General features: G+C 44.7%; 2 protein-coding genes and 1 gene segment (V, D, J or C); 2 read left to right on the top strand and 1 right to left on the bottom strand.

Moving 5' to 3' along the window:
• LOC111554712 overlaps positions 1-146 on the top strand; it is a 729,812-nt gene extending 729,666 nt beyond the window's left edge. Inside the window, exon 8 of the C gene segment in view lies at positions 1-146. This exon is cut by the window's left edge and continues 414 nt beyond it.
• Positions 147-12,571: 12,425 nt separating this feature from the next.
• On the bottom strand, positions 12,572-35,737 carry DAD1 (defender against cell death 1). The gene is made up of 3 exons (XM_023230386.1): positions 35,416-35,737; positions 22,455-22,629; positions 12,572-12,800 (listed from the first exon to the last, which is right to left on the bottom strand). The coding sequence occupies exons 1-2, from the start codon at positions 35,624-35,626 to the stop codon at positions 22,499-22,501; spliced, it is 342 nt and encodes a 113-aa protein (XP_023086154.1). The 5' UTR covers positions 35,627-35,737; the 3' UTR covers positions 12,572-12,800; positions 22,455-22,498.
• An 8,976-nt stretch (positions 35,738-44,713) lies between these two features.
• On the top strand, positions 44,714-58,829 carry ABHD4 (abhydrolase domain containing 4). The gene is made up of 7 exons (XM_023230384.1): positions 44,714-44,818; positions 48,458-48,546; positions 50,182-50,554; positions 50,717-50,871; positions 52,892-53,003; positions 56,194-56,380; positions 57,346-58,829. The coding sequence occupies exons 1-7, from the start codon at positions 44,796-44,798 to the stop codon at positions 57,433-57,435; spliced, it is 1,029 nt and encodes a 342-aa protein (XP_023086152.1). The 5' UTR covers positions 44,714-44,795; the 3' UTR covers positions 57,436-58,829.
• Positions 58,830-71,531: the final 12,702 nt, after the last annotated feature.

The raw sequence follows: 71,531 nt of genomic DNA, 5'->3' as shown, positions 1-71,531 counted from the left end.
GTGTTCATAAAGAAATACATACTATTCTTCTTCTCCAGACATGGGGGGGAAATTATCTCATTATCGAGGCCCTGCTATGCTGTGTGTCTGGGTGTGTTGTATATCCTGCTGCCAATGGCTTCATTAAAATGGTTTGGAAGAGCAGAGACTGTGCCTCTGTTTGACTGGGTTTGGTTGCAGTCATTTTCTGCTTGCTGGTAATCACTAGCTGGGCAGAGAAAAACCAAGGCATTTGTCTATGATGCGGTCCAGGAAGCCTCATTCAACAAGCTGCCTAAGTCAATCTCTTCTTGGAATAACCTCTAAAAGCTTCCGCTTAGCAGGCTATGCTGAGGGCCAGGAAAACCCACCTACCGGCTTGGGCCCCTTCTCTTCCACTCTCATGCCACGCCACGGGACCACCCATGACAGGAGCCCATACACATGGGTGGCAGTGACCTGCAACAGGCAGGGACCACACAGCAAGTGTCCCCAAAATGCCACCCACGTCTCCTGCCCTCCAGGAGCATTTCCTTTGCCTCTCCTCTCAGACTGAGTTTCCACTGAAACTGCATTGTCTCACAAATTCATGGCTGGGGACCACCCACCACTCTGCTGCCTGGTCCAGCCCCACGCCAGCCCTTTGAGGTGCCCAATCTGACACCAGGAGCAGGGTTGAGAGGAGGCTGTGGCCCCAGCAGGACTTTATGTTCCCACCATCCAGGATGTGAGAATGAGGAAAAAGGAGATGAGTTGTCTCCCCACGAGCCCGGAGATTTGACGGAGGAGAGTCGATGCCCTGAGCTGTCACCTGGAAGAAAAGACATGGGGCTCCCTGGGGTCCACAGCACACTGCGCTCTCCCTCCTGAGACTCCTGCTGCCAGAGCACCTTTCCCCAGGGTCATGGATGCTGAGGGGAACGCAGCTTAGAGAACACTCCGCCATCCACCCAGCAAGCACAGCTACCAAGACCCAAAGCTGAGGCTTACCCACGCCCGGGGGTGGGAGAGGGTTCCATCCCTGAATACCTCCATGGTTCCCCTATGCGTCTGACCATCCCAGCCAGAAATACGTAAATCCTCTCAGCTACAACTCAGGCCTGCTTTTTTTCATAGGGAAGAAGCTACAGGTTGAGTATCCCTTCTCTGAAATGCATGGTACCAGAAGTGTATCAGGTTTTGGATTTCTTTTCTTTTTGAGTCGGAGGTAGAATATTAGCATTGTACTTACCAGTTTGACATCCCTAATGTAAAAATCTGAAATCCAAGATGGCCCAGCGAGCATTTCCTTTGAGCATCATGTGGGCACTTAAAAAGCTTCAGATTTTGGAGCATTTCACATTTCAGATTTTTGAATTAGGGATACTTAACCTGTACCAGCTTTAATAGGTGACCTAGAGCACACCCCTGCCCTCTACAGGCTTATGTGTCGCCACTTACGAAATGTCAGGTAGGACTGGAGGCTACCTCCCACTCCCAGCACCTCTGATTCTGTGCCCCCTGTAGAATTAAGAACCAGTGTCCCCTCTCCTGGTCAGCCCTACTGAGGGGAGTCACAAAATCCCCAGCTCTTTCTAAGCTGCCCCATCTCTCACCTAAATACAATCCCCTTAAAGATCACTAAAGGGAAAGGGCTCAGAACTCCATCACAGCAGGGCCACCCTCACACATGGTAGGACTGTAGCACCTTCACAAAGGTGGGGTTTGCCACCTTCGGGGAACTCTGGGGGGCCTCTACCTCCTCACCTGTCTGACACAATGTCACAGATTCCACCACTGGGAATTTCTTATAATTAAAGCATTCTCTTCCCTGTATTAAATGAAAATGCCCCTGGGAGGGTTAATAGAGCAAGCCTTTATCAACCATTAAAAACTGAGGGCCAGTTAGTTTCTCTTTCTTTTCCCCCTGAAGTGGCAATTCATTTTGCTTTGTAGAAAAAAAGATTCAGGCGAGGGAAGTATGGGTGGCTGAGGAGGCAGGTCTGCTCTTTTGAGTTGGTTGCAGTGACATGGAGGTCATAGGGCTGAGGGAAGGAACAGGAGCCTGGAAAGCAGTGAAGGGGTGAAAGATAGACCCCTGCAGTAACCTTAGAGGAGACCCAGACTGTGGGAGACCTGCAGGAGGCCTGCGGGAGCCTGTGGAGGCCTGTGGAGGCCTGTGGAGACCTGTGGAGACCTGCCAACCCAGTGCCCTCAGATAGCAAGGACAGTCACTGGCCCCCCAAGGCCTCCCACAGATCTATGCAAGGTGATGCAGCAGGGGCTACGGACCCACCCACACCCAAGCAAGGAGGCAGGATGACAAGGCCAGGGCAGGTAGGGGGCCATCCAGAGAGCGGGCTCAGCTCCACCCTTGAGAAATTTCCATCTAAATCCAGGAGATCCTCTATTCAGCAAGAACCTTCTGTCACGTCTGAGGCTGTTAAACCTAAAGCCAGTTAGGGCAGAGGTCAGAGGGGTGGACCAGGAGCAAGTGGGTTGAGGCTGAGCAAGTGTTGGGGGTGGGGACAGAGACTCCATCCATCTCCGACTGCTCTGCTCGCATGTCTGGCTCCGGGGCCCACCTGGGATGTCAGAGGGAATTAGAGTGGCCTTGTGAGAAGGCTCAGGAGAAGGGCTCCTGTGCCCATGCCCACCGGGCAGGTCAGCACTGAGCCTAGCACCACCGCAATAAAGCCCCTCAGTGCAGAGGGCCCAGCTATAAGGAACTGGGCATTGCTTGGCCTGGAGGAAACAGGAAGCTAAGGAGACCTAGAAACACAGTCATGAAGAGCCCGGCCATGAAGACCCACAGACCCTGCGAGCCAGGGCCATGGGCTGCAGCTGCAGCTCTACCAGCCTGGACCCAACCTCAGGCCAACATCCCAGCAGGGAACAGGTTACTAAGGCCAGCTGTAGAAGGGACTTCTCTGGACACCTGCCCTACTGTCCCAAAGGACTTAAGCACAGGCCAGTCCCAAAGGCATAAGAATGGACTGAATGAGCTCTCGTGGCCCCAGGCCTAAGATTCTAGAGGACTCTCTGAAACTTCACTCTGACACCTGACCTCTGAGGGCAACTGGAGTCACAGCCACTCAGGAGAAACGGCAGGCTACGTAAGCACACGTTTCAGGAGCAACCTGGTGGGGTCTTCAGCTCTGACAGAGCAACCCCTCAGACTGGGGGCAGCCATCTGAGTCTTAAGGGTTTGCTTATTTTTTAGGTCCAAACATAAAATTCAACTCCCCTGGGATCATGTATACAGACAGACCTATAGCACCTTATTATCAGATACCATCCTGGTGAGGAAGTCCCCTGGCCTGTGTGCTCTGTGGGACAGGAATATTCCTTGTCATCAATGTGTCCCCAGGAACTAGAACAGTGCCTGGCACACAACAGGTGCCATTAAATAAATAAGCAAATGACTCCTGCAGTTAGGCTCTGGGTGGGGGGAGCTGAGTGTGAGAAGTGGGGAGTACAGGAGAAAGGAAAGCGGGGATTAGTAGAGGAAGTGGTCAGGTGAGTCAGTGTTTCACAGTTTTGCCAAGAGCTAAAGTAACTTATCAAGAACTTCAGAACAAGCAAAACCTGAGTGGTGCCCCTTGGTCAGGACAGCCCCCAGGCAGGCACACATCTATCCAACAAAGCCTGGAGGACAGGGACTGTGGGAAAGCACGCAGGGTAGCTGGGAGTCTAACCTCACTGTGTGACCACACCGAGGTCCAGGGCCAACAGTCACTTTATGTGGGTTCACCCCAGTTTCTCCATGAGTGCTACTCTAAAACCCATCTACCTCCTTGATCCATGTGTGGGAAGAGGAGCTTCTGACTGGGATGAGTCTGGGGGAGCAAGCACATGGAGACCCAGTGCTGTCATTCTGGCTGCAGGAAGGCTGCAGGACCACCAGCGCCCTGCCTCTGTGTCAAGGCTCCCTGGGCAACGCGGTGAGGGGTGGGGGATGCAGGCCTCCTTTCACACAGAGACACACATGCCTAAGGCCTCTCTGTGTAGCACACATAGAGCTATATTTTGCAATTAATAAACAGGTCAGACATTGAGTCAGTAGCCACAAGTAGAACAGGAAGTGGAAAAAGTCTCCCACTTCCCTCCAGGTGTTTGGGGGCTGGGGCGGTCCCCTCCCATTTCCATGATGTCATGGTTACCAAGAGGGACAAGTAGGGCACCCTTTGAAGCTCTCCCACAGAAGCCACATCCTCTGGAAAGAAGAGTTAAAAATACTGAGTTAGAGATAGCATCGTCCCAGGCCACGTGCCGAGGGGAGCAGGCTGGGCCGTTACACCACCCGCCAGCCGCAGGTGCAGCAAGGCCAACACGCCAGGCTGGGAGGGGCTGCCGGCCCCTCTGTGACTTGCACCGAGCCCGCTGCATGCTGGGGCGGTGCTGCTGGCCCCACTGCTGAGCCGCCTCCCTCACCGCACCTCTGCTGCCCCTCCAAACCAGCCAAGATCAGACCTCGATCTCACCTAGTTAAGCGCTTACTTAGTACAGGACAGACCCACAGGGCTCTCCTGGGAGGGAGGGATGTGGGGAGGCTGTATCTGTCCCCACACACAGCTAGGGCTGATTCTCTGAGGGACCCCCTTCCATAGCCCCCCCCCCCCCCTTACTCTGATGTTTGTCCATTAGGTGGTGGCCCTAATGGACGCCTTGATGGACACGTCCGGGACCCAGGGACCCGGAGACCAGGAATCTGAAGGTCTCCGGGAGCCGCAGAACCTGAAACCCAAAAATACCAGGCTTGATCGCCGGCTCTTTGGTAGTGTCGCCATCTACCCGCATGGGGGCAGCAGCGCTCCACAGAAAAGACCTCTCCTCCCTTAGTCTGTTAATTCTGGAGACAGAAAGCCCCCAAGGTTTAGGAAAAGCTCTTTTCCGAGGAAAATAAAAGGGCAAGTGACTTTTATCCCACAAGTCCCTGCCCTGTGCCCGTCACTTTGCTGGGCGCAAGACCTGTGTTATCCTGTCCCATCCCCACAGAGAGGAGGGGCTGGGGGCTGGGCCGGCAGCAGGGGGCGCTGCTCGTCCGGGATCGTCAGACCCGCTCCACCCGGAGCCCTGCAGAAAGTGCAGAGGGCGGGCTGGGGGCCCGGAGGAAGCCTTGGATTCGGAATTAGGGTGGCTGGCGTTCGGAATCCACCGCTTCATAGAGCTGTGCCTTCGGCAGGTCACTAACCGCCCACCGCCTCAGTTTCCCAGTGGGACCAACTCTCTCTCATGGGTAGTTTAAGAACCAGGCTTTCTTTGGCATTGTATACCTGCCACGTGCCAGATTGCGTCGTGCTCTGGGGATTCAGTCCCTGTGCAAACTATGACTCCATACAGATGAAGTCCAAGAACAGGCAAAACGCATCACAGGTGATAGAAATTAGGGCACTGTTTGCCTCTGGGGTAGAAGGATGGATTGAAAAGGGGCATGAGGAAACCTTCAGGGGTGGTGGAAATGTTCCATATCTTTATCTTGGGTGATGGCTAAATGGGTGTGTGTATATATATACATCTCAAATGCATCATTAGTGCATTTTCTTCTATGTAAATTATGCCTCAAGAAAGTACTGCTCCCATTAAATACACACACACACACACACACACACACACACACACACACACACACACACAGTTTCTGTCTTCAAGGAGCTAACAGTCCAGTGAGTAGTGGGTATGAAGAGATGTGTTAACGGCTGCAATTGCAAGACAGAGGCTTTTGTTATTATACTATCTTCAGGCAGGAGTCCTCAGGCCAGGCGGCAGGCAGGAGAACCAGTTGTTTGTCCCTAAGTGTCACTGCCCCTCACTAGCCTTCTCTCCTGGGGCCTTTAATTTTTCTGAGTCCCCACGTGTTATTATTCACAGAGAGATAAAAATACCTGCCCACCTATTCTCAGTGTTGTTGAAGGGACTGAAAGCAATCATGGGTGTGGAATGCTTAGTAAACTGAAATCCCAATGCAAATACGAAGTGGGAATGCATCAGAATGCCCAGAAAGACGAACCATGCATGACCCGAGTGAGATGGGTTGGGCTGGGTCAGATGGCACTGCCATACTGAGAAAAAAGTGGGCTGGCTGCAGCTTCACGCAGCCCAGGACAGCTCAGAACTCCCCAGGTTATGCCAGTGCGCTGGTGTTTCTCATAGTGTGTGGCCCCCTCTCCAGTCACTTCGGCCCCAGGAGCTTCTTGTTACACCATGATTTTGTCACTACCTCTGCAGCTTCCCACCTCCTGCTTCCGGCTTCTGGAAGGAAGCGCATGATGGAGGGGAAATGACGGAGCCAGGAGGCAGTGGTCAGGGAGGGCCGAGTTTCTGACAGAAGCCAACACTTCTGGCCCCACAGTGCTCACGGCCTCCCTGACTCTCTTCACCACATCACAGCTGAAAAGGCTCATGTCTTATCTCTCCTCTCAACCTCTGGGGGCTTCTCTGCTTTCAGAAGGACCCCCTGGAGCCCCTGGCAGGACACATCTGAAAGCACGGAGCCAGACCTCTGCAGCCCCCTCCAGCGGGCAGGTTCTGTGGGTAGCCATCTCCTCGCAGGCCAGAACACCCCGCATCACTCCAGGAGGGTTTCGCCACCTTTGAGAAGAGAGGAGTCCAATGTCTGTCTGCTCTGGAAACGTGGGCATGTTCCCATTCCAAAGGCGATAGGATCCGAGGCGGGATCATTCCCATTTTCAAAGCCTTCCTAAAATCCCACTGAGTAGTGGGGAAGAGTGCAAGTCTACCCTTTCCCTGAACCGCCCACATGAAATTTAGCAACAACAAAAAAGGAAAATATTACAGCAAGATCATACAAGCGTAAGAAGACAAGGTTGGCAGGACCTAAGTCTAGGTAGATGAAGGAATATGGTTTACATAATGGGGAGCCTCGGCTTCCCAAAGTGCTGGAATTACATTACATTACCTAGTCTCCATTTCATGCTTCCAGTCTTGATGGGAGGAAAGTAGGTAAACCTTAAAAGGGACTTCTTTCCAATGGAGGCTGCAAGATTCTATTTTTACCAACCTCTAAGGTGTCCACCTTATCCTTGCTGATCCAAGTTATTCCAGTGACTTACCAAGGGACATGGGTGGAACGGCATCCTTATCTGGACTCCTTATTAACAATACCCTGCATCTGTACACCACCAAAGCAAACATCACCTCTTTTGATCAGAATGATAAACCCAAGTGGTAGGCAGAGTATTCTCTCCCCTTTTACAAATGAGATGCACAGGGAGCAGCTTGCACAGGATCATGGTGAACTAGGCCCTGATCCCCACCAGACTCAGATCCCAGTCTTTCCGCCAAACTCTGTGGACTCAGAAATACCAAGTGGTTCCAGATTCAGCCATCAGAGGAAGGAGCATGAACTGAGTGGCATTCCGAGGCCCCCTAAGACTAAGTGTCTTGTTTCCTGCCTCTGTGGCCCTTCCCTCTTTCTGACTCTGCCTGCATGGATTTGATCCCCCTTCAGGATAAGATCAGAATGGCAAAGCAGAGTTCTGTACCTTTAGGAGGCACTCCCTCAATAAATATCTGATGTTGCCAGGCGTGGTGGCTCACGCCTGTAATTCCAGCACTTTGGGAAGCCGAGGCGGGCAGATCACTTGAGGTCAGGAGTTCAAGACTAGCCTGGTGAACACGGTGAAACCCCGTCTCTACTAAAAATACAAAAAATTAGCCAAGTGTGGTGGCGGCTGCCTGTAATCCCAGCTACTCGGGAGGCTGAGGCAGGAGAATTGCTTGAACCCAGGAGGCGGAGATTGCAGTGAGCCAAGATCACGCCATTGCACTCCAGCCTGGGCAAAGAGCAAGACTCCATCTAAAAACAACAACAACAAAAAATTATCCACTACTCAAGCATATGCCAATGGGGATAACTAAAGTAATATCCAGACACACTCCCCATGGCTGGTCCCTTCGGTGACTCTTTCTCAGCTGTCAGATCTCAGCCTAAAGGTCACCTGGTCAGAGAGGTCCTTCCTAACCACCCTAAGCAGCTCCCTCCCCAGCCCCATTTACTGTCACATTATATTGTTTACTGCTTCTTTCCTTTACTCCACTCACAACAAAATTATTTCATTTATGTAGTAATTTAGCTCTCTTCCCTACTGGAATTTAAGGCTCAGAAAGTGAGTCGCCTTGTCCATTCTGATCACTTTTGTAGCACTTAACTCAAGGTAAGCAAAAATTGAAAGGAAGGGGTAAAACAAAAAGAATAAGCTCTGCCATCAGATGTCTCTTATTTATACCCTGACACTAGATTGGGGTTAAATGTTGATAATCATTGAAGCTGTTAGACATATGGGAGCTGGCTAGCCTTTTGACGTGTGTGTATATGCACACATGAGGGAAAATTTCAATTAAAAGTTAAAAACAAAGTTGTTTATTCCTGGGATTTAACAGTCCTGAATAGCAGGCCTCAAAGGGGGCTCCTAGGGAGGTCTCTCCCCCTCTCCCAGGGACAGCCAGGCCTGCCATTGGCCACCACAGTGCTTTAGCTGAAAGTCAGTGAAATGGATGTGCAGCTGAGGGAGAAAAGCAGTATGTCGTGGAATCCTCAGAGCTTCTGGCGAGCGCTGAAAGGAATGAATGACACATTTGTAGAGCAATCACATTAACATGTTTTCACGTACGTTTTGTTGGCATAACCACAGTGTGAAGTATTATTATCCCCATGCTTATTTTATGATTTATCTCATTCAAAGCCTAACCCAAATGCTTTCAGCTAGACAGAAATAAGATTCAAACCTAACACTTGCTGAGTCTCCATTTCCTCATCAGGAAAATAAGAATGCCACCCACCTCCTTCATGCAATGATAGGGAAACGTAAGTAACAGGAGGGTGCTTAACAGTTTGCCAGACATGTGGCCCACGCTCGCTCACTCCTCTCACTCACTCCTCGATAGGAAGGGCTGTGTCTTATCTTTTCTAACGCCATGCACTACCTAGCACAAAGCCTAAGTGTGTCATTATTTGCTAAATGTTAGAGACAAAAGGTCAACAGACAGTAAGTGGCAGAACAAGTCCTTGAATCAACACTTTCAGACCAAAGTGTTTTCCTGGTGGTTTGAAAATACTTTTTTAAAATCCCATTGACAGAACTTGGACCTACCTATAAATTCAATGTAAGTAAATAAAATACTTTGTTTAGTCCTTCAAAAGCTTCCTCCCACTTTTTTCCTACTCCCTCCTCTAAGATCCTTGTTCTAGAAAGTGTTTTCTCCCACAGGAGAAATCCATGTTTTATATTTGTTAAAAACTTTTACATAAACCGTAGTTATTAAGTCATTTCACACTCAAACTTTTATTATAGACTCCCAGAGCTGAGCTGCAACCCAACAAGACAGGAGAGCAGCAGAGTCTCCTGCTAAGTTTGTAAACAAGCTCCCTGACCTCTCTAACCTCCAACACCAGGGAGCACGCCTCTGTGACCTCCCCAAGTATTTTCTAGCCATCACAACAAAAGTGTTTTGAAGCCCAAGATGAAAGGATGTGATCACAGGAGGCCGAAGGTATAGGCTGCTGAGAGAAGAAAACAAGAGAGATGGTTTCCATGTGATAGGGGCCAGGAAATGTGTGGGCAGGAGGTGCTCAGGGCCGGGCTTCCCACCACTGCAAAGAATGGCAGGGAATAGACTTTCCACAGTGTTTGTGGTGAATGGCTTCCGGCCCCATAAAAGAGCACAGAAAATAAAAATAAACCACCCCACAGAGGTGTTAAGCAAGGGGGAGCAGGAAATGCTAGGGTCTACCTCACTCTCCATGCAGTAGTACTCAAAATCAACTCCTTCAACATACCTCAGCTGAAAAAACACCAAAGAATCAGAAACGCAATGGGGCTTCGGGGTGTGCCTTTAAGTTCGAGACAGGGTCTCGCTCTGTTGCCCAGGCTGAAGTACAGTGGTGCCATCATGCAGTGTCTACCTCCTGGGCTCAAGTGACTCTCCCAACTCAGCCTCCCGAGTAGCTGGGACTACAGAGGTGCACCGCCATGCCCAGCTAATTTTTTTTTTGGTACAGACAGGGACTCACTGCGTTGCCCAGGTTGGTCTTGAACTCCTGAGTTCAAGCCGTTCTTCCACCTTGGCCTCCCAAAGTTCTGGGATTAGCCACTGCACCTGGCGTTTTTTCAGTGTTGTTTCATTTTTTTGGTTGCTTTTTGTTTTTGTGACTAAGTTTCGCTTTTGTTGCCCAGGCCGGAGTGCAATGGCACAATCTTGGCTCCCTACAACATCTGCCTACCAGGTTCAAGCGATTCTCCTGTCTCAGACTCCTGAGTAGCTGGGATTACAGGCACAAGCCACCATGCCTGGCTAATTTTTGTATTTTTAGTAGAGACGGAGTTTCATCATATTGATCAGGCTGGTCTCCTGACCTCAGGTGATCCGCCCACCTCGGCCTCCCAAAGTGCTGGGATTACAGGCATGAACCACCATGCTTGGCCTTTTAAGAACAGGGTCTCACACTGTTGCTTAGGCTGGAGTGCAGTGGCTACTCACAGGTCCACAGTTAATTCTTCAGTACGTGTGAAATTGAGAACCATAAAGCAAATCAACAGAAGCATAAAAACAAGAGTTACCTATAATGAGCCTTTAACTAAATCTAATCCCAAGACTTCTAAAGCAGTCTGTAGGTTTTACCCCGGAAGCAAATATTGAAAAGACACATCAAAGATGAATGTTTCCTGTTGATGGTAACTGGCTTGGGTAAATCACAACCTCTGAGACCACAGCTGACCTGGCAAATGGGAATTTAATACCTGTCCCATGTACCTCAAGATCATTATGAAAAAATAAACAAAATCTGTATATTAAAGACTCTGCAATTACAATGTCTTCCTTCATAAAATTACTATTATTCCCAGTTTTCAACCCATGTCTCAAAGTTCAGATGCTTTTCTTATTCAAAATTCCAATTTCTCTACACTAAAAATTATCCAGAAGCGGCCTGATAAGGTCTATGACATCTGTATATAAGTTTGAAAACAGATTAGGCCAGACACGGTGGCTCACACCTGTAATCCCAGCACTTCAGGCCACGGCGGGCGGATCACCTGAAGTCGGGAGTTTGAGACCAGCCTGACCAACGTGGAGAAACCCCCTCTCTACTAAAAATACAAAATTAGCAGGGTGTGGTGGCACATGCCTATAATCTCGGCTACTGAGGAGGATGAGGCAGGAGAATTGCTTGAACCCAGGAGGCAGAGGTTGCAGTGAGCCAAGATTGCACCATGGCACTCCAGCCTGGACAACAAGAACAAAACTCCGTCTCACAAAAAAAAAAGCAGATTAAACTGCTCAATCACAATCTCGGTGAACCAGTATCACTTAAGAATGGCAAACCATGACCCACATAGCCACAGCCAATTTTCATAAAGTGACAGTGGAACATAGCCATGCCCATTTGTTTAAGGAAAAGCTTGCTGACTCCTGACTCAGTGTGCTATCAGGTAGGCAAAGAGCTAATAAGGAACATACAGGCCCAACCTTTTCACCAAGTTCCTGGGTAATCTTGAGACACACCAAAATGTGAGAACCACTGCTCCAGATCAGGGCTTCTCAAATCTTATTGTCCACATAGATCACCTGAGGACCTTGTTAAAATGAAGATTTTGTTTCTGTAGGTCTGGGGGTGAGGCCTGTGCTCCCAGGTCATGCCAATACTGGTAGTCAATGACTACATTTTGAGTAGCAAGAATCCAGAGCAGTGTTTCTCCAATTTGCTGTGCTCTGGAATCACCTGGGTAGCTTTACAAACTACAGATGCCACCCCCAAGAGATTTTTACGTAATTGGTCTGGGGTGTGGCCTGGACGTCAGGATTTTCTTTTTACATTCCCCAAGTCATGCTAACGTGCAGCCAAGTTGGAGAAGCTCGCAACTCATCATTCTCGGTAGTTGGCTAAATTTAAGTAGTGGCATTCTCAACATAGCTTCCTCCCCATATATAGCAACCCGACAGCACCCAAGATGAAAACAGGGCTGCGAGCATGACACACATCGATAAGCCCAGACTTCAGCCAGCAGACCTACGTTCCACCCAAGCTTTGTCATGAACTCTGATCTTAAGCAAGTCACAAATCTGAGTTTAAATTTCCTCACCTAACTAATGAGGACAGGAACCCCTAAGGTAATTGCAAGAATACAATGACAGAATATTTGTGAAGGTGCTTTGGAGAATATCATATCTTATAAGTCAACACATACATAACTCCCATTTTTCACTGTTTACATTGCCTAAGAAAAACATACTTCACTTTTACCACTAAAACATGTTGAAACAGATGTAAATGTGGAAGCACATACTTAGTTCAATTTCTGGCAAAGTGTTTAATGATGCAGTTCCAGGAATGCACTGTTATAAGAGTGGAAGCACCTGTAATAATCGAAGGATTAGTAAAGGATTACCTGCTCCAGGAAGAAGACAAAGGACTGCCATTTCCCAGGGTTGTCAGCACTGCCTTTTGCCATTAACTTCAAATACACTTAATGAAAACAAGGAGGCAGGTTCACAGATGTAAGTTACCAACTCCTAAGAGTTCAGCACAGCGGACTGAAGGGAAAAAAAGGATTCTGATACCAGTGAAGAATAAAAACAGAGCCAGAGGCATAAAGAGGAGTGGCATGGAGTTCTTTAATTAGGAAGGCAAAAGGTTACATTTAATGAAACGCAGGTTGGATTAATAAATGTTTGTTAGAAAGTTGTTCTGACACAGAGTGAACTCTGGGCTTTTCTCCTGCATAAAAATCAGAGCTAGCAGTAAGTGCAAATCTGAAGAAAATCCATGTGTCCAACAAGCTGCCATCTCTAGGACTCTTATCCAGGAAATTCAAAGAGTGAACCTAGAAGAAAAAAGCAGCAAGATTAAATGTCTTATGATACTAGAGACAGGGCCCTAAATCCTTCCATCTAAATTCTAACCCACAAGACAGTTATGGGGTTCCTACACTCAGGACAATATTTAAACCAGGCGAGAAAAACTAGAAAGAAGCAAGTATTTCTCAGAGAACATTTTATGGGAGTACTATCCAGAAAAATCAATGTTCAAAACTGAATTTCAAGCACACCAAAGCAAAACCAACTAGGAGCTGGGAGACGTGTGTTCTAACTCCAGCTCTACCATTCATTAGCCACATGACTTCACAGAAGTCACTCTGACTTCCCTGGCCCACAAATTCTTTGAGGTGAGAGGGTTGTAGTTCAACCTAAAGAGCTTTCCGGAATCTAAAATGCTTATAAAGCACAGATTTCCATTGGCGGGGAGGCAGGGTAGGGAGTAAGAATTCAAGAAAGAAAGAAAAATTCCCAATCTCAGCTGTAACAAAGGACCAAAATACAAGAAATAATTTAGTTTTCATTTAAAGATAAGTTTGTTTTTAGCAAGAAAAAGGTGAAGAAAGAGTAACCCCAACAGAAGTGGCTACATTGCTGCTAGAGCCAAATGGAACTGAGATCTGTGAGTTGTGAGGTGGAACCATCACCACAAGATACAGGCTTCCTTTAGTCCCTCAAAGCACAGCCTCGCACCTACTGGACTCCAGCATGGGTCTGGCTGGAAAACCTCTGGCCCTAGGGGCTCCAATGTCTCCAGCCATAAGCAACTGATTTTCCCAGTGTGCCATAAAAATACTGTAATCTCCTATGTGTACCATGACTCAAAAAAGCTGGGAAATACTACCTTTCAGAAGAACCGGGCTGCCCCAGGAGGTAAAAGGGCACTACCTTATTTGGTATACTGGGTCAAGTAAGTAACCTGGAGATTCTGGCATCAGAGCTTAAAGGAGAGATTTTAGACTTTCAGCCAGAATGTGTTTATTTCACTAACTATGGTATTTAGAGAAATGCTACATAACTGCAGAACATTCCTGAATCAGTGGTATTATAAGAAATGTATAAAAGAGCGAGCAGTAACAGGAAGCAAAAGGTGTTCATAGTGCCAAACAAAACCAAACAGACCTATTCAAACTCAACTATTCATTCCATCAAATTTCTTAAAGCAAATTCTCTGGCAATAGACTATAAACCAATGCAACATTACAGTTTTTTCAAGACAGATTTTTGTGCTTATTGTCCAGGCTGGAGTGCAACGGCGCGATCTCAGCTCACCACAACCTCTGCCTCCTGGGTTCAGGCGATTCTCCTGCTTCAGCCTGCTGAGTAGCTAGGATTACAGGCATGCGCCACCACGCACAGCTAATTTTTGCATTTTTAGTAGAGATGGGGTTTCACCATGTTGGTCAGGCTGGTCTCGAACTCCTGACCTCAGGTGATCCATCCGCCCCAGACTCCCAAAGTGCTGGGATTACAGGCGTGTGCCATCGCGCCTGGCTACATTACAGTTCTAATGGCCAAGGTGAGAGAGGACTAGAGCATAAAGCCATTTTCAGGGAACAAAGCCTTGACACTTTTAGAAATATAAAAGAAATCCTAGTTTAGTACAAAATCAAAGTTTCAAGATTTTATGATATTAAAACATTTAAATATAAGATGCTGAGGCCAGTCCACGTGAAAGACAAAAATTGACTCATGAGAGTAAGTCTCTTTGACAGTGGTTTTCAGAAAATCCTATTTACAAAGATCTGCTCCCCCTCTTTTAAAGCAGATCTATTTACCAGACACTATTCTAAAAGCAGAGGTTCTAGGATTCTTTGAAATGTTAGCTCACACAACTGACTATTCAACAGCTAAGAAGAATGGTTTCAACTGTTAACCAGGGCATAAAGGTTTCAGGAAACTGACTAATAAAATCTCCTCCCCTGATATCAAGACATGCAAAATGGAAGACACCTACTGAGAAAAGTTAGCGTGACTTCAGTCTATTTCACCTGGGCAGAAAAGACAGTGCCATTTACATCAGTTTGTTGTAATCATCTTAGAAGAAAGCAAGGCATAACACAAAGAACTGTTAAAAATGACTCTGTAGAGATAGAAAAGATAATGCCAGTCAGGGTCATTTCTATTTGGAATCTGTATTCTTCTCCAGCAATATCTCTATTCAGACACTAGCAATGGGCAGATATGTTCAAATACTGATTTTCCTTCAAATTCATCTCATCCTGGATCCTCATCACCCAATTAAAACTGAAATTAGAAATAATGTGAATCAAAGACCATTCTGCAGAAATTCTAGGTTTACAGCTCAACTTGAATCACCAGTTTTAGAAGGCACAGACTGTATATTTCTAAAAAATGAAAGGAGCTTTAGCGATCAGCTTCTTTAATCCTTTCATTACAGAGATGAGAAAACTGTGACCTGACAGTGTTGACAAATTTGTCCAGAGCTGTGCTGCCCAACACCACCGCCATTAGCCACAGGTGACTATTTAAACTTAGTCAAAGTTAAATTAAAAACTCAATTCTTCAGTCTGTTAGCCACATTTCAAATGTTCAATAACCACATGTGGCTAGTGGTTACCATAACGCGCAGCGCAGACCCTGAATGTTTCCCCACTGCAGAAAGCTCTATTGGACAGTGCTGGTCCAGGATCACCCTCAGTAGCCAAAGTCAGGTCTCCTGACCTGCATTCTCCTCCATTTCTCCTGGACCATATTAACTACGGCCAACTATGCAGAAACATTTGAGATAGCCGGCCTTCATCCTTTCCTATCAATCTCTCCCAAATTTTTCCCATTTAAAAAAGAAAAGCATCCAGTCTGATGGTTCTGATGAAAATTTAAAATAAATAAAAATTTCTTAAAAAGAAAAGCAAATTTAACATTTTTAATGAAAACCCTCTAACATGACATATATATAAAGCCATCATCTGAAAGTCCTAAACATAACAGGAAGGAATATAAAGGTTCAGAGTCCAAATGTCTGTTATCCAGTTCCCCCTCAGTCACTTATTAGTTCCAGGGCCTGGATACATCAACTTAAGTTTCACCAAGGTGTAATTACCTAGGTGTAAAATGAGAATACTACTATTTGTCTATCTCCACATCACTGGGTAGGAAGGAAGGATCACATGAGCTGATGTATGTAAAAGCATATGTGGAACGTATGTGAATCCTACAAACTTGTTAATGTGGGAACGATAAGACATTTTACAAAGGTTTATTCTTGTAAAAGGTTTCATACAAATATGTGCATCTAGTTATAATCACATTTAACTTTCTACCTCCTATAAATTGATAATGGGAATCTGAAAATATGAATAAAAAGCAACAATTAAGGAGAAAACAGAAAGCAAAGCCCAACTGAGGAGCCACAAAAACAGTACAATCCTCCTCAAACACAAAAGAACCATCAAGAATTATGCTGAGAGGCATTAACAGTGGCAAGAGACTTTGATGAACATCCAGGCCAATCCTCTCAGTGCAGACAGAGAAACTGAGGCTCAGAGGTAAGTTTATTTGTCCATTCAACTAGTTAACAGAGCAAAGGCTACAATACAAGTCTTCTGATTTTTTTTTTTTTTTTTTTTTTTTGAGACAGGGTCTCACTCTGTCACTCAGGCTGGAGTGCAGTGGCATGATCACAGTTCACTGCAGCCTTGACCTCCCATGCTCAAGCAATTCTCCCACCTCAGCCTTCTGAGTAGCTGGGACCCCAGGCACACGCCACCACGCCCCTCTAATTCTTTTGATTTTTGGAAGAGACAAGGTCTTGCTATATCGCCCATGCTGGTCTCAAACTCTTGGGCTCAGGCGATCCTCCCACCTTGGCCTCCCCAAGTGCTGGGATTATAGGCCTAAGCCACCGCACCCAGCCCCTCCTCTGACTTCTTGTCTCATGCTCTTCCCCACTCCACAGCCTCTCCCATGAATCCCTGCCTTGGCTTTTTTTTTTTCTTTCGTAGCACTTTCCATGTTTTAGCATCCAAGTAACTTAATAACATAACTTTTTCTTGCAGTTAAAAATTGTTTATTTGGTCGGGCACGGTGGCTCATGCCTGTAATTCCAGCACTTTGGGAGGCTAAGGTGGGCGGATCACAGAGTCAAGAGATTGAGACCATACTGGCCAACATGGTAAAACCACATCTCTTCTAAAAATACAAAAATTAGCCAGGCATGGTAGCACATGCTTGTAGTCCCAGCTACTCAGGAGTGTGAGGCAGGAGAATCGCTTGAACCCGGGAGGCAGAGGTTGCAGTGAGCTGAGATCATGCCACTGCACCACAGCCTGGGCAACAAAGCGAGACTCCATCTCAAAAAAAAAAAAAAAAAAAAAGAACAAAAAAGGTTTATTCATTCATACACTCATTCAACAAACACACACTGTAACTGTTCACAATTGAGTCCAGTGGAGGAGAGAAGAAAGTGAATGAATAGTTTCATAACAAGGTGATAAGTGCAGCACTGGAGGTATGCAGTAGACTAAGGGCCCGGAGAAGAGGCTCCTATGCAACCTGAGGGGTGGGAATGCCTTGGGTGATAGGAGTCATCCAAGCTGGGAGGATGGAGAAAATAAGGCAGTAGAGTTAGGGCAGCAATGAAATTCATAAACACAATTCTATTTCGATATTCTTTTTTTCTTTGGTAGTCTTAAAAAATAGACTAAATATATAATAGAGTTCAATAAACAAGTAGAGTCATCAATTAGCACTTTTTTAGCAAATAAAAAAGTAGATTCAAAGTTTTAAGAATGAAAGGTAAAGAACTAATCTCAGAGCCAGGCACTGTGACACACCTGTAGGTCCAGCTACACGGGAGCCTCAGGCAGGAGGATCACTTGACCCCAGGGAGTTCCCAGCTTGGGCAACATAGAAAGACCCCATCACATAAAAATATATATATAATTAATCTCACCTTCTAAACAGAGAAAAATGAGTTGAAAAAAGTTATGATGTGACTCCTCAGAAGATTTCCTACAAATTTAGGACAGTTCCCTTGGAGAGAGCTTATTGGGTGGCAGGGCCTAATTCAATATAAGGTGGAGATATCAAAGAGAAAATGAAATAAAAACTAAATGGGCCCCTCCACCAACAAAAAATTAAAGATTATTGCCAGTAGGAGGTCACCACTGAGTATAAAAGATGTAGAACAAACCAAAACAGGAAGCTCTCAAATTGACATGGTGAAAAAAAAGAAAACAAAGGGGAAACCTGAGGGTCTATGTGCACAGTCTTGGTCTTCCCCTATGCAACAAAATCTAGGGCCGCTTCAGGGTTCTATGCCCTTTTGTTCCTAACTCGACATTGCCCACTTCTGGCCAGAATGTAAAGCAACCCCCAACCCAGCATCTAAGCCCACCTGGACCTCTGCTGCCCCCCAATGACTGGAAAGAAACTAGGTTTTATAACACAGGTATCAGTAGCTTCTTCCCCCAAATTCAACTCCTCTTATGTTTTGTAGTAGTCTCTCAACACAACCACTAGGTGGCAGCAAAGCCTACAGAATAACATCAAGATTCCCTTCCAGAGGTAATTTTCTAGATTACTATACTTAACTGAATTCGAAAAGCCAACACAATTGCATTTTGTAAACAGTGCTGCCAGTCAGTTTAAAACGCTCTGCCCAACTCTGTAGCCCCCTTGTTCCAGTTAGGATCAAACACTGAATTTTTTAAGACTTATGTGAGAATGGTCTCCATTATAAAAACAAAACAATGCTAACCAGGCACAGGCATTTGGCAACTATCTCCCTGGGAGTTGAGCACATTTTCAAGCAAGGTTTTGTCCCTTTGGGCCCAGTTCACCCTTCCTTCTGATCCAGGGTCCAATTCATCAGGAACTTTAATTCTCAGACTGTGATCCAATACAGTTCTGTCCTTCTTTTCTTCATTACCCTTCAGAACACCTGAGATGGACTGAGATTTTTTCTAAAAAAGTATTTCACAGGCCAGGTGCAGTGGCTCATGCCTGTAATTCCAGCATTTTGGGAGGCCAAAGCAGGTGGATCACGAGGTCAGGAGTTCGAGACCAGCCTGGCCAACATAGTAAAACCCCATCTCTACTAAAAATACAAAAATTAGCCGGGCATGATGGCAAGTGCCTGTAGTCCCAGCTACTCGGGGAGGCTGAGGCAGGAGAACTGCTTGAACCCGGGCGGCAGGGCTGCAGTGAGCCAAGATTACACCACTGCACTCTAGCCTGGGCAAGAGAGTAAGACTCTGTCTCAAAAAAAAAAGAATTTCACAAAGAAACACAGAAAAATAAACATAGAAAAAAACTAAAGTATATAAATTTTTAAATACTGAAATCCACTGAGCTTCTTTCTGTCATGCATTCACTCAAAAATATGCTGCTGCCTACACACCAAAAACTGATCATCATTTCAGGTGTGCATGGATTTCTGGGGGTCAGAAGCCCACTGGGAGCATTTTTCCTTTTGTATTTTCATTTGTATAGTCTAAAAAATACTGAGTCTTTCTTGATGACTTGGATAGAAACATTAGTTATAAGATTTCTAGCAAGGCGCTCTTTTTTTTTTTTTTTTAAAAGACAGTCTTACTCCTGCCAGGCTGGAGTGCAATGGCGTAATTTTGGCTCACTGCAACCTCTGCCTCCCGGGTTCAAGCAATTCTCCTGCCTCAGTCTCCCAACTAGATGGGATTACAGGCATCGGCCACCATGCCCAGCTAATTTTTGTATTTTTAGTAGAGACGAGGTTTCACCATATTGGCCAAGCTGGTCTCGAACTCCTGACCTCAGGTGATCTACCTGCCTCAACCTCCCAAAGTGCTGGGATTACAGGTGTGAGCCACCATGCCCGGCCGTCCTAGCAAGGCTCTCTCAACTTCAATTCCTCATCTGTAAGTGAGAACAGCAAACCTATCTTCATGAAATTATCCCAAAAATAAAATGATATAGAACAAGAAGTACTTAAAGCATAGCATACACTGAGCACTCATTATCTGTTAACTTCCTTACTTCCCCTTGAATTATTTTTTTTTAACCCAATGCCATTTTCTTTTGATCTTCCTCTTTCAGAGTTGTTCAGAGTTTGTCACCCCCAAATTCATGTAAGATCAGCCACATTACAGATGTTTATTTTTTAATATCAAACTCTCAACTTAGTTGGAAAATATGAAGACGTTCCATCTGTTTTGTTCTACCTTCTGAGCTGGTATAAATATTGAGAATTTACTTGGAACTGTTTTTAAAGTGCTGTGGCACACTGCACATATAGCTGAGTTAAAAGCACGTAAAAGGAGCAAATAAAAGTATATTTTTTAAAACTGAGAGTAGGACAGTGTAGTATATATCAAATGAAGGATCTCTATGAAAAATAATCTGGGCAATCCCCCAGAGAAAAGGATTTTTCTATGAACATACTCTCCATAGAATGATTTAACACTGCAATCTGGGATTGAGGATTTTGCTATGCTTTGGGCCCATAATTCCCAGCTGAACAGGTGGTCCTAGGTTGTTAATATGGTCTGCAGTACACAGTTTCTGCTGAGACTGCTTTTTTGTCTCTGCTTTTGTCATAATTTTGAAATACTAAGCTCTCTGCAGTAGAGTCCTCCTCCAATCATGACAGCCCTAAGAAATCATTTTCCATGATTTGGTATCTCCCTGAGCCTAGAAAACATCCTTGAAATGTTTGCTCTGTCCCCTTCCTAAGTACACACCATGACTCATCTAGAAAAAAAGAACTTCAGAAATCTAGAGTAAGCAATCAGAAGACTTATGACCTTTCCAGAAGGCTCTATCAGGAAGCCCAAGGGTTACTCAGAGTTGCAAGCGTGAGAAGGTCAATGTTGGTGGGTCAGTTTTCTACCTGCATTCAAGGTTATCCACTGGTAACAGTTAATTGTAACTGGCAATAGTTGTTATCCATTGGTCAGATAACTCATCTGCTGCCCCTGCTCCCAGATGGTATAGCTGCTCTCTTCTCTGGATTTATTGCAGCACTTTGTTCAGACCTTTAGTGAGGCCCTAACAGGGCTGTATTTTAACTGTTATGTTTACATATTCTCCTCTATTAGACTGTACATGTCTTGAAGACAGAAGCTAGTTTGGGGTTTTTTTTAAATTGAGGTAAGGTCTTGCTATTTTGCCCATGCTAGCGTCAAATTCTTGAGCTCAAGCAATCTGTCCACCTCGGCTTCCCAAAGTGCTGGGATTATAGGCATGAGCCACCATGCCCAGCCAACAATATTGTTTATATTCCCAACAACAAGACATTGGCTGGTACATAGAAGGGGAGGGAGGAAGGGAGGGAAGAGGACAACTCAAGTCTTAATCAGTCTCTAAGGAGTTAAACTGTATTAAAATAACAGAACAAAGTGGTTCTTAAAGTTTTTCACTGAAATAAACCTCTCTGTCAACTTACCACTACCAAAACGATACCTTACCTGAACTAACAGAACTGTTTTTGAGGCAGTATCAAAGGAAAGGATTTATGTAACATATTATAAGTAAATGACTAATTCACGTCAGAAAATGAAGTATAGTCACTGTCACACTATTGCATCCACTTTGCACATAGATGCTCTAAAACTCTTGTACTAGATTTCTGCTGATTAGCATAAAAATGACAGCTTTCCAAGTGGTGACAGGAAGAGGCTGGTCCTAGGATATCCTTCCCCCAAATAGGATGAGATTTCCTAAGGTTCCCTTTTCTCTACCACCCAGAACATTAAATTTTGCAACGCAAAGGCAAATATTGTATGCATTCTTCAGTAAGCTACATGGGATACCGGAAGGAGTACTGGGCCAAGAACACCGCTAGACTAGGGCACTTCACTGCAAACACTTAACTATGCGGCCAGGGAAGGCCCATGGATTGTTCTAGGCTTCTGTTGTCTCATATATAAAGTAACAGTGTTGACATATGGTATGGAAACAGCCATATATTGATTAAAGCTTTAGAACTCTGCTTGGAAGGGAGGGATGCAGAGGATGGCATACTATACATGAAGGGAAAGGCCAAGCAGAGAGGGCTTTTCAATTTCTGTCCATCAAAAAAACTCCAATTCTACTTCTACTTTATATACCAAGATTCTTTTTGTAAGAGTTTGTTTGGGAGAAGGGAGTAAGAACTCTACTGCTAAAAAATGGAAAATGGCAAATGAACCAAGCAGCATCCCATTTTACATTTTAAAGTCTTCTCCCAAGTTAACCCAATTTCCCCATTTATTTCTACTTTAAGGCACATATTAGCAAATGCCCACAGTCATTCATTCAACATACACTGGATGCTATCAAATTTAAATGCCATGAAAACAATGGTCCAGCATTTAAAGTCATCTGAGATCAAAATCAGAAAAAAAATAACTAACAAATCTAAAGGCAAAACCTACCATCTATGTCTCTTCCAAAATCTCTGAGTTATTTTCATGGAGTTATTGGTGCAGAAATTATTGTACTAGCTACAAACACTAATTTCCTGTTATCTTAATGATTTGAAGAACAATAAGACAAGGCAATGATCACGAGTGGTAGCACTGATTAATTATGATATTAATGCATACTTTGCAGACCAATGGAAAATTCTGCAAATGTCAACAGCAGTATGGGAGACTTGCCAACCACGATCAAAACCAGTCCCATACAATTTCTCTTCCTAAAATCAACATTACAGGACAAGGCCTATGATCATCACTTACCTTCTTTTAGTCTCCTACTCCTCAATTACGTAAATGGGAATGATTCAGCCAACAAAGTTCATGACAACAAGGTGCAGGATGGTGCTGGCAAAGAGAAAATCAGCAAAGGCTCGCTCTGGAGAGATGCCTTGGAAGTCCGCTTTGTTCTGTGGGTTGATCTGTATTCTCAGGCAAACTGCACAAGAAGCAAAACACAAAAAATGATTACATGGAAGTATGAAATAAATATGACTGCTAATGAATATAGACATACCCTAGGACCCAACAATTCTACTCTAACAGAAATGAATGCATACATAGATCAAAGGGCATATACACAAATGATACCCAGATAGCCCCAAACTGGAAGCAATCTAAACGTCTATCAACAGTAAAATGGATAAATTACGGCATATGCAAACAACAGAATATTACACTGCAATGAAGAAGAACTTCTGCTATACACAAAAATGGATGAACTGCACAAGTAAGTGGGGCAACACAATCAAAACTTTATTTTTTTGGAGGGCGGGGACAGAGTCTTGCTCTGTTGCCCAGGCTGAAATGCAGTGGCACAATCTCAGCTCACTGCAACCTCCACCTGCCGGATTCAAGCAATTCTCTTGCCTCAGCCTCCTAAGTAGCTGGGACTACAGGTATGCGCCACCATGCCCAGCTAATTTTTGTATTTTTAGTACAGACGGTGTTTCATCATACTGGCCAGGCTGGTCTCGAACTCCTGACCTTGTGATCCACCCACCTCGGCTTCCCAAAGTGCCGGGATTACAGGTGTGAGCCACTGCACCCGGCTGAAACTTTATACACACTGGCTGGCCAAACCAGCTGGAACCCGGCAGGTCACCCAGAGGAAGCCAAAGCCAGAAGAGACCAGCTCCCACACAGACACCACAGGGCAGAGCCTAAGTAAATATGTTGGGGGAACAAATGTACCCCCTCAATTAGATGAGGAATATTCTGGGATACAGCCATACGGAGCCACTGTGAACTCGGCAGGAGACAGGGTCTGGTTATGCTGCCCAGGCTGGACTGGAACCCAAGAGATCCTCCCACCTCAGCCTCCCGAGCAGCTGGGACCACAGGCATGGGTGAACATGTCTGCCCAGTTCCATGGTATTTTTAGTGTGACCTTCTATTTATGGATAATGATTCAGGTTTTCCATTATAAGTTTATTTTAAAAGTACATTTACTACAGTTAAAAAATGAATCAATTTAATTACTTTGTTTTTTAAGAAATGCACAAAAACCCTCGTATACAAAATCAAACGATTTTCAACCAAAGTGACAAAACCACTCAATGGGGAAACAAATTTCCTCAACCAATGATGTTGGGAAAACTGGATATCCACAGGCAAAAGAATGAAGCTGGACCCTTACTTTATACCATATACTACAAAAATTAACTCAAAACAGATCAAAGACCTAAATGTAACACCAAAAACTAAAAAACTCTTAGAAGAAAACAGAGCAAAAATTTTATGGCATTGGATTTAGCAATGATTTATTGGACATGACACCAAAAATACAGTCAACAAAGGTAAAAATAAATTGGACTATATCAAAATTTAAAACTTCTGTGCACAATAAAGGTACAATAAAGAGCACAATAGTGAAAAGGCAACCTATGGAATGGGAAAAAATATTTGCAAATCACATATCTGATAAAGGGTTAATATCAGAATATATCAAAGTACCCCTACAATGCAATAACAACAAAATAATAACCAGATTTTAAACTGGGCAAAGGACTTGAATAGACATTTCCACAAAGAAGATATAGGAATGGCCAACAAGCATATGAAAAGATGCTCAACATCCCTAATCACTAGGGAAATACAAATCAAAATTACAATGAGATATCACCTCTCAGCTATTAGGATGTCTAATATCAAAAAAACAAGAGTTGGCAAGAATGCATAGAAACTGAAACCCTTGTGCACTAATGAGTGGGAAAATTAAATGGGGTAGCACTGTGAAAAACAGTATGGAGTTTCCTCAAAAAAATTAAAAACAGAATTACCATATGATCCAGCAATTCCACTTCTGGGTACATATCCAAAAGAAGTGAAAGCAGCATCTCGGCCAGGCATAGTGGTTCACGCCTGCAATCCCAGCACTTTGGGAGGCTGAACCAGGCGGATCACCTGAGGTCAGGAGCTCAAGACCAGCCTGGCCAACGTGGTGAAACCCCATCTCTACTAAAAATACAAAACTTGCTGGGCGAGGTGGGCAGGTGCCTCTAATCCCAGTTACTCGGGAGGTTGAGGCAGCAGAATCGCTTGAACCCAGGAGGTGGAGGCTGCAGTGAGCCGAGATCATGCCATTGCACTCCAGCCTATGTGACAAGAGGGAAGCTCCGTCCTGGGGAGTTGGGAGGGTGGAGCGTGGAACCAGGCTCTCAAGTGATATTTGCATACCCATGTTCAGAGCAGCATTAGTCACAATAGCCAAAAGGTGAGAGTAACCCAAGTGTCAGCAGAAGAATGAATAAGCAAAGTGTGATGTATACATACAACGGAATACTCAGCCTTAAAAGGAAGGAAATTCTGACACCTGCTACAACATGGCTGAATCTTGACAGCATTATTTTAAGTGACATAAGCCATCATAAACGGACAAATACTATATGGTTTCACTTATATGACATCAAGAGTAGTCAAACTCCTAGAAACAGAATGTGCAACAGTAGATGCCAGGGACTGACAGAGAGGAGGATGAGGAGTTATTGTTTAATGGGGACTGAATTTCAGTTGCAGAAGACAAAAGTTCTGGATATGGATAGTGATGATGATTTTACAGCAATGTACATGTACTTAATGCCACAGAACTATACACTTAAAAATACTTAAAATGGTAAATTTTGTCATGTTTTATCTTGATTAAAAACAAAAAAAAAAGGCCGGGTGTGGTGGCTCACACCTGTAATCACAGCACTTTGGGAGGCCAAGGAGGTCGGGAGTTCAAGACCAGCCTGACCAACATGGAGAAACCCCATCTCTACTAAAAATACAAAATTAGCCGGGCATGGTGGTGCATGCCTGTGATCCCAGCTACTTAGGAGGCTGAGGCAGGAGAATCACTTGAACCCAGGAGATAGAGAGAGGTTTCGGTGAGTCAAGATTGTGCCATTGCACTCCCGCCTGGGCAACAAGAGCGAAACTCCATCTAAAAAAATAAAAAATAAAAAAACAAAAATAAAAAACAAGGGCCAGGCACGTGGCTCACTCCTGTAATCCCAGCACTTTGGGAGGCCGAGGTGGGCGGATCATCTGAGGTCAGGAGTTCAAGACCAGCCTGGCCAACATGGTAAAATCCAATCTCTAATAAAAACTACAGAAATTAGCTGGGCATGGTGGTACGCACCTGTAATCCCAGCTACTCAGGAGGCTGAGGCAGGAGAATTTGCTTAAATTCAGGAGGTGGAGGTTGCAGTGTGCCTAGACTACGCCACTGCACTCCAGCCTGGGCAACAGAGGCTCCATCTCAAAACAAAACAAAACAAAACAAGTGTATGCTATATGATTCCATGTACAAAAAGCTTAAAACTTGGTAAAACCAATCTATGGTAAGACAGTGGTTTTTATCTTTCACAGGGAGAGGATGACTGGGAAGATGCAAGGAGGCTTCTACGGTGCTGATAATGTCCTGTATCTTGATCTGGATAGTGGTTAGATAGGTAAATTTAAAAATTCATCAAGTTGTACAATTAAATTTTGTACTCTGTTAAAGGAAGAAAAAATATGACTCTCAGAGTTATACTGAAACCTAGAGGCTTTCTCAGAGAGAAAAAAAAAAAGTATAAGCAAAAAAGCCACAAAGCTCTCTTATCTCCTGATTTACAGGTTTCTAATTATACCTAGATGGGGATGCACTTGAGGCAACAACAAAGGGTCTGGGCTGAATGATACAAAGTTACAAAAATGTGAATTATTTTCTAATAGAATATTCACTTAATGGGTAGCAGAGTTTATAAAGATAGCACGCTCATTCACGAGGACCTCACAGTTGTCAATAAACTATCTTTGATCTCGAAGTTCCAGCAGCTGCTTATTTTTCTCAAAAAAGGCAGAAGACCTAAGCAATATAATTCATGAGAACTCTCCACTGCCACACTCTATGCCCTTGAAGATTCTTACAGTCACCATTGACAAAAAAAAAAATAGTAGTTCCAGGAATACACTCTTCCAAAGTATCTTCATGCCTGTGATAAATTATTACACTGCTTAAGAAAACCTAAACTCGCTTCAGGCTAGCATCATCCCATCATTAACTAAGAAAAAGCAATAAACAAATCTAATCCAAAGGCCAGAAAACTATCAGACTAGTTCTCCAGAGCCTGTCACCACGGCAACAGTTTTCATTATGCTTAAACATGTAAACACCATGGAAGCACTATTGATCTTTTCAGGTATCCAGACCCTTAAAAATATTAAAGACAATGACTGAAGCAGGGGTACCAAGTAAACCCCTGCTGTAGAAAGTACAGATTCGTTCATCCATTTGGGAGAGCAACTAGCAATATCCATTAATATTTCAAATGATTTTACCTTTTGACAAAGGAATTTATCTTACAGAACAAAGACATTCTGAAAGTATGTTTGTAAAGTCGAAAAAAAATTAAAACACTCTAAACATCATATACTACTGACATGCAATGAAATCCCATGCAATTATTCAAAAGAATAAGGTAAATTCTCTGTACATTGACAGCAAACATATCTAAGATTTATTAAGTGAAAAAAAGCCAATCTTTTTTTTTTTTTTTTGGAGACAGGGTCTCATTCCATCGCCCAGGCTGGAATGCAGAGGTGCAATCATGCCTCTCTGCAGCCTCCACCTCCTAGGCTCAAACAATCCTCCCACCTCAGTGCCCCGAGTAGCTGAGACAACAGTCATGCACCACCATGCCTAGCTAATTTTTTTGTTTGTTTTGGGTAAAGACAAGGTCTCCCTACGTTGCCCAGCAATCCTCCCGCCTCTGCTTGCCTAAGGGCAGGGATTACAGATGTGAGCCCCCACACCCAGCCCATTCCTTATTTCATTTGGCCAGGGCATGGTGGCTCACAACTGTAACCCCAACATGTTGTGAAACCAAAGTGGGAGGATAGCTTGAGCCCAAGAATTTGAGACCAGCCTGGGAAAGATAGGGAGACCCCCGTCTCTACAAAAAAAAATGTTCTAATTAGCCATGTGTGGTAGCACACACCTATGGCCCCAGCTACTGGGGAGGCTGACGTGGGAAGACTGCTTGAGTCCAGGAGGTAGAGGTTGCAGGCTGCAGTGAGCCACAGTCATGCCACTGCACTCCAGCCTGGGAGACAAAGCAAGACCTCGTCTCAAAAAAAAAAGTAAAATATTTTATTTATATATGATATGCATAATTATCTTGTCATTTCAGTTAGAATCTAGAAAAAAAATCTGAAGAAACAGAAAACTATTAATACTGGTTACTGGGGTAGAGAACACAGTGTTGAGTTTTGAGGAAATACGAGGGAAAAAAAGAAAATTATCCATGAAGGTGGATAAGGTAATAAATTGATGTTATCATTATCGTGATCATGGTAGCCAGATTATTTCAATGAAAACATATGAATCAGAGTCCCACAAAGATGGAAAGGACCTCAGAGGTCATAAACACCAACACCCCATTTGATGCATACAATGCCCAAGAGGTGTTGGGGTGGGCATGCTGGGGGAGGCTGTACTAACCACGCAGCAAGCTTTCCCAAGGATACTCACCACATACAGAATCTGGTAAGCTACCTCCAGATGGAGAATTATCAACTTTCCAGAGCCTGTGTTACTGATTAGGGTATCACATCTCTCAGATGCATTGGAAACAAAAAAAGCAAAAAAAAAAAAGCCTGTTCAAAATGCTCCACTACAAATGATCCTTCAGTCTCTCCCTGGGCACTTCCAAAGATGGAAATTTACTACCTCTTCAAGTAGCCTGTTCCATTTTAGCAATTCTGATTTACTCTATCCCCTTAAATGTCCATTTATTCCAAGAAATATTTACTAAACATGTACTACATGATATGCATCATTTCAGGTGCTAGGAATATGGCACAGAACAAAACAGTCTGGCTCTCAAGGAACTTCCACTCCTATGGAGAGAAACATATAATCAATAAGTTAACAAATAAACCAGGAACTACTAGACAGAGATACGTACTATGAAGAAAATGAAACAGGATAATAAAGAGTGACTGGGAAGCTTTTCTTAAACTCAATCATAACAGAAGGTCTCTTTAAGAGGTTGCTATTTAAGACCAATATGTGAAAGATAAGGAACCAACCATGCAAAAATTTGGGGGCAGAGCATTCTAGACAGTAAGAACAATCTTGACATGTTATAAATACAACAAGGACAAACGCCAGGCACGGTGGCTCACACCTGTAATCCCAGCACTTTGGGAGGCCGAGGCAGGTGGATCACCTGAGATCGGGAGTTCGAGACCAGCCTGACCAACATGGAGAAATCCCGTCTCTACTAAAAATACAAAAAATTAGCTGGGCGTAGTGGTACAAGCCTGTAATCCCAGCTACTCGGGAGGCTGAGGCAGAAGAATCGCTTGAACCCAGGAAGCAGAAGTTGCAGTGAGCTGAGATCATGCCATTGCACTCCAGCCTGGGCAACAAGAGCAAAACTCCATCTCAAAAAAAAAAAAAAAAGTCAAGGACAGACTAACAAGACTATGGTGATCAAGGGGAAACGGACAAGGGCCAAATCCTGAGGGGCATGGTAAGCCTTAGAAAATAGTATGGATTCAGTTATAATAGCAGTGGAACACTATAATGGTTTGCAAGGTTAGAAAGCAGAATTACTTAGGACGTAAAGAGCTCAGGGTAATGGTAATAAAAATGGACAGAAATGAAGACATACAGGCTATATTTTGGAAAAGACAGAGCTTGCTGATGAAACCGATGCAGGAGATACGAAAAATCAAGGGATCCGGGAAACTTAAATCTCTTCATTTAAAAACACAACCAGCCAGGCATGGTGGCTCACACCTGTAATCCCAGCACTTCAGGAGGCTAAAGCGGGTGAATCACCTGAGGTCAGGAGTTAGTGACCAGTCTGGCCAACATGGAGAAACCTCGTCTCTACTAAAAATACAAAAATTAGCCAGGCATGGTGGCGCTTGCCTGTCATCTTAGCTACTCAGGAGGTTGAGGCAGGAGAATAGCTTAAACCTGGGAGGTGGAGGTTGCAGTGAGCTGAGATTGTACCACTGCACTCCAACCTGGGTGACAGGGTGAGACTATGTCTCAAAAAAAAAAAAAAAGCTGCAACCAACACTGATACCATGTACTAACTGGTGAAGAGGCAGATGGCTGGATGAGCAGGTTTGATCTTGGACATGTTAAGTTCAAGGTACGTATCAGACATCAAGTGAAGACATCAAGTTAGCAACTGGATTTACTAACTTGGAATTCAGGGGACAGTTCAAAACTAAAAATATAAAGCAGTAGTTGTAGGTATACAGGTGTTATTTATCTATGTAAATATTTATCTATTTATTTATCTATTTAAAAAAAAATACAAAGTGAAGGTATCTACAACGACGCTCTCAGTCAGAGACGTGCCCAGCACAAAACAGCAGAAAGGAAAAAGCAGTGAGGTGAGACAGAACAAGCAGGAGAGTGTTATATTCAAGAAGAAACTTTCCTTTTACACAGAAGCCAATGCCTAAGTTAAATGCTAAACATGGCAAGAGTAGTTTCAGTAAAGTAGTAAGGACAGACCAATACCAAGAGTGGTTAAGGAATGAATAGTTAAGGAGGTAGGAACATTAATTATTCTTTCAAAAATTCTGTAATGATGGAAACGAAATAGGATGGTAGCTAGAATATCTGTGGTCAAATGGATTTTTTAAAAATAGACAATATTAGAACATGTTTGTATGATGGGAATGATCCAGGAGAGAAACAGAAATGACACAGAATGGAGGAATAATTGCAGAAGTGGAGTCCCTGAGTGAGCAAGGGAAGACTGGATCCTCTGCACAGGTGGAGCTTTCACAGGAAAGAGACACATCACCCATCATGAGAAGTCAGAGAGTATGGGTATAAAAGCAGGTGATCTGTTATGATTCAGTGGTGAAAAGATGAAGGAATTCTTACCCACTTCTATTTTTTTAGTGAAAAAATAAAAGCAAGATCATCAACTAAGAACAGAGGAAAAGAGGAAAAATAGAGTGATTTATGAAGCCTATTTTGGGAAGGCGAACATGTAAGAGAAACATTATTGCAGGACCACTGGCAGGGTTGGGTGCACATTGTGTTCCCATTCTCACCAATAATTCTCCATCAGCACCATATCCACATTTACTTGTCTGTATTTCCCACTACATTACAAACTCTGTGAGAGTAGAAGCTGTATCTGTGTGCTTCACAAGTTGAATTCCCAGCACCTTGGCAGAGAACCTAGCATACCATTGCTCAGTATTCCTGACTTGACTATATGCCTGCTCACCATTTAACATGTACAGTGTTCAGCACTGAGGATAAAGAGATGAGAAGACAGCCCCTGCCCTCAAGGGCTCACCTTCCAGAGGGAAGGCAGACACCCAAATACAGCACAGTGCCTTATCTCTCTCACACACACATACAAGGTGAAAAAGGAATAAAGTGGAAAGACCTCAATCTGCTGGAGAGTCAGGGAAGGGTTCCAAAGGGCAATAAGCCAGGCATAGGGGTGTATGCCTATAGTCCTAGCTACTCAGGAGGCTGAGGCAGGAGGACTGCTTGAGCCAAGGAGTTTGAGGCCAGTCTGGGGAACAGAGCAAGACCTTGTTCTCTTTAAAAACAGTAACAAAAAAAGGAAATTGCACTGAGCTGAGAAGTCTAAAAAGTGAAAGAATTTTGAAGGCAGTCAAGCAAAGGCAAACAGTTTGACACTTGAGAGCGTTCAGAGAATGACAAGTAGTTCAATACTGTTGGAGCATAGAGTATAGAGGAGGCAGAGGCAAGAGATGAAGCTGCAGACAGAGAGGAAGCCAGATCATGAAAGAGCCTGTATGTCAAATAAACATTTTTAATTTTACTTTGGGAAACACAAATTGTACATGGGAGCGACACAATCAGATTTGCAAGTCAAATCAAGCCTGCAAACATAGTAGAAGATGGACTGGAAACCAGAGGCCAGAAGACCAGTAAGGAGGATTACAGTAGTCTACATAAGAGATATTGAGAGGCTAAAACAGAGGACGAAAACGTAGCAATGATATGAAAGATATTTAGAAACAAGACTATCAGGCACAAGGGTGGCAAACTTCTAATCTCTTGGATAACAGTTATGGGAGATAATATTAGGATCCACAGATCTGATGGATAATTCCAAAGGAAATGCTGGACCCCAATCCACAACAGCCCAATAGCTCCCATGAGACAGAAAACTCTGGACTAGGCCTCCTTGCCTTACAGATTCAAACTGGTTTTGAATTTGTAAACTAGGAAAAACAAAACTATTTTTTAAGACAAAATTACCTCATATAGATTAGAGAACAGAACAGATGATAGTTGGGAAATGACTCAAAAACTTGTTTCAAGACCAAAGATTTCTTCTGAGGACAGTCAATGTTTTCCACTTATCCCTTCGAAATAGCACTTTAAATGAGCACAGCTTTCAGTTGGGCAAAAAAGGAAAGCAAAGGGCTGCCAACACTGGAACATAACTCTAAAAAAGGGACAGATGTCCTCTTCTAGAGATATCTAACTACAAGATAAACAGCTAACTGAGGATGTTTGAAATCTGTCTGAAATAAGAAAAATATTCCACCTCTGAGGTCCTTTTAAAGCCAATATATTATACTCTGATGATCAAAAACAAAAAAAGGGATCTCTCAATGGCAACTTTCTACCTCTGGTTCCTTCTTGAAACCATGGGTAAGTCTCTCAGCTATGAGGGAATAGAAGAAAACAGACCATTTTCATACCATTAGGCCCAATAACAACAGGTTTTTAAAGGTTTGGTAGCATTCTGAATTGGTTTAAAATGTACTGGTCAATTTCCAAAGAGCATATGCTAAACTAACACATGCAGAGGGAATAGAATAGACTGCCAAAAAAAAAAAAAAAAAAAAAATTAGGGAAGATTAAAGAACATTTCCCTCCAATTCATCCTACATGCTAACACCAATTTTAAATCTCTCCCTTTAAAAAAGCATCCTCAGAAGCTTTACTGTTACCTACAGGATAAAGTCCAAACTCCTGGCTGGGCGAGGTGGCTCATGTCTGTAATCCTAGCACTTTGGGAGGCCGAGGCAGGCAGATCACCTGAGGTCAGGAGTTTGAGACCAGCCTGCCCAACATGGAGAAATCCCGTCTCAACTAAAAATACAAAATTAGCCAGGCGTGGTGGCACATGCCTGTAATCCCAGCTACTCGGGAGGCTGAGGCAGGAGAATTGCTTAAATCTGGGAGACAGAGGTTGCAGTAAACCGAGATCACGCCATTGCACTCCAGCCTGGGAAAAAAGAGTGAAAATCCAACGTGGGGGGGAAAAAAAGTCCAAATTCTTTGGCCTGGCATTCAAACACCTAATAGCCAGCACTATCTAATCCTTCAACAGTATCTCCTACATTTCCCTCTCCCAGCTCACTGGACTCCTCCATTCTCTTGCAACAGGAAACTCCACAGGAAAGTTAGAAACCCCAGCACCATAAAAAGGAACAAGGCTACCTTTGCCAACAATCAAAACAAAGGATAAGCATCCAAATTTCCCATTAAAATCAGTCTCCAGTTGATGATCTAGGCTAACAAATGGCAGATTAAAACCAGTCTCCAGTTGACAATCTAGGCTAACAAATGGCAGAAGAGGCAGAATTTAGGAAAGTCAGTGCTGTCAAAAGAAGTGTAAATCATACCCTTCTGTGGCAAATAAGAATTATCATGAATCCCTTCTTTTCCTGAAGCTGCTTTATTTCTCTGGCTCTATTACCTGTTATCTAATAGATCTGGAAATTCTAATCCCCCTTATTGGCCCCATTATTAATATCCCCTTTTACTAGGTTTTTCTTCAATGACAAGCCACCTAGTTCCTGTTGCAGAGGAGAAAGGCAGTCCAGTCTGCTAATTCAATTTCAGCCACAACGGGCTCAAAAACAGGTCTTAGCATAAGCGAAAGTCATTTGTTCAAAAAACCTTCTGGTTTTATTACACTGATAATCTGTAACTCGCGTCCATGCCAACTCTTCAGCAAACCACATTCTTCAATGCATCCATGAAAAATCATTCTTAACCCTAGAGGCTTATGAAGGCAGGGTGACTTCTACATGGAGAAGGTATCTTTTTAAACTCAGCTTTCAGACCCTGCCTTGCTCCTACTCTTCCAGACCTGGAAACAAAAACATCAAACAAAATTAATCAGAAGTTCTCATCGAGGTTCCTTCTCTGGGCTGGCTAATAAAAACATTTAGTACTGTGGTAGAAGGTGGTGGGTGGGTGATGGAGAATACTTAGAGCAGAGGGTAACGTATCTGGTCTGATGATGGTTAACACATCCTGAAGGCAAGGATGCCACTACAGACAACCAGGTCTTGGTCATCTAGGACAAAAGTCAAAGATGGTAACTAAATATCCAATCAAAAGGCTAATCTGCAACTTCAGTACACAAGTCATTAGATCCTCAGGGCTGTTTTAAATTCTGAGAAGTATCTCTGGTGTGTCAGAACTAGCAATGCAAATGTATAAAAAGCATTCTATAGGTCTGTAACTTTAAGCACAGCACCACTGTCTCCAGACTTCTTTTTTTTTTTTTGAGTCTGAGTCTCGCTCTGTCACCCAAGCTGAAGTGCAATGAAACGATCTCGGCTCACTACAACCTCCACCTCCCGGGTTCAAGTGATTCTGCCTCAGCCTCCCGAGTAGCTGGGATTACAGGCGTGGGCCACCATGCCCGGCTAATTTATGTATTCTCAGTAGAGATAGGGTTTCACCGTGTTGGCCAGGTTGGTCTTGAACTCCTGACCTCAAGTGATCCGCCTACCTCGGCCTCCCAAAGTGCTGGGATTACAGGCATGAGCCACTGTGCCAGGCCTCCAGACAATTCCAGTGCTGTATTTTGTCTGTACCCCAACTAGACCATAAACTCTTTAAGGACAAAGAACATGTGCCTGATGTATCCCCAAAGCTTTTACCATAATGCTTCATATTGGACTGAAAATACAACTGATGACCTGACTGATGAGCACACTGAAAAGAAACCATGAATGCTGGCATGTTTTCAAAGTCAAAGTAGCAGGGGGTACCAGCGATAGAGGCCACGCCTGTTTTCAGTATTCACTGAATCCTCGTTGGGCAAGAAAAGTCAGATTTTGACAAAAATTGATGGAGACAGGTCTCGCTAAATACAGCAGTCTACAAGGTTACCAAATCCTGGAATCAAAAGGAAAAATAAGGCTAAAATAGAATTATGTGAACAAAAATTGGGTTTAGGACAGTGAAATAACAGCTTCCTCAACAAGAAAAAAAGTAGTAGCAGCTAAAAGGCAAAATCAAGTAAAGGATGATTCAACAAGAAAAGCACCAGCATTTATATTCTTTGCACTTTCATTGAAACATTTTACCGGAGATTGGTAGTGATTAGGTCAAGAAGACAGACATGATTCAAGGTTGGGTTTTTCATTTGAAAAGTCTAATTTTAGAGTTGTGTTAAACCTAAGTTAAAGTTGGAATAGGGTTTTCCCCGGACCAATATTAAGTGAAGTGGATCACCAGGTGGAGTAGCAGCACGAAGGTGGTTTCTTTAGACATTTACGTCCAACTCCTACACAGCCGTTTGGTATTAGGCATATGATCTAAGCTTTCCGGGCCTCAATTTCCCCAGTCACAAAAAAAGGGCAATGCAGGCTCTTCTCATAACTTCAAGGGGCAGTGGTCTGATATAGAGTACTATGAAAACAAAAGCAGCATACCAAAGTAACACATTATTATTATGATCACTTATAGAACCATTACCCGCTAGGATGAAACTCCCCACACAAGAGATGAAGCCCGAGAGAAAAGAGTTGAAGGGGAAGGTTCCCACGAGGAGACAGTAACCGAATTGCAGCGCCCCGGTCAGCAGTATATACAGCAGGTACGCGTCCAGCAACTTCAGACGCTGCGGAGTGGAGCTCAAGTACTCCTCTAAGAACCGCGAAATGACAGACACTACCGACGCCGACATAACTGCACGCAACGTACTCCGGTCCGCGCGCCCCAAACTCCTAGAGGACCCGTCGACCACGCCGGATGTGCTGTTTGCGCATGCGCACCGTCGTGACCTACCTCCGCTCCCCTCCCCGTGTGCCAATTTGCGCAGGCGCTGAGGCAGGCCAGGGCGCGTAACAACTACTGCGCAGACGTGGACTGCATCAATAGCCCCAACTACAACTCGGAAAAGTTAATGCGTCTGCGCAACGGCCCTATCAATGAGCTGGGGACGTGTACTCTTTTTGTTCCGTTTCCGCCCGTCAGATTGGTGACGCCCACAGTTGCTCTGGCAACAAGACACAGTGGGAGGAAGAGGGGAATAGGCTTTACTGCGGAAGGCTTAGCTAACCGGAGGTTCCGCCTCTCTCTGGTCCTGAGTCCTGGAAGATTTAACGGTTTGCATCTACTTTGAGGCATTGCCTGGCGTTCCTGGGGTTTGATACCAGCCTGACCCTAATTCTGTTAAGGGCGCTGTCTGCGGATGCCTGTCACAGATCATTGGAACAAATCAAGTTCATCCGCAATGAGACCCAGCCGCGGCCAATAACTGTGCAGGCCCCAGTTTAGACTTAATTACTTGAGGGAGTGAGTGGGTGTGGTGAGGGGCGGGAGGCAGGGAGGAAGCCTGACCTCTGCAGGATTCTGAACTGGAACTCGGGATCTGGCCCTGCAGTGCCCATATTTATTGGGCGCCTCCTTGGGGCCCGACGTTGTACTCACTTGTAGGGACTCTCACGTGAATCAGATATATTTGCAGCCTTAAAAGAGCTGGTGAAGTGAGGGATAGTGGTCGAATATCGTGCAAAAAGCATATGGCCAAGTTTAGCAGCTCTCTTTCCACAAGCTGGTATCTTGAACCTGGTGTAATATCCCAGGACGTCAGCGCCGAAAGGCCCAAAAGAGCATTCCTGGTTAAACCCTACTGCCTCCAACTCAGTTTGCAGAAGAAACTGAAATAGTTTCAGGTTTTGTATTTTAACAAGTGGGATTAGTTTGAGCGTTTTAACTTTTTTTTTTTTTTTGAGTCTTGCTCTGTCGCCCAGGCTGGAGTGCAGTGGCGCGATCTCGGCTCACTGCAACCTCCGCCTCCCTAGTAGCTGGGACTACAGGCGCGCGCCACGACGCCCGGCTGATTTTTGTATTTTCAGTAGAGACGGGGTTTCACCATGTTGGCCAGGCTGGTCTCGAACTCCTGACCTTGTGAGCCGCCCGCCTCGGCCTCCCAAAGTGCTGGGATTACAGGCATGAGCCACCGCACCCGGCCCGTTTTAACATTTTTTTAAAAAAACTTAAGTTCTGGCTTTCGTCGCCCTTTTACTTTCACATGAATCCGACCTTGTAGACCTAGTTCATCTCACCTTTTAGCTGTAAGTTTTTCCATACATAACCAGGTACTTTATTTTCAGCTTCTAAATAATTTGAACTGTACGTGAGCAAAATTCCTAAAACAGCAAATGAACAACAGCATTCCAACCTTTTCACTTTTTTTTTTTTAGATGGGGTTTTGCTCTTGTCACCCAGACTGGAGTGCGATGAATGGCATGATCTCGGCTCACTGCAACCTCCACCTCCTGGGTTCAAGCCATTCTCCTGCCTCAGCCTCCCCAGTAGCTGGGATTACAGGCACCTGCCACCACGCCTGGCTAATTTTTGTATCTTTAGTAGAAACAGGGGTTCTGCCATGTTGTCCAGGCTGGTCTCAAACTCCTGACCTCAGGTGATCTGCCTGCTTCAGCCTCCCAAAGTGCTGAGATTACAGGAGTGAGCCACCGTGCCAGCCCCTTTTCACTTTTTATTTGCCTTTAGACTGGAAACTCTATACGCATTAACTAACAAATGTATTATCAGTGGTCAGCAAAGCCTTACTTAAGTTCTAGAAATAAGAGAAATAACCTAAGAAACCTTTACAGTCTATTTGAAGAGATAGATTTATATTCATACCCATGGAGATATTGTGCAGCTATCTGAACATAAGTTCAGCCTAAACCTATGTTGCCGAGAAGGAAAAAAAAAAAAAGAGTGGATAACAAGCGGGTTCCTATTTCAATATAATATGGCAGGAAGCATAAATTTCTCTGACAAGTTGAACCTTTCTCTCTGCCTCATCAACAAGTAGGAGGGTAGCTTCCTCACGAATATTCAACTTCAAACTTTACAGGCTAGGCTGATGCTTTTTAATCATTCAGGTGTGGATTCTTCAGGGAGTTTCTGTTCCATCAGCCAGGCTCCTTCCAGCGGTTTCTCCCTTATGTTTTGTCTGCTTTTGATCTCTGTCAACTATCATCATTAAGATCTCCCCAGGAACTCTCACAGGAAAGAAGAAGAAGAGATGAAAAACATCAAATGCACTTATTGAATGCATTTGTTTCTGAGACCTGCTAGTCACACCAATATATTACACTAGGGCTTTTCTGAACTACTTAAAACAGCAAGAAAAGGCCTATTTGGTTTATGATTCTATAATCATTGAAACATTTTTAACTGATTTTAATTTCAATAGGAAATTGCTAACACTAGTGTTGATTTCAATTAGCTTAAATCAGAATATTAATATAGTTAAAAATTCTTGTCCAGAATAGTGGATAAGAGTGCAAGCTCTAGAATCAGACAATCCTAGGTTTGAACCTTGATTCTGCTGTTTACTAGTTGTCTAATCTGGAATAAGTTATTCAGTCTGACAGTCTCATTTTCCTTTTCTATGAAACGGAAATAATACCTGTCTCATTGAAATGATGTGAGGATTAAATGAGATAATGTTAAGCATTAAGCACTTAGCATAGTGTTTGGCAGACAGTAAATGTTCAGTAAATGTTTGCTCTTATTAACTATCATTAATCCTAGTAATTAGCCATGTCTGCTTCTCCTATTTCTCTGAATGATTAAAAGTTGGCCAAACTACAGTGCCCCCAATAATTTGGGTATGCAAAAGATAGCACTGGAGGGACTGCAACTCAAATGGCTCTTAAAGAGCAGATCTAATTTATAAGCTGAAACTGAAGTCAGAGTATACTTTAGGGGTTTCATTACTAAAATACTCAATATCATAAAACAATGGAAGAGTGGAGGAACAAGAGGGTTCCCTTAAGGGCAAAGTCCATGATTTTACATCATTCATCTCTCTACAAAAAGAAATCACATTATTTACCAAAAGAAACACAAATCCTCCAAAGTTTAAGTAGAAAATGACTCTTCTAAAGGAAATCTCCGCATGGAAAAGAATGTCTTTTCCAATTCCTTTCCCTTGTGTTGTCACTTTTGCCTTAAGATTCCCCCCTTTGCTTCTGTTTACTACTATTGCATATATCACCTCTACCTTTTAAACTTTGGCCCCAGCGTGACCAAAACCCCCTCTCCTTGTTTCCTAATAGAACAGATAAAACAGGTTATTATTTTCAAAAATAAAAATGTAAGGAGAATCAAGTTGCAAACAGCACAAAGTCAACTTTTTGAAGTATCGAATTTCTGATCAAGTCCTAGTAAAGCAGTAAATATCTTCAGTGAACCCATATCCCTTCATCCTTTCAGTTTCTGATGAAGTGGAACAAATTTTCAGCTCCTTTGTCTGGTTTCCCTCCCTCCTAGCTGTTTGGGAGTCCAACAAAAACCTCAGTTTTGCCCCCTTGCTGGCACCCAAAAGTGAGTCCACCATATTGTCCTTTCCAAGAAGAGATCACTCACCACAACAGGGGGCTGAAATCATCAGTGCCTGAGCAACACTGTGCAATAGAATTTTCTGTGATAATGTCTCTGCACTGCTCAGTATAGTAACTGCTAGACATATGTGGCTATTGAGCACTTAAACTACAGTTAGTGTTGTAACTCAAATGCAGGTTCAGTCTCTCGCTGCTTGCAGAGTCCACTTAACAAGAGTGAGATCTGGTATAAAGAAAATGATATTTTATTCCAAAGCTACCTTAGGGGAGGAAGTATAGGTTTTCTGCCTTAAGGGTACCACTTCACTTTTGGAGCAGAAAGAGGGTGCTTTTGAAATGGGGCCTGGAATACTGGCATGAATGGCACACAGGGGAGGAAGCAAGCAGTTGAGGGGTCTGCATACTACCTTCACTGCCTTATCTACTGGACGGTGACTGCTGGTGCCTTTTGTGGGCAGGACTTGGTTGTAAAAGTGGCCAAAACTCTCCAGGTAAGAGAAAGCTTTGTAGCAGGCATACTTTGGGTTGTAGATGGACTGTTGTCTCTCAAGGCAACCTCCCGGTGGGTGAGAGTTCCTCTCTGGAGCTTCTAAGTACATAGTTAGATGAACCTGCCCCATAGGGAGTGTCTGGTAAAGAGGAGGTAAAAGGCTACAGTTGCATTTCTAAAGAGCTAAGGAAGAAGTGAGGAGAAGGGGGAAAAGAAGAGAGATTTTTTAAAAAAATCATTAAACTATCTCTTAGAAAAATGGGGATACTTGGTTACAATGTGACTAAGGAAATTTTATTTGGCTTTTATTTAAATCTAAGTAGCCACTTGTGGCTAGTGGCTGTCATTGGACATAGCAACTTATGAGCTATTCCACGCATTTCTATGTTCAATCAAAGAGATATGCCTTGTTCATAGTTCATTCAAATGGCAGTGATACCCATTTGAAACAAAAGAATGATCTATAGCTGCCAGGCCTGAGCTATCAGTTTATCAGCCCCACCTATTTTTGGAATACTTAATGATGACTTACAGTCATAGAAAGAGGGTTTGTAACCTCCCAAGGAGTTCACTTTGCCCGCTGCCTAGACAGAGCCGGTTCATCAAGACTGAGCAATTAGAATGAAAAAAGAGTAATTCATGCAGAGCCACCTGTGCAGGAGACCGAAGTTTTATTATTACTCAAATCAGTCTCCCCAAGCGTTTTGGGATCAGAGTTTTTAAGGACAACTTGGTTGGGGGAAGCCAGTGAACCAGGAGTCCTGATGGTCAGGGATGAAATAATAAGGAATCGAGGCTGTCTTCTTGCACTGAGTTCCTGGATGGGGGCGCCACAAGATCAGATGAGTCAGTTCATCGATCTGAGTGGTACCAGCTGATCCATCAAGTGCAGGGACTGCAAAATATCTCAAGCACTGATCTTAGGAGCAGTCCAGGGAGGGTCAGAATCTTGTAGTCTCCAGCTGCATGACTCCCAAACCATAATTTCCAATCTTATGACTAATGTTAGTCCTACAAAGGCAATCTAGTCCCCAGGCAACAAGGATGTCTGCCCTGGGAAAGGGCTGTTATCTGTCACAAATCACAAACTATAAGTTTCTCCAAAGTTAGTTCAGCCTATGCCCGGGAATGAACAAGGACAGCCTGGTTAGAAGCGAGATGGAGTCGGTTAACTTAGATCTCTTTCACTGTCTCAGTCATAATTTTGCAAAGCTGGTTTCAGATTTGTCAAATTAATTTCCATCCACACTTGTTGGAGTCTCATACTTGCTCATGGTGTGCTTTGTCCTGATGATAAGTAGAAAAAGAATAACTTCATTTTCTCCCCAGAGGCCTGCTTAGAGTAGGCTCCGAGAGTCCTCTTTACTCTGTATAATTCTAGTAGATCTATCCCAATCCTGAGATATATCAGCACTGGGGATACCTTAAAAACTGCAGTAACTTTGGTTATTAAAGGCATTTACCATCCATTCAAGTTTCCTACTTCCAAGAAACCTCTACTTTAAAGCTGATTTCACACATGAAAACAAAATACGAACACTTCTCTGCACTGCCTCCTGAGAAATGGTCTAGAGAGCTCTAATACCAGTTCATGTGCAGTTGTCCTTGCCTCAAAAAAATCTCACAACTTACAGGTTTTCAGAAAAGTGGGAGATTTTATTGTCCTGTCTGGGAGTGATACAGTATGGAATTTCCTATTTGGTACAATTTAGAATGCAGCTCCCAAAGCCTTTGACACTTAGCATATTGTTTCATAGGTAATTGTGTATGCTTCTGCCTCTTCACTAGCCTTTTCTTCATTTACCCAACAAATATTGAGTGCCTACTCTGCTACACCTTGTTCTAGGTGTTGGGAGCACAGCAGATTACAAGACAGAGAGGGTCCCCCAGGAAATTTAGTCTCTAATGGAGGGAAACTGATAATAAATGAGTAAAAACAATCCAAGATAATTTCAGTAATGTTATGTGTTATGAAGAAAATAAAAATAGGGTAATGTGACAGAGTGGCGGGGGGGCTCTCTTTAGATCCTGTGGTCAAGAAATGCCTTAGATGAGGGCAAGTTTGAGCTGAGCTCTGAATACAAAGTTACCAGCTCTGCAAAGCCAAGAACAGCCTAGGGTAGCAACAGCTAGAAAGTCTGTGTTCACCACTAGAGCAGGTTATTTATTTCCTTTTGATAACTGCTTTTTTCTTTTCTTTTTTTAGAGACAGAGTCTGACTCTCACCTAGGCTGGAGTGCAGTGGTGGGATCATAGCTCACTGTAACCTCTAATTCCTAGACTCAAGTGATCCTCCTGCCTCACCCTTCCGAGTAGCTGTTGCTATTGGCATGCATTGCCATGCCCAGCTAATTTTTTTCATTTTTGTAGAGACAGAGTCTTACTATGATGCACAGGCTGAATAACTGTATTTTTAGTGCTCAACATAATTCTTGGCATTGAATAATAGCAACAACAAAAATAAGGAATATTCGTAGCACAAGTAAGTGTACCACATATTTATTTGAATTATCTTGGTTAGTTCTCACAAGATACAAGCCAGAGGAAGAAATTAAGAGATGCTAAACAACTTGGCCAAGGATTTACAATGGATAAGTGGCAAAGCAAATACTGACCTTAACCAGGCTTCTGACTCCAGAATCTATACTTCTAACTAACAAGTGAGTCTCATGGAACACCAGTATCTGCGGTGCTTCCTAAAAATGCAGCTTTCTAGCCAGACAACTGAATCCGAATCTCAGAGGGTAGGGACTAGAAATCTGAATTTTTTTTTTCTAAGATGGAGTCTTGCTCTGTCCCCCAGGCTGGAGTACAATGGCATGATCTCGGCTCACTGCAACCTCTTCTTCCGAGGTTCAAGCAATTCTCCTGCCTCAGCCTCCTGAGTAGCTGGGATTCCAGGCACGTGCCACCACACCTGGCTAATTTTTGTATTCTTAGTAGAGATGGGGTTTCACCATGTTGGCAAGGCTGGTCTCGAACTCTTGACCTCGTGATCTGCCTGCCTCGGTCTCCCAAAGTGCTGGGATTACGGGCGTGAGCCACAGCACCCAGCCCAGAAATCTGAGTTTCTGATAAATCCACTAGACGATTGCATACTGAAGTTTAGAACCACTGTGCTTTGTTGAAAGGTTGAATGAAGCCAAGTTTGTTGGCTCACCCCGGTAATCCCAGCACTTTGAGAGCCCAAGGCGGAAGGATAGCTTGAGCCAAGGAGTTTGAGACCAGCCTGGGCAAAACAACAAGACCGCATCTTTACAAAAACTAAAAAAAAAAAATTAGCTGGGCACCTGTAGTCTTAGTTGCTTAGAAGGCTAATGCAAGAGGACCCCTTGAGCCCAGGAGTTCAAGGCTGCAGTGAGCCATGATCATGGCACTGCATTCCTGTTTGGGCAACAGTGAGAATCGGTCTCAAAAAAAAAAAAAAAAAAAGGTTGCATGAAAGAGACAAGTCCTCTGCTAGTTGTACTGCTTTGCACCACATCTGGCAAATTCCTAAGCCCCTAAACTCTATAAATGCTGGTTCTCCTAAATGTTAAGTCTTTATAATTATCAGCTTAACACTGTGTTGCAACAAAGAAAAAATCTCAGAATCGTCTGGGTCCTGCAGGAAGGCTAAAGAAAACTGCCTTGATAAACCCCTGTGCACCAGCATTCTCTCACCCATCCTCCACCACTCCCCAGCCTGGTTGGTTGGTTGGTTGGTTTGTTTGTTTGCTTGTTTGTTTGCTTTCGTTTTTGTTTTTTGAGACGGAGTTTCACTCTATCACCCAGACTGGAGTGCAGTGGCACAATCTTGGCTCACTGCAACCTCTGCCTCCTGGATTTGAGCAATTCTCCTGTCGCAACCTCCCCAGTAGCTAGGATTACAGGTGCCTGCCACCACACCCGGCTAATTTTTTGTATTTTTAGTAGAGATGGGGTTTTACCATGTTGGCCAGGCTGGTCTCGAACTCCTGACTGCAAGTGATCCACCCACCTTGGCCTCCCAAGGTGCAGGGATTACAGTCATGAGCCACCGTGCCCTACCCCTAGTCTGGTTTTAACTAAGGGGGTGATCTGAAATCTGACAGTTCCAGGGAGGTCAGGCCCTGTTTACCAGTGCAAGCAAGTTCTGCAGCCAGCCCCAAGATTTAGCTCCTCTGCTGAGCAAACTGAAGTGTGCTCAGGACCTTGGGCCAAGCCAGCCTTATCTCCCTGTCCCCACACTTACATACCTAAAGCAGACCTAGCCTTATGGGTGAGTCCTTCAACTGTTATCCTCCAAACTGAGGGTGACCTGGAGTTGAGCTGTGTTTTCCCTGGAAAATAGGTTGGGGTCAGATTCAACTCCAGAGCAGAGATATGCCCATTTTTGCAGATGTCATATAGGTTTAGGTTTACCAGAGAAAATACAGGATGCCTACTTATGTCCTAAATATTGCATGGCCCATACTTATTCTAAAAAATTATTTGCTTTATTTAAATCTAGAATTTACATTTAACTAGGTGTCCTGTATTTTAGTTTCAAAATCTGGCATCCAGGCCCTTTGTAGGAGCATTCAACCAATGGTGGTGTCTCCACAAACATTTAAGCCTCTTATTAGAAGGAACATTAACAAGAGTCGATTTCAGGAGGACACAGTTATAATAGGAAGCCCAAAGAGTGGGTGTGAGTGCAGGAGTATTCTATGACTTTTTAGTTATGAGAGAACGGAGGGCTGTTGGAGCTCCTGCAGGGACTCCCCCAAATGTGTGACCAGGATCATCATCCTATTCTGAGACCCTCAGAGACATCTCTGCCGGGACACATGCCAGTAATTGGAAACATAGCAAGGGCCCCAGTAGCTCAAACCAAGTTGTAGAGTTTGAGAGTCCCACCGGGCGGCCGCCCGCCCGCCCGCCGCGAGCCCTGCCCCCTGCGCGGCCACGCCCCCTTTTTACTAGCGGCCTCCCGGGTCAGCTGGTGCTGGCGTCAGGCGCTGGGCGGGCTCGCCAGGACCTGGCAGGGCTTGTTTACTATGGCCGATGATCTGGAGCAGCAGTGAGTTAATCCTGCCCTTTTCTCTCTTTCTGTCTGTCTCTCTGGGCCATGATCCTGGGACTGTCTGTGGCTGACAAACAGTTGTAGACACCTTCCCGCCCTTCCTTTTCCAGGTCGGCCTCCGGGGAGGGCGGGGGGTGGGTGCGTTGCTCGCTTTGCATTTGCCCAGAAGAGGCAGCGGCTGAGCCTGGGGAGCCATGGGAGACGCGCTTGCCCGCAGCCCGGGGATCCTGGCTTTCTACCTTAGTCCTCGCGAGTGCCCTTCATTCTCGTCTGGTCTCTGGAGAGATTCCGTGTTAATGTGTGAGATCCCCGAAAGCAAGCTTGTGGGACGCGGGTGCCGAGGTAGCAGCCAGGCGTGCTCGTCTCGACTTGCCCCAGAACGGGGGTCATGGGGATGGAGGGAGCCTCCTCCCTCCGCCCGGCAAGGAGAAGGTGTGGAGAGACTGGAGAGGTCTCCACCGCGCTGAAATTGGTGTGGAACAACGGGCTGGCAAGTTTCTTTAGCTGTCGCCCACCGAGACACGTAGCCGCATGTGATCCTAGTTGATAATGCTTTTAATAATCATAACAACATTTTTAATGCAATGGTTTCAGATTTAGAGCTATTGGGATTTGCTACCACTCTCTCAAGGGCATCAGGTTTGGGATACCACCTGTAGGTGGTGTGACTGGCAGTTCGCAATCTGAGAGGAGCAAGAAAAAGTTGCTACGAGAAGAATGACTCAGCTCCCAGCCGAGCCTTGGTTTCACCAGAACTGGGCCTTTCCTGGACCCTACTGGGTCCTGCAGAACTGGAAGTCCGGGAAACTAATTAACTTTATGACCATAATTAATAGCTTGCTGGGCTTGAAAGAAATGTCCAGGGGAATGTTTTACTTTCTAAGATGACTTTTCCAAAAGGAAATTTGCAATGCTTTAAAGGACTTAGGGAAGCAGAATATTAGAACTGGAGGACATGCAGGTAGTTCAGCTCCTTTTTACAAATGAAGAAGCTGGTGTCCATAGAAATTAGGAGACTTGCCCAAGATCACAGAGGTCTAGAACAGGATTCTCTCCCAGCACAGAACCCCTTGTGCTTCACCATCAAGTTGACAGAGACCATCCTAGCCAGGTTAAGTTCATGGCTGAATGTCTTTTCTGCTCCTTGCCTCAATTTCCCACCCCAGCCCTTACCTCCCCCATAGTTTTGAGCACATACAGTGTGCCAGACACCATTTCCAGTGCTTTACTTGTAACATGTTTGGTGAAGAAGGAAAGCAAAGTAATTCTCCCACCAAGGACTATCTGCTGAGCAGTCCGTGATGCTATTCCTTGGGTAGCGTTTCTCCTGAGCTCTGCTTTGGACAGTAACAGGACAATGTGGGATCCAGGTGTTATGATCTGACTTGTCACAGCCTGTGATTTGGAGAGAAAATTCGTCTCTTAAGGCTGGGAAAATCCTGTGATCTTGGTCCCCGTGCTTCAAGCCTACAAGGAATTCCAGTAGAATATTAAAAGGATTCTGAGTCTCCCTAGGATTAGATCGATTGATATTGACAACTCTCATCTGGCTAAAACCATTGATGTATCACTCCCAGTTGCAACCCCAGTTTTTCTTTCAAACTTCAAACATCCACTGAGAGTTGCTACTTGCAAAACACTGGGAATGTAGACAACTTGTGATTTAGCTGGGGGGAAGGAAAGTTTATTGGGAGTTTATCTTGTGCTAGGCATTATTCTATGTGCTTTAGATGCATTAGCCCATTTAATCTTTATAGCAACCCTATGAGGTAGATATTATTACCTCCCTTTTAAAGATGAGGAAGCTGTGACACAGAAAAGCTAAATAATGTGCCCATAGTCACATTGCTGGTAAATGACAGTGCTAAAATTGGAACTCTGGCCTTCTGAGTTTAGATCATACCTCCCTTGAGAAAACAGACATAAGTGTAAAAATGTGACTAAGTTCTGTGAATATTTGTATATGACCTTGAAAAGCTGAGGCTTGAAGGTTTAGGGAGAGAAACCTGGATCTGAGATAAGGGGTTCTAGTTCTGGTTCTTTTTTCTAACTTGTACGACCTCTTTGGGCATCAGTTTGCTCATCTGTGAAATACAGAGGCTAGACTAGATGATTCCTAAGGAAACATCCTAATCTAAAATTCTGTGCTTCAAATGATGTATCAGGATGCCCAGTGTGTGCCAAGGGGATTTGGTAATTGTTCCCCTCATTCCCCCTTAGAGTGCCCTACCTTGAGTATGCCAGTGTTCACAGGCCCTTCCTATAGCTGTAGATGTCTGTCCTGTAACTCAGGCAGAGTTCAAGAAAAGAGAAATGTCATATACGGTTAGCAAGGAATAATACAAACTGTCATTCATTGAGCATCTCATTTGTACTGGGCAACTTACAAGTGTCCTTACATGTATAGATGCTCAAAGACAGGTTATTTAATGGGCCAAAGCCATTCTGCTCACCAATGATAACACCATGATTCAGGTCCAGGAGATGTGTGTGTGTGTGTGTGTGTGTGTGTGTGTGTGGTAATTCCAAAGCTGGTGCTTTTAACCTCTACCTTGCAATGACTTAAGGTCACTGGGTGTGAAGGAGAAAGCAAGATGAGTTATCTGTTTTACTGCATGTCATGGGAGGTGAGGACATAGGTGAGCTTTCTACTCATTTTACAATCTAGAAAATAAGACCAGAGGGAGCCTGTGTCCTGTCAGTGAACCATAACAGAACTTGAATCCAGGTCTCTCACCTCCTCCTCCCTGCCTAACCCATCTCCATGGGTTGGACTGATTGATTACCTGAGAGATCAGTTGGGCACAACACAGTATTCCGCACTTTAGGGGCTTGGAAGAGGGCGCACATAAACACCAAGCAGTGTCCTGCAGTAGGGGAGATGGCATGGGAATGTGTCCTGCTGTTAAGAAACAGCTAGTACTAGGCCGGGCGCGGTGGCTCAAGCCTGTAATCCCAGCACTTTGGGAGGCCGAGACGGGCGGATCACGAGGTCAGGAGATCGAGACCATCCTGGCTAACACGGTGAAACCCCGTCTCTACTAAAAATACAAAAACTAGCCGGGCGAGGTGGCAGGCGCCTGTAGTCCCAGCTACTCCGGAGGCTAAGGCAGGAGAATGGCATAAACCCGGGAGGCAGAGCTTGCAGTGAGCTGAGATCCGGCCACTGCACTCCAGTCCGGGCGACAGAGCGAGACTCCGTCTCAAAAAAAAAAAAAAAAAAAAAAAAAAAGAAACAGCTAGTACTGGGGACAGCAAAGGATAACTGAAACATTAGTTAAAAGATGCTTCTCCCTTTAATCTCCTTGAACATAAATTATGATAATCAGTAACTAAGAGAAATTAGAAAGCTGTAGTGAGATAATAAATGTGACAGAGCTTTGTTAACTGTAAAGTATTGTATACAGGATGTTCTGAATATCTATTGAAACAAGGGGCATGTTGTTCATATCCATTTACCAAAAAGAAACAGTCTATCAGGCAGCTAGGGAACTGCTGGCTGCCATGGTGGGGAGGTCTCCCAAGGCTAGGGAACACCCTGCCTCCTGAGAACCCTTTTGTAACTCTCAGCAAGGTTAAGAGCATCAATGTTTCTTTCCATTGTTGCCAATGAGTGTCTCTGTCTCCTTCTCCCAGGCCTCAAGGCTGGCTGAGTAGCTGGCTGCCCACGTGGCGCCCCACTTCAATGTCTCAGCTGAAGAATGTGGAAGCCAGGATCCTCCAGTGTAAGTAGAGTGGACAGCTTGTCCCACCTCCCTCATGGGGCCCAGGAAGGATTCAGGATCTTCCCAGAGCCTGCTACATTGAGCCCACTGATTCCTAATTAACAGTGTGTATGGAGTGGGAGGAAAGGATGTCAGTTGTGTGAGGGAAGAGGTGCATACAGAAGGCACCATATCCAATGATGGTGCTTCCTCAACATCTCCCTAGCCATGTGAATGGTTCCTGTCACTTCCTGCAACTTTACGTCAAAACCTATGCCAGTGCTAGCTAACATACACAAACACATACATTCTCCCGTTCCTCCTTCCTTCTACCCCACTTCTCTCTTCCTCCTTCTCTCCTCTCTTCTCACCACACAAGTACTTCTTAGATTTACCACCTGCAGACCCTCAGACCAACAATCTTGCATTCTCTGATATTACTATTCCTGCGTTCTACCTGGTTTTGCCCCCCACCGCACCCCCCATCTGGTTACCACAGTAGTTGGTGATTTGCAGACCAGCTGTCATCAGCACTGTTATATTGCAGCAGGGCATCCCACTAGCAGCAGCAACCACTCGCTCAAACAAGCCCCTCAAGCCACTTCTTCCCATATTTCCCATATGATCTTTTCCACTACACCCCTACTGCCCCAGCCGTAGCTACCCTTTCTCTTCTGGGCCCGAGTAAGTGCAGACAAACAGCAGCCAGCGCTTTCAAGCCTCTGTCCAGGATCCAGGCTGCTTCACCCAGGCAGCTCTGCCCAGGAGACTGCTGTCACACCAGCAGAATAAGCACTGCCCCACCTCCGTCTCTCACCTGAGGCTCAGTCCACACCCATCACCCCCTCCAACTGGCTGGACCACAGTTCTGTCCATCCATCAAGCCCCAAGCACACACAGGTTCAAGAGCAATGGATGCAAGAGCTCTGCGTGGTTGGTGGTGTCACTACCACCCTGGGCCTAAAGGGAGCTGGGCACACTGTTTCAAGGGTTAAGACGGTCCCGCTTATTACATACAGACTAAATGATCTACAAATGTGATTGGAATTGAATTCTTTAGAGTGTGTAGTGTTAAAGAAAAAGTGATTCTGACAGATTAAATCAGTAAAGATCATTCAAGACTATTGCAATAGAGGAGAGAGATCAGGCTCAGCTCTTGAATACAGTAAGGACTAGTAGGGATTTATAACCAAGCAGCAGGGTGAGGGGGGTCAGTGGATAGACAATTACTGAGGAAATATCAAAGATAAGGGGAGTTCTTTTCAAACCAGTTTAACAGAATCATTGCTGAAGGGAAGGTCAAAGGTGAGGGATGAGGAACTTGATCAGATATGAAGGAATTCTTACTAACTGACGTAGTATGACTTACTAATCCTGACTTAGCAGGATTCTTGCTAAGACTGAGCTAAACATTTGGAAGACAGGGCAGGGGCCAAGGTCAAAGCCTGGTCAAGAAGAGGGCTCAGAAAGGCTTGCCTAAAGTTTGGTTCAGGAGAGAGTCGTTTTCAGTGGTCAGAGGGTTGTGAAAGGAAGGAGCTGAGGGAAACTGGGGAGGGTTGGGGAAGGGAGAGATGTGAAGAGTGGTAGTCCAGGCAAAATGATGATACTGTCAGGAAACAGACTTGTTGACTTGCCATGGGATTCTTTCCTCCCCAGGTCTCCAGAATAAGTTCCTGGCCAGATATGTGTCCCTCCCAAACCAGAATAAGATATGGACGGTGACTGTGAGCCCGGAGCAAAAGGACCGCACCCCACTGGTGATGGTGCACGGCTTTGGGGGCGGTGTGGGCCTCTGGATCCTCAACATGGACTCACTGAGTGCCCGCCGCACACTGCACACCTTTGATCTGCTTGGCTTTGGGCGAAGCTCAAGGCCAGCATTCCCGAGGGACCCAGAGGGGGCTGAGGATGAGTTTGTGACATCAATAGAGACATGGCGGGAGACCATGGGGATCCCCAGCATGATCCTCCTGGGGCACAGTTTGGGAGGATTCCTGGCCACTTCTTACTCAATCAAGTACCCTGAGAGGTAATAAGGAGATGCCTCCATCCCTCGTGACCTAATTCCTGACCTTAATGGGAACTTTCCAGTATTCGTTTCCAAAGTTCTCTCATTCCCAGGTGATTTAAGGGGCTATGGCACCTACCGGAGAATATAATGTGTCTTCTCCTCTTTCTGCCTTTAACATAGAGTTAAACACCTCATCCTGGTGGACCCATGGGGCTTTCCCCTCCGACCAACTAACCCCAGTGAGATCCGTGCACCCCCAACCTGGGTCAAAGCCGTGGCATCTGTCCTAGGACGTTCCAATCCATTGGCTGTTCTTCGAGTAGCCGGGCCCTGGGGTGAGTAGCCTGTAGTATCTCCTTAAAGGAAGGCTGTAACGTTCTAGAAGCCCTACTGTGTCTTTCCCACTTATTCCTAAAAAGTGGGAATGGGCCTAGCCTTGTATTTAAAGCTGTTAATCTGAACCAGATCACTTTGTTCAAGGTTTGAGAAGTTTTTTGTTTTTTGTTTTTTATATTTTTTCCCTTCATCGGCATGGGAAAGCTTTTCCTATGCCAGGAACAGGTGGAGCAGAATAGCTACCAGAGTTTCACTCTGTCTCCCAGGCTGATGTGCAGTGGTGTGATCTCAGCTCACTGCAACCTCTGCCTCCCGGGTTCAAGCCATTCCCCTGCCTGAACCTCCTGAGTAGCTGGGACTGCAGGTGTACCCCATCACACCTGGCTACTTTTCATATTTTTAGTAGAGATGGGGTTTCACCATGTTGGCCAGGCTGGTCTTGAACTCCTGGCCTCTAGTGATCCATCCTCGTCAGCCTCCCAAAGTGCTGGGATTATGGGCGTGAGCCACCACACCCAATGTGTGTGAAATTTTATGAAAACCTGCTGGTGATTCATGCTCAGTAACCACTGAATCCTATCCCTGTGGTTCACGCAACACCTGCAGCAGGGAGAGGTCAGAACCAAAACCTCCAACATAACCCACAGTGGCAGGCAAGCCCCTCTGAACCATGCACTTGTCCAGGCAAGCACCACATCTTCACCTGCTCTGTGTCACCTAGCATTTAGTAACTGTCAGCAAATTCTGTCGGTAAAAGGGAGAAAAGGAGGTGGAGGACCATGGGGAGCCAGCCATAATGAATAGTGTCAGTATCTCCAGCCTTCTGACCTCACACTGCCAGCACCCTTCTCTGCTGGGGAGCTTTTTACTCTGATGACGGGAAAAGCAGATTCCGTTATGGAAAAGATTGATGACGCCCATCTTGTACTAATGGTTGTGATTACATAGTAATATTCAATAGCCAATTATTATGAGTTAATTGCTGATGGCTAAGTAAGAGTTATCTCTCTAGGTCCTTCAATAAAAACAGAATGATTCCAGATAAAGAAAAAAAGCATTCGAGTAGAAGATAGGAGTTTAGGAGTTCTGAGAGAGAGGGAGGACACCAAGACGCAGGTGCCAAAGGAGAGGAAGTGGGCAGAGGTTCCCAGCACTGTGGTCTCCAACAGACTCTATAGTCCTTTGCCAAAAAGAAGGCCTACTTGAGCTACTCTCCCTTCTTCTCACCTCTGGCCAGGCTCCTGCAGGAGCATCAGAGCTATCGTGGTTGTGGAAGTTGGCCCACAGCCATGAAGGACTATGCAACAGGGAGGGCCAGGCCCATGCAGATCCTCATGACACCCCCCACCCAGCCCCTTCTTACCCTCCCCTTGCTTCTCATAAACAGAGAGAAGACCAGAGAGAAAGAGAGAGATCAAAGATCAGAAATTGATCAGTAGACCCAATTTTTACAGTCTTGTTAGATGTGTGTATACCATAATGAGGTGAAAGGAACAGATTGTTGTGAAACAGTGCCTTGAATCTGAATCTGAGAGGTGTTTAGTTCACCTCTCCACATATTCTACTACAGGCTGAAAATGAGAGTGCTCTTGGGAGGTGGTCTAGTTCCATCTGCTGCCATCAGAAGATTAAAAGGCCATAAGGGTGTCTAGGAGAAAGAGAACATAGCTCAGGCTCTAAAAGAAGAGCATCTCAGCCATGGATTCTGATGGGGAGGGCTTGTGATTCTTGCAGGGATAGATCTTGGGACTTCATTGAGCTGAAAATAACCTGGCTCCTCAGTGATGTTAGACTGTCTCTAAATTCTTTGGTAATGAGCTGACTTTGTCATTTGAAGTCACCTGGACCTTGCCAGTAGATTCCTGCACTCTTTCTGCTGCTGTCATGTTAAATGAATAAAGCAAACAAATCCTTAGGAGAAATAAGATTTAGTTAAAGTTGTTAAAACATACACAGGCAGGAGTCTTCCCTGCCCCACCTCCCAAACTGGCCACTCTGTGTTTTTCTATCCCCTCCCAGGGCCTGGCCTGGTGCAGCGATTCCGGCCGGACTTCAAACGCAAGTTTGCAGACTTCTTTGAAGATGATACCATATCAGAGTATATCTACCACTGCAATGCACAGAATCCCAGGTGAGGGCAGCTCCCCAGGCTGGCTTGGGGCAGACAGTTGTTAGGAGAAAAAACTCTTAGCTGCTGGAGTTCTGGGCTTTATTTCTTCTTCAACAAAGCTCTGACTCAGGGAAACATAGGCACTAGCAAGCGAAACATAGGCACTAGCAAGCCTCATCATTTCCAGAGAGTTCCCCAGGGATAGACCCAAAGGAACATAGAAGATAATGGATTCATTAAACATGCTGCCCATCTCTAGAGGAAGGCCCTCCCTGTTCCCTACAGGTATGCAATTGGCCTGATAAGCAAGAGTCTGGAAAATACTAATATTTTAAAAGATGTTTTTAATGGAAAAGGTGATACAAACATGTTTTTTTTTTTCTTTTTTAGGTCAAAAATAATTAGCAAAAACATGATATTTTTCAAAAGGAAAAGAAGTCTTCTCCTGTCCCAGGCATATAGTCCCTAAATTTCCTTATTATTTCCTGTCTAAGATAGCACGTGTGCCATTTCTTCAGAGGGCCTCCATGTACAGATTCCTTTGTACACACGTGTGACTGTATCTGTTGAACACATTACTACAAATAGAATTTCTCAATGAAAGAGCATGCGTTTTAAAATTTAATTATGTGCCCTTGAAATGCCTTATCATTGGGACAGAAATTTCTTTGCATCTTTGGAAGATTAGGGGATGTCCTGAGAACTCTGAAAAGTTCCTATCTGGTGCTGCTTATTGACACAGCTGTCCCCACAAGCCTACCTCCCTGCAGTTTGGGCAGCGTGGATGGCAGGGCAGTCAGGGAGGCGATCCTCTTACGTGGAAGTGCCCTGTGACTGGCTGATACCACAAGGCCATGTTGGTGACACCCCGAGCTGCTGGGAGGCATCTCAGCAAAGGCAGGCTTACTGCCCTACCCCTTTCTAGGGCTGTCCAAGTCACTTGTTGTGAGCCCAAAGCCGTGAAAAAGGCAGAGATTTGCATTCCAGCAATACTGTCTGAACATTAACCTCAAATCTAGATAGCTGTTGGGCAGTGTGTGAGCTGTCTGTCCAGCATTCCACATGAGCTCAGCTAATTGAAGAACCCTGATCAAACAGTATTATAGAAACTCCCAGCTCAGCAGTCACATCAGGTTCCCCTGTCTTCCTGCCCTTGGCCCTTCTCTTAGCCCCCATGGGCTCAGTGCCCATCTCATACCCACCTGAGGCCCCACAGGCCCAGCCCTAGCCCTTTCCCCATCCCAGACCTAGTTCTGTATAATGTCCTCCCAACCTAAGCCACAGAGTATATAACTCTGCAATTCATTTGTGTCCCAGAGGAAGCAAAGGTGACATCAGTGACAACCAGTTCCCTCACCCACAAACACAATCACTCAATTTTGTAACTTCCTGAGTTTTTTGACTTTGTAACCCTGACAAGCTCATGGTAACACTTATCATTTCCTTGGAAAACATGAAATTTGACCAACGTGTTTAAGGGTATCTACTTCACCTCACCTAAACTTAGGGGCTTTGTACATATTTTTATTTTCCTAATGATGTCCTAGTGAAGTAGGTATAATACTCTATATTTATAGATGAGGAAATTAAAGTATATTCTGGTTGCATGACTTGCTAAGGAAACACAGCCGAGGATTTGAATTCATTTGACTCCAAATTCCATGCTTTTTCAGCTATGTTGCAATATCTTAAGGAAAAATTATCTGTTTCTGGTGGCCTGGGCAGAACTCAGGTTCCCGTTCATCTGTACATGTAAAAGAGGATGGAGATCTAACAGTACTAAACAGGCCAAGCCTAGGAGGCAGCAGTGTCCCCAACCTGCCCTATCTCTAGCAGAAGCTGCAGACCAGCCTAGAAAGCTGGCTCTGTCCCAGCCTTGTGGACACCTCATGATACGGCCTCAATTCATTCTGCCTGAGCAAATGACCAGGGGATGAAATAGATTACATTGGCATTTATTGCTTCTTGCTTAACAGAAACTGCTGCTCCCCTAGTCCTTGGAAGACTGATTTTTAATTCCAGAGTCTTCTCAGGAAGCCCTTTTTACTACTATAGTACTCACTTACAAGCGTTCACCTCAGATGAACTTCTGACCGTCTCTCTAGACCCCCAACAGGCTAAATCCCCAGTCTGTGTTTTCATAGCACCCAACCACCTTTTCACCCTTCTGGGGAAATTTTAAGTTGTATTTGTTTGTTTGTTTGTTTTTGAGATGGAGTTTTGCTCATTGTCCAGGCTGGAGTGCAATGGCACAATCTCAGCTTAATGAAACCTCTGCCTCCCAGGTTCAAGCGATTCTCCTGCCTCAGTCTCCCAAGTAGCTGGGATTGCTGGCATGCACCGCCACGCCCAGCTAATTTTGTATTTTTGGTAGAGATGGGGTTTCACCATGTTGGCCAGGCTTGTCTCGAACTCCCGACCTCAGGTGATCCGCCCACCTTGGCCTCCCAAAGTGCTGGGATTTTAGGCATGAACCTCTGTGTCCAGCTGTTTGTTTTTTTGAGACGGAGTCTCACTGTATCGCCCAGGCTAGAGTGCAGTGGCATGATCTTGGCTCACTGCAACCTCTGTCTCCCAGGCTCAAGCAATTCTCCTGCCTCAGCCTCCTGAGTAGCTAGGATTACAGGAGCGCAACACCACGCCCCACTAATTTTTGCATTTTCAGTAGCGATAGGGTCTCACCGTGTTGACCAGCCTGGTCTTAAACTCCTGACCTCAAATGATCCGCCCGCCTCGGCCTCCCAAAGTGCTGGGATTACAGGTGTGAACCACTGCGCCCAGCCCAAGAAATTTTAAATTAAATAACAATTAATCATATGATTATTTATTTAGTGCCTACCTCCCTAACACAGGAGCTAAAGTGTGTGAGCTCCAGGAGGGGCAACACCCTACTTTTCTTGTTCATGTGTCCCCTTTCCCAGCCCAGGGCATGACAGATAATATTTGTTGAGCCAATAATAACCCATTTCATTCTCAGATTCTTGGACAGTTTGTACTGTCATGGGGTTGTTCATAAGTGTTCCTCTGAACTCTTCTGTGATAGGAGGCCTCTGGAATTTTGGTCATCTGCTAATCTTACCAATATTTAATGAGCCCAGTGTGAGGCTTTCACAGGAATACAAAGATGACTAAGATTCTGCCTCAGTCTCTGAAGAAACCAACAAGTTGACATATTCTGCTGTGAAGTTTATTGCTGTTTTGCTTCTGACAGTGGTGAGACGGCATTCAAAGCCATGATGGAGTCCTTTGGCTGGGCCCGGCGCCCTATGCTGGAGCGAATTCACTTGATTCGAAAAGATGTGCCCATCACCATGATCTATGGGTCCAACACCTGGATAGATACCAGTACGGGAAAAAAGGTGAAGATGCAGCGGCCAGATTCCTATGTCCGAGACATGGTATGTTGCACCACCCAAGGAGTGGAAATGATGACTGAGAGTCAATCAGCTCTCAACCCTGGGGTAGAGAAGGGTGATCAAGAAGAAAGAGGAATGGACAGACTGAGATAGGGCAGTAGATTTGAGAAGTTTGAAAACTCTCTTTGTAGTATCTTTTTTTTTTTTTTTTTTTTTGATAATGCAGTCTTGCTTTTGTTGCCCAGGTTGGAGTGCAATGATACAATCTCAGCTTACCGCAACCTCCACCTCCCAGGTTGAAACGATTCTCCTGCCTCAGCCTCCTGAGTAGCTGGGATTATAGGCATGCACCACCACACCCAGATAATTTTGTACTTTTAGTAGAGACGAGGTTTCTCCATGTTGGTCAGGCTGGTCTCGAACTCCCGACCTCAGGTGATCTGCCCGCCTCGGCCTCCCAAAGTGCTGGGATTGTAATATCTTAATTAGGAGCTTCCTACTTTTAGCCAGTTCAGCTAAAAGGCTGGTTGTTGTTTAGCAGCCAGGTACCTGCTGCTACTCCAGCCCCCATGAAGTTCGTACCCCAAAACCAGAGCATGGGCAGTAGAGTGAATAGTAGAGGCTGCCATGAAGCCTCCCCACCACACCTCCTCCCCTTTTTTCTTAGCCCTCTCCACCATGTGCCAATGAGTGTGCTTAATGAGGCTGGGTGCCAACCATGGGCCCGGGTTTACTGGACCTTTGGATTAAATGAGCAGATCAGTGGTGGGGCTAACATGGAAGGAAAGACATAGTGAATGCTCATCAAATAGGTAGAATGGGATATTGGGATTCATTGGCTGTCAAAGGAAAATACCAAGATCCAAGCGAGAAAAGTGGTGCATTATTTCTGACAAGAACTGGTGGGTGGCAGGCAAGCAAGTCTAAGGGGAAAATAAATAGTGTGAAGGCTTCCCAGTGCCAGGAAATAAAGGGCCATCCCACCCGGGCGGGTCGTCTCTCCACAGGAGATTGAGGGTGCATCTCACCACGTCTATGCTGACCAGCCACACATCTTCAACGCTGTGGTGGAGGAGATCTGCGACTCAGTTGATTGAGCCACTCTCTGAAGAGGAAGAGGAGAAAGCCAGAGAGTCACTCTTGCCTCCCTGTCTGCTTACTCACCCACTCTGTCCTTTCCCCACCAACTAACATGTGCCAGCCAGGCAGAGTCTTGGGCTGTTCCCAGAATAGGACTACAGTGAAAAGAACACTCTTGATCCCACACTGAAGGCTGAAGGCAGAAGCCGCAAGAGGCCTTGAGTGCCACCCCCAGGGAAGAGCATAAAGGGTTGCACAATGTCACCCATCCACTCCTTGCCAAGTGTTACCCAGATGGTGGAGGATGTGAAGGGATTGCACCGAGCCACATTCGCTCTCTCTGCAGCCTTTCTTCCTCTGGGCAAAGAAGGGCTTCCAGTGACCTTTCCTAGCTCTGCAGTGTTTGTGGGGATAGGTTCCATGCAAGAACACCTTCCTCCTCCATGCCCCACTTCACCTCATCCCATACCAGTTCCATCCAGGGTCTGGTTAACTGCCAAGAGCAGGTCCTGGAGTTCCCTTCACCTGCAGAGTCCTTTTCATGACCTAGAATGTCTTGTTCAAAGCCCTCATTGACAGAGGAGGAAACAGGCCAAGGCAGGACATGGCTGGACCATGGTGATACAGCTCTGTGTGATTCAAGTTCTGGCTAGAGCCCAGGTCTGCCGGCACCCTGTGCTTGTTGCACACTTGATTTGCTAAGGCTCGAGACAGGCACCATTGCCAAGGGGCTGGTCCTGGTCACCGGCTGAGGATAAGCCCGTCCCTGCCCCACATTCTAGCCCCACTATGTGGGGGTGCTGTTGTCCTGCCTGTGTCTCATCCCTGGCTGCCTAAGCTAGGGACACTCAAGTGCTTCCTTCCTTGCCCCATCTTCCTCCCAACAGGAGGCCTCTGAGCCTCCCCTGTGCCTTGGGCCCTGACGCCCCACATGTAGTATAGAGCAAAGGTGGCTCCTGGTGAAGAAAGGGTGGAAAGGCCCTTCAGCCCCAGGGCCATGTCTGGGTTCTCCATGCCCATCTGTCCCTGCAGTTCCTCTACCTGCCCCCAGAGCTGAGGCCATCTGCAAGCCCCTGCCCATGGCCCAACGGGGAGCCTCCAGCCACCAGTTCCCTGTCCTTATCAGCCACTGGGTGGTTCCCACTGCATGACCCTCTATCCCTCCCATCTGTCCCCGTGGCTTCCAGCTCAATCCACCCCCGACCCACCTGTCAGCCTTCTCCCAGGGAGCTGTTTCAGGGGTTCTGGGCAGTAGGCTGGCCCTGGCCTCAGAACCTGGCAGCTCCCGCCTGCTCCTTCACTTTTGTAAAACCAACCCTGTCACCAGAATGGCATTAACTCCTGGTGCTTTGTACTACTGGTCCAGCTGCCCTGGGCTCCTTTTCTATATTAATAAACAAATGAGTAAAAACTGCCGGTGGCGATGATGTTTAAAATTGCTCTGACGAGCACTGGTGGTGCTGAATTCACAACAGCCTGTGTGATGCCTGAGAGAAGGGAGTCCTGAGGGTTGCTTGCCTACCCATGACTCCTTCTCCTTTTAGTGTGGCATTTGCCCGCTAGACCCAGCCAGAGTCAAAGTCAGCACAGGCCCTCTCAGCCAACCACTGATGACAAATGAGGAGTCGAAATCCAGAGTGTGGATGGGCCAAGCCCCAGTTCACAGGAGAGAGGTGGAGCTTAGTACTTCCTGCTGCCCATTAAGCATCCTTTCTTCCTAAGTTCAAGGGAGAGCACGCCTGTACTGCTCCCTACATCCTGTTCTAACTTCTACTCATCCTCTGGATCTCAGCTCAAATATTCCTTATGCAGAGACACCTTCCCCTCATTCCCTAGACTAGACTCGGACCCCTCTGTTCTGCATCTCTGTGGCATATCATCTGCCCCTTTTGTAAAACTTATAAACTTGTGGTTACTTATTTAATGTCTCTTTCCTCCCCAGACCATAAGCAACATAAAGACAAAGGGCACATCTAGCACATAGTTCATGTTCAATAAATGTTTGTTTTCATCAAGCCATGGGAAGTGAGATATACCAAGTATTCAAAAAAAGTGTTCAAATCATTGCTAACAGTGCTTGCTCTGTGCTGGCTGAGTCCAACTGGGCCCAGAATTCCACAGTTCTAAATGGCGCATATTCCATGTGCATAGGCTGATTGAAAAAGTATTAAAAATAAATTTTTAAAAAGGCACATGATACTGCATATGTCATGATGAATGAGTAGGTAGAGCTTCTCCTGAATATAATTACAAAGTTCTGATCCATCTCAGGACCCTGTGTCTTCTCTGAGGATTGTTATAGGGAGGAGAAGGCAGGTATTTAGAGCTTACTAAATGCCAACCACTAGGGCTACAATAGTGAAGAAACAGATAGTCTCTGCCTTTGTGAGAAATTCCAGTTCGCTCAGAGAGATGCAGCTAGTCAAAATATTATGTAAATCAATGTAAAATTGCTAAAGTGCTACCCGTGAGAATTGAGAAAACCTCCTGCAGAAGTGATGGCAGCTGTGCCTGAAGCCAGGACCAGGGAAAGGGGAAGGAACGTCTGGAGAGAGGGGCGACTGCGCAGGCAGGTGGCTGGGAGAGAAGTCTGGTGAGATCAGTAGGGACCAGCTCAGCAGATGCTCTGGCCACATGAAGAACGTTGTGTTCATTCTAAAAATGGAAGGAAATGAATGAGGGTCAGGGTGGGGTAGGGAGTGTAACAGAATCAACCTGAGATTGAAACAGCCATTCTGGCTGCTCTGTGGAATTCAGATGAGAGGGGGATGAGAACTTTGAGGCTGCTGCAGTGGTCCATGCCAGAGTTGCTGGTAGTTTGGACTTGGCTAGGGGCTGATGGGCACAGAGAGGGGAAAGATTCAAAAGATGCTTAGGAGGTAAAATCTAAAAGACTTAATATCAACACTGCATGACCCTACCACCCTCTTGAAGAATGGGCCAAGTGAGGCAGTAGTTACCAAACCCAGTCACGTAACAAAACAACCTGGGGGTATTTTTTTTTTAAATAGAGATTCCTGAGCTGTATTCCCCAGAGTTTGATTTGGTTAACCTGAATGGAGTCCGACCATGAAATCTGCATTTAAACACATTCCTAGGAGATTCTGGTGCCCTGTGTCTCAGGAACTGGTCTAAGGGACTCTGTCTCTGACATTTGACCCAGAAGGCTGGGTAGAGTAGGGCCTGTGCCCCTGAGAGTTCATTCTGCTTGCTCCAGAATCACTTTGTTTTTGGAGGTAGCACATCATGATGATCTGCTTTTTCCAAATCAACACGAGGCAAACACATTCTTCAGGACCAGATGCAAGAAGAGTCTGAGAAAGGTCACCCAGAGTGCCCTGTTTATACTACATGGTCTGCACGCATGGACACAAGCCAGCGCGCAGACACGCACCCCATCTGACAGGAACATTCCTAACATTCCACTAGGTGGGACTAAGAAATTACTATGAACATTCCACCCAGTCAGCACAGTTTCCGGGTGGGCACTAAGGATTTATGGTGACAGTTTAAACCGTAAATCCAGGCTCCTCAAATGCCTAGCAGTTTAAAAGGAGAGATTCCACAGATAGACATTAAGGACTGTGACTGAACTTAAGACCCAGGAGGTACTGCAGTGTTCAGCGACTAGCGGGAAATGTGCTAAATTTAACTTCCTCCTCAGTATAGGCACCAAAGTGTGTGTGCTAAAAATGTAGTCTGGTTTCATTGCCAAAAGGGTGGTGAAATCTTGATGAATACCTCTTTCTACTCTGATCCATGACCTTGCAGGTACAGTTCATGGCCAGAGAGAAGAGACTCCTACTTTTTTTTTTTTTTTTTTTTTTGAGATGGAGTGTCGCTTTGTCGCCCAGGCTGGAGTGCAATGGCGTAATCTCAGCTCACTGAAACCTCTGCCTCCTGGGTCCAAGCAATTCTCCTGCCTCAGCCTCCTGAGTAACTGGGACTACAGGCGCACACCACCATACTCAGTTAATTTTTGTATTTTTAGTAGAGATGGGGTTTCACCATGTTGGCCAGGCTGGTCTCAAACTCCTGACCTCAGGTGATCCACCCACCTTGGCCTCCCAAAGTGCTGGGATTACAGGCATGAGCCACGGCGCCCAGCCTAAGACTCCTACTCTTTTTTTTTTTTTTTTTTTTTTTGAGACGGAGTCTCGCTCTGTCACCCAGGCTGGAGTGCTGTGGCCGGATCTCAGCTCACTGCAAGCTCCGCCTCCCGGGTTCACGCCATTCTCCTGCCTCAGCCTCCCGGGTAGCTGGGACTACAGGCGCCTGCCACCTCGCCTGGCTAGTTTTTTTTTTTTTTTTCCCGAGTTTGTAGTTTTTGGTAGAGACGGGGTTTCACCGTGTTAGCCAGGATGGTCTCGATCTCCTGACCTCGTGATCCGCCCGTCTTGGCCTCCCAAAGTGCTGGGATTAGAGGCTTGAGCCACCGCGCCCGGCCCTGACTCCTACTCTTAACTGGTAACAAATACAATGTCCAATGAATGGTACACATTTTTTCTCATTTTGTGACTTTTCAGTTCATACAGAGTCCTTGGATGAGGTCTGGAGGGTCCTTTCTCTCAGTCTCCCTTCTTTTTCTGTCCTTCCTCAGGGTCCTGGTCTATCTTGCAGAAACAAGAAAGACACTTGAGATTCCGAGGGTCTGTCTCAACCCCATCCTAGTGAAATATCTCAAGATAAACCATGTCCTCTCTTGCTATTATAATATTGACTGTTTTTCATAGCATAAGTTCAGCATTGTTATGCTTGAAAGATCCTGTCATCATCCTACTAAATATCACTCTTCACTAGAGTTAAGGAGGAAAGACAATCCTCATTCCTGGACAGAATACTAAGGAGGATTAGCAGATGTCAGCAGGTGCACAGTCTGTTTCCCCATCCCATCGAGGACCCCATTCCCTTGGTTGGTGACTCTGCTAAAGTCCTAGGAGATCTGCAGACCTCACCTTACTGGTGGTTGGTGCTCCTTCCTCCTGGACTATTCTGAGGCCTGATGGAGATTTTGTGATAATTCAGCAACTACATATGTTAGTTGGTACATGTGTGTCATAGTCTGTTTGTGTTGCTATAAAGGAATACCTGAGGCTGGGTAATTTATGAAGAAAAGAAAACCTGTCCGTTCAGTAGGCTGTACAAGAAGCATGGCATCAGCCTCTGCTTCTGGTGAGGGCCTCAGGAAGCTTCTACTCAAGGTGGAAAGGTGAGGGGAACTGGAGTGTGCAGAGATCACATGACAAGACAGCGCAGGCAAGAGAGAGACAAGTGAGGTGCCAGGCTTGTTTTAACAGTCTCTCCCAGGCACTACTAGAGCAAGAACTCACTCATAACCACACAGACAGCACCAAGCCAATCGTGAGGAATCTGCCCCATGACCCAGACACCTCCCATTAGACCCCATTGGGGATCAAATTTCAACATGAGATTTGAAAAGTGAAATATCCAAACTATAGCAATATGAGGTCAAATTATACACAACCAGAAGAAACCTGAGACATGCTAGTGGCTGAAGAGGATTCCGAAGGATATGGCGTTACAGGTGATAGTTTCATCTTCTCAGTTTGACCAGCTGACAACATGTGTAGTGTCTGGGAACAGAATTTTTGAGAGGGCTCACAACTTATGGCAGATTTATGGGCCTCTGATAAATTATGAGGTAACTAACACAAAAACTGGGCATCATGTACTTTCTAAAATTTTCAAGGAGATTACAGGCATGAGCCGAATGTAACTGCATATATTATAGCAGTGGCTTCCTACATAGTTATGCAGACTGGAGCTGGTCCATGATAAAGTATTTCTGGTTCATAACAAAATAGTGCCTTTTCTTTTTAGTATTTAGTATTTTTAAATTCTTTTTTTTTTTTTTTTTTTTTTTTTTTGAGACGGAGTCTCGCTCTGTCGCCCGGGCTGGAGTGCAGTGGCCGGATCTCAGCTCACTGCTAGCTCCGCCTCCCAGGTTTACGCCATTCTCCTGCCTCAGCCTCCCGAGTAGCTGGGACTACAGGCGCCCGCCACCTCGCCCGGCTAGTTTTTTATATTTTTTAGTAGAGACGGGGTTTCACAGTGTTAGCCAGGATGGTCTCGATCTCCTGACCTCGTGATCTGCCCATCTCGGCCTCCCAAAGTGCTGGGATTATAGGCTTGAGCCACCACGCCCGGCCAGTATTTTTAAATTCTGAAATTATATCCTTTCTAACCTTTTCGGGATTAAAGTATTGTTATTTTATAAAAAGATGCTGATACTCTATGATTTTTTGGGGGTGAGAGGGAATGTCATTTTTTGTTTCCAAACATATCAATTTTAGAATTTTTTCCTGTATTTGTAATTAATATTATCAAAATCCTAAAGTCTGGGGAGTGCTGGCTGTATTACAGAAGACCAGAGTGGGAAAGGAACTTGAATTTTATGACAAGATAAATAAGTCAGTCATGTGGATCCCATGACTGGAGGAGACCGTGGAAAGATAATGCTGTTCAGAGGAAGTGAATCTAATTGAAGGGACTCAACAATAGCATGTATGTCAAAAAGGAAACCACAGAACTGAAGATGGAAATGTTTGGATGGGGATAAAAGGAGAAACAAGCAGGAACAGATACTAAGATAATTGGAGGACACAGATGCTGCTTTCTTAGTTCAGACTGCAAAACATCAAAAGCAAGTTACAGTAGTGCCAGAGGTCTCCAAGAATCAGGACACTAACCTGAGTCTCTTTCTGCCAGACGTAGAGCACCTAGTAAATGCTTGCTCTACTCACAATTGTGTTTACTAGAATGTTGAAAAAAGATTGTCAGATGTAATTTTTATAGATTTCAGCAAGTCAGATTTCAGAATGTTCCAAGGAAAATTATCTAGAGTGCTTAAAAGGGACAGGGCATTCTGAAACATGAAGTTTCAGTTGTATCTCAAAGGATCCTGCTGAGGAAGAATGAAGAGGCTTCAGCAATCAGAAAGCGGCTGCACAGGTTGTTTTCTGACATGATCAAACTGTGGGCAGAGATGAATGTCAATTCTTTCACATGAAAAAAATGAACCTTGGCCGAGTGTGGTGGCTCATGCCTGTAATCCCAGTACTTTAGGGGACTGAGGCAGGAGGCAGGAGGATCAGTTGAGCCCAGGAGTTCAAGACCAGCCTGAGCAATATGGCAAGACTCAAAAAAAAAAATTGTTTTTAATTAGCTGGAACTCGTGGCATGTGACTGTAGTCCTAGCCACTCGGGAGGCTGAGGCAGGAGGATTGCTTGAGCCCAGAAGTTCAAGGCTACAGTGAGCTATAAAGCTATGGAGTGCCACTGCACTCCAGCCTGAGCAGCAGAGTAAGACCCTGTCTCTACAAAAAAGAAAAAAAAAAAAAAGAACCTCGCCCAGCATGGTGGAGTGCACTTTCAGTCCCAGCTACTTGGGAGGCTGAAGCAGAAGGATTCCTTGAGCCCAGGAGTTCGAGGCTGTGGTGCTCTGCGATTGTGCCTGTGAATAGCCACTGCACCACAGCCTGGGCAATATACTGAGATGCTGTCTCCAAAAAAAAAAAAAAGATAGAAAAAATGAACCAAACTAGTAAAGCAATGGCAGTTAATGTGAAAAGATTAAACCATTGTGAAAGTTTTAGTGGGCTAGAAGCTCTATTTCTGGCAGTAAAGGAATGAAGCTGCCCCAAAAGCTAATGGAAAGCTAGGTCTCATTCCCTGCATTGATTGGGGGACGCGATGGTTTCACTGTAACCTGATTTGAGTGTTGGGTTCAATTCTGAGAACATTTTTCCTTTATTTAAATGTAAACAAAAATTTTTAATTGCACAAAAATAGGACAAAATTAAAAACACTTTTTAAAAAATCTATAGTTATACTACCCACAAATAACCATTTTAAATACATTGGAATATATTCTTTCAGATGATATATATGTTATTGTGTATATAAATATATATTTGCCAGAATGAGAGCATACTAGCAAAGTGCTTTATAAACATTTTTAACTTTATTGTTATAAATCTCTTTCTACACCAATAAATATAGAATCCATAGAAATATATCATCATTTTTAATTGTTGCATCTTCTTCTATTGTGCAGATTTACTATAATTCATTTATCTGCTTCTCTATTCTTGGATTTTAAATTGCTCCCAAGTATTTGTATGTTATAAACAACATACGCTAAGTCCCTTGTATGTTCATATTTGCATATTTGACCAATTATTTCCTTCCTTGAGGTAAGATTGCAGGATTGAAGGGTGTGCAAAATGAAGCTTTCGTTGTTTTTTTTTTTTTTTTTTTTGAGACAGAGTCTTACTCTGTCACCCAGGCTAGGGTGCAGTGGTGCAATCTCGGCTCACTGCAACCTCCAACTCCTAGGTTCAAGCAATCATCTTGCCTCAGCTTCTTGAGTAGCTGGGATTACAGGCACACACCACCCTGCATGACTAATTTTTTGGTATTTTTAGTAGAGACAAGGTTTTTCCACGTTGGCCAGGCTGGTCTTGAACTCCTGACCTCAGGTAATCCACCCTCCTCGACCTCCCAAAGTACTGGGATTACAGGCATGAGCCACCACGCCCAGCAAAATAAAGCTTTTTGATAAGCAATGAGAATAGTTTATAACAAGTGATCAGAAAAGGAAAAGCAACCCAGCAGAAAAATAAATGTTTTATTTTTGTGTACGTAGCAAGAAATATGAATAAGTAATTTACAGAAGAAGATATACAAATGACCAGTGAATGATCGCTTCTCAGCCTTTTCGCTAAGATCAAGTGTACAAATGACCAATGAAGCCAGGCCCAGTGGCTCATGCCTGTAATCCCAGCACTTTGGGAGGCCAAGGTGGGTGGATCATCTGAGGTCAGGAGTTCGAGACCAGCCTGGCTAACATGGTGAAACCTTGTCTCTACTAAAAATAAAAAAATTAGCCAGGTGTGGTGGCAGGTGCCTGTAATCCCAGCTACTCGGAAAACTGAGGTAGGAGAATCACTTGAACCCAGGATGCAGAGGTTGCAGTGAGCTGAGATCGTGCCATTGCATTCCAGCCTGGATGACAAGAGCAAAACTCCATCTCGGAAAAAAAAAAAAAATGAGACCAGGTGTGGTGGCTCATGCCTGTAATCCCAGCACTTTGAGAGGCCAAGGTGGGTGGATCAGCTGAGGTCAGGAAGTCAAGACCAGCCTGGCCAACATGGAGAAACCCCATCTCTACTAAAAATACAAAAATTAGCTGAGCGTGGTGGTGCACACCTGTAATCCCAGCTACTCGGGTGACTGAGGCAGGAGAATTGCTTGAACCTGGGAGGCAGAGGTTGCAGTGAGCTGAGATTGTGCCATTGTACTCCAGCCTGGATGACAAGAGCAAAACTCTGTCTCAAAAAAAAAAAAAAAAAATGACCAATGAACATATGAGAAGATACTCAACCTCCCTAGCAATGGAAGAAGTACATAACAATAATAAGATACTATTTTTACATGCAGGTTGACAAAAATTTTAAAGATTGACAATAGCTAGTGATGGCAATAGTGAAGAAGATGGATATTTTTATACAATGTTGGTGGGAGAGAAAATTGTTACCACACTTTTGGAGACAACTTGGCAGAGTTTATCAAAATATTACTGAAATTTAAAATGGTCATACACTATTAGCCATGAGTCCTAATACCAGGAATTTATGCTAAAAAAAATTTAGCACCAGTAACAAAATAGAAGAGATGTGTCTTCATTGGTTATAAAAGTGACATCTAAAAATGAATTATATAATTTTATGGGTACTGTAAGCCAAAAATAAAATTCTAAGCACCCCAAACCAACTAAATGGACCCCTCCTCTCGACCAAGGGCATTCTAAAGTAAATTTGAAACACTAGTTCAGGCCATGATGAGAATGGGTGGTCACACATGCCTCATTAAACCTTCCTGCCATTGGAATTCAGGCACAGTTGACCAGCGTTAACATTAAAACAGTGTTATACGTTAAAACAGCACAGATTATTGGTAGCAATAAGATACCAATATGACAGATAGCAGGCCCTGGAAAAAACCAAAGTATTTTGCTCCAAAATATATTGCTTTAACATATTTTGAAATAATCCTGCAAAGCTGTCTCTTTAAGCCTGATAAGAAACAGGCTCTGTTCTCTCTGAACCCTGCTACCTGAAGACTTCATCTACATAATAAGAACCTTGGTCTCCACAACCCATCTGAACCCAGACACTCCCTTTTATTAAGTCCAGGGCTTTAGATAAACTGTCGGCCAATTGCTAATTAGAAAATCTTTGAATTCACCTTTGACATGGAAGCCCTTCCTTGTCCCCCCCCCCCCCCCCCCCCCCCACGGCCTCACTCTCTCCACCTTCAACATCCTCCCTGCTTTGAGTTGTCCCACCTTTCCAGATCAAACCAAGGTACATCTTACATGTATTGGTTGATGTCTTAGGTCTCCCTAAAATGTATAAAAACAAGCTGTAGTCTGACCGCCTTGGGCATATGTCATCAGGATCTCCTAGGGCTGTGTCGTGTGCCATGGTCACTCACATTTGGCTCAGAATAAATCTCTTCAATTATTCTACAATTTGACTCTTTCTGTTGACAGTATTTACATGGAAAGATTTTAAAACTCAAGTTGCAGACAATTCATATAATGCCTTCTGTTTTGTAAAGTAAAAGTTATATGTGTGAATATGAATGATTATATATATATATGTTCCTATATATATATATATTCTAAGCATAAAATATGTTTAACTAGGCCGGGGATGGTGGCTCACACCTGTAATCCCAGTTACTCAGGAGGCTGAGGCAGGAGAATTGCTTGAACCCAGGAGGCGGAGGTTGCAGTGAGCCGAGATTGTGCCACTGCACCCCAGCCTGGGCGACAGAGCGAGACTCGGTCTCAAAAAATATATATATATATGTTTAACTAACAATGTTGACTGCTACAGAATGGAATTGGCTGGCAGGACTTTTCACATTTTACTTTATACACTTCTGTACTGGCTGAGATTTTACAATGAATGTGGATTTTCATAATTAAAAATATTAAAAACAAAAAAGTTTTCAAAAATTGATTCTAACTTTGGTTTACACCTATGATGTCAGTTTCAGGAATGAGCCCCCTCAGATGGGAATCAGGTCTGCTCACCTTGTTTTGTAGGGGTCCTGCACGAACATACACCTAAATTGGCAAAGGAGGCAGATGCAAAGAGCATTGGCAGAATGTCTCCCGCCCCTCCGCCAAGACTCAGGGCTATGTAACGGCAAGTGTAAATTCAAAATAAGTGGCTTATTTCTCTCTGTTGAAAATAAGGGAAGAAAATTCTCCCTCTTCCCTTTCCTTATGCATTTACCTCAAAAAATTTATGAGTTCTTTCTCTGTCTCTTTGAACTATAAATAAATCTTTTTAAATGGTAACTAATCCTCTGAACAGCATTACAACCCAGGAATGTCTTTCTTAAGGACCTGGGAAATATCTCTTTGGAATCATCAAGGAAGATAGCAGCTCTATTCCCAGTCCTGGTGGGAGGGGAGGAACCTAACCTCAGAACCTCTTGCTCCTAAATTACCTCCTGTTACAAAGATATGTAAAGTTTATTTTTCCTTTGGATAAAGCCAATTAGATAGAACAGATGATTCACCCCAATTACCAAGTGAACTGAGGACAAACTGTGTGTGACAAGTGGGGTTGTCAAGTCCTTTTACTTGAGGATTAGTTGTTATTTATCTTGAGAAAATGTATGCAATTAATTTTATTAATATATCTTTATAAAAGGGTGACATTTATTTCTGTCTTTGCAATCTTTTTAGAAGATTGCCTGTGATGAGCATTATATTCTGGTTCAATGCTTATTCAATAATAAAACTGTTTTATTTCTTTTCTACCTTTGTGGGCCAGTTTTCTGAGCTGGGGATAGATTTTGTTTTTAATTCTATTTCCCAACAGTTACAGAGTGCCAGACCCCCTTGCATACATTCAGAAGCCAAGGCCACCCCCGGCCCCCTAGATTCTGCCAGCTGCATCCTGGAGAAACTCTCTGGAGCCACTGGGAGAGTAAATGAAGGCCACCGGCAGATGCAGGCTGTGGAGGCCACAGATATATTAAAGAATAAAAATCATGTCATAGACTAGAGAGGTCTGTGACACTTTGACATGCTCCCCCAATCCCCAGACTTTCTGGGACTGGACCACTGGCCATCTTTAAGGCTCTGTTTTCTAAGGAGTTTACAGCAGAAGCTACCTCCCATTTGGTCTTGGAACTAGAATGAGTGTAGAAGTGGGAACAAGTACAGACAGCTAAGGCAAAGTGTGCAAGCAGAAGAACTTTGCCCTCGTGCCCCTTTCCCTGTATCTGAACCCATTTCCATTTCCTGATGCTCACTGCCCCTCAGGGGGTCCTCCCGGTGCCTGCAGGCTTCTTCCTCCTTTCTAAGGGGCTGGACTGCTTTATTTAGTGGGAATACCCCAACCCAAATCCAAGCTAAAATTTACATTTTCAAAAAGGACTCTTGCTAAACTGCACATATTTTACCTTTATTTAGTAAATACTTAGCATATCTGGTGTGTGAAACACTGATGTAGGTTTCTGGGAGAAAGGGTAGGAGACCCCCAAACTAATATCATCCAATCTTCTGCACTGAAAGGGATTTGCTATTTCTTGGGGAAGATGTTACAGGTAGTTAGGCATGAGCAGGACAGGAGAGGGCTATCCCCCACCCGCTGGGAATGTCAGGTGATGGTTCGGCATTTGTCACATTGCCTCTCTAAAAGTGATAAATTGGCAGCCAGGGAGAGGCCATTATCCTGAGGGTTCACACCTGTTGCACTAAAGTGTTAGTTGAATGCAGATGCCAGGAAGAAGCAACTTTTTGGGCATGCACTTTAAGAGACAAAATGGCGGAGTATGACCTTCCAGGGACACTCCACCGGAAAAGGGAAGAAAGCCTCAGATGGGCATGGGTACAACTTCCTAAACACACTGTGTATGCTCACTTCCCAAAAGTAAGGGGGGCACTGCACATGCAGGCAGCATACCCTAAGGGAAGAATCATGGGAAAGGGGCCAGCCTATAAAGTCCTAGGATCAAGGTTAAACATTGCACTTTACCTCGGTGCCCCCTTGGGTCTCTTCCAAGCATACTTTCCTCTCTTTGCTGTTCTAAAGCCTTTTAAAATAAACTTCCACCCCTGCTCTGAAACTTCCCATGGTCTCTTTTTCCATCTTATGCTCCTCAGTCAAATTCTTTCTTCTGAGGAGGCAAGACTTGAGGTTGCTGCACACCTGTATGGATTTGCCTCTGGTAGCTCAGATGCCTTCCATGGCTAACATATTTGGTACTGTGAGACTCAAATATTTGCCACCCCTAACAAAGACAAACAAACACACCAACCCCACAAGGCATGGAAAGGCCTATAAGAAGGAAGTGTTTGCTGTGGGCTGAGAATGGAACTGCTAGGCTAAGGGTTCACCAGTGGAAACCTGGACGTATGTTGCTGGTTTTAAATCCAAACTTAGAAGCTTTTGGTCAGTGGTTTGAAAGACTTCTGAGAGAGTCTATGAGTCCCCAAATGTTTTAAGTGAAACATTGCTGATAGGGAGAGCATGGGTTCTGAGGCCATCTCAGAGTCCTACACAGGGAAACACCGAAGTCTAGCTTCTTCCTCTCCACTAATCTGATCCTAGAGACTCATAAAAGTCTCCATAGAAGACTGGGCCTCACAGTCTAACTGCTTTGCCAGATGTACAGTAACTGTGGGCTTCCTCTAGAGGCACAAGGTGTCCTCACAAGCCCCACTAGCCAAAGAGCCTAAATCTTGGGGCTTGGGGTCCACTCAAAGAAGCAGAGTGTTTGGCACATGCAAGACATCCTCAGTTTCTACAGCTCCCATTCCTGGCCTGCAAAACCCCAACAACGCTCCATTTACCTGAGCTCACCTTTCATCATCTGTTCTCACAGGATCTGGTTTTCCACTTTGGGAGGATTGTCCTTCTGCTTAGACTTTAAAATGTTATATGAAATTTCAAGGTTTTAAGAACTGAGAGACTGAATATAAAAGTGGACAACAGCCAGATCATATATGACAACAGAACTCTAACTCAGAAACTCCAAAGGGACCCTCGAGGGAAGCCAAACC

The sequence above is a fragment of the Piliocolobus tephrosceles genome, chromosome 6 (assembly GCF_002776525.5).
Source record: "Piliocolobus tephrosceles isolate RC106 chromosome 6, ASM277652v3, whole genome shotgun sequence".
In the NCBI taxonomy this organism is placed as follows: Eukaryota; Metazoa; Chordata; class Mammalia; order Primates; family Cercopithecidae; genus Piliocolobus; species Piliocolobus tephrosceles.
The sequence above is the reverse complement of the archived record's forward strand: the minus strand, read 5'-3'. Positions and strand labels throughout refer to the sequence as shown.

Coding starts and splice junctions, on each gene's coding strand:
- ABHD4 (XM_023230384.1), top strand. CDS start 44,796: ATGGCCGATGATCTGGAGCAGCA. Junction 50,555..50,716: donor TCAATCAAGTACCCTGAGAG/GTAATAAGGAGA, acceptor CCTTTAACATAG/AGTTAAACACCTCATCCTGG. Junction 50,872..52,891: donor TCGAGTAGCCGGGCCCTGGG/GTGAGTAGCCTG, acceptor ATCCCCTCCCAG/GGCCTGGCCTGGTGCAGCGA.
- DAD1 (XM_023230386.1), bottom strand. CDS start 35,626: ATGTCGGCGTCGGTAGTGTCTGTCATTTCGCGGTTCTTAGAGGAGTAC. Junction 22,630..35,415: donor GGGGAGTTTCATCCTAGCGG/GTAATGGTTCTA, acceptor CTTCTTGTGCAG/TTTGCCTGAGAATACAGATC.